The following is a 72,089-nucleotide window of genomic DNA, read 5'->3' as shown; positions in this document are numbered from 1 at the left end:
CTTTAGTCAGTTCGCTGCCTTACGACTATAGTGAAGTGAACTTATCCCGCTGCTGCGATCGCAGGTTCGAATCCTGCCTCGGACATGGATGTGTGTGATGCCCGTAGGTTAGTTAGGTTAAGTAGTTCTAAGTCTAAGAGACTGATGACCTCAGATGTTAAGTCCCATAGTGCTTAGAGCCATTTCAACCATTTGAACTTATCCCATGCTTTCATCAAGTCCTACACGATCCTCCTACCATGGCAGACATTTATAAACTGCGTACAGATGATATTTAAACTCACAACGATACATATTGCATCAATAAATCGTTTAATTTCTTTTAAATTTAAAATGAACTGGTGTTCCATTTATACAGCTCGCTGGACAAAGAAAATCCAGTAGCGTTCTCTTGCAAGCTGTGTATGAAAGTGACACAAATAGAACCAGAAAAATAATGCATTGACAAAACGAATGTATAACAGAAGCAAATACTCCTCACCAGTACACTCAAAATCAATGTAAACTTTTCGCAAGGGGCTACGTTTACTGTCGCGTAACCACCTGTGCAAGTAGTATTTTATTTTCAGGGTTCGAGTGACAGCTATATGTGTGGGGCTTTAATAATAATCGTAGATTACATTCCGAAAACAGATTGTTGGAATATTTAGAACAAATTAAGTACCTTCTTCAAGGAGCCGATAGCGCAAATTTTTAAGCATTTGCGTTACAGGTGGTGCTGTTCAAAAGTCCCATGACCTTCCGTGTTACCCTTGTATCACTCGATCCCTGGTAGTCGAACTTGATATGTCGGCCAACCCCCTCCCCTCAAACTATAGTATTCCAGTACCGGGCTTGCAGAACTCCATAAACAATTTGATTTTTGTGCAAACTGCTGTTTTACCGTATCTTGCTAGTGAAACGAATTAATGAATTCATTTTGCCTGCAACTGGCCCTATGTTATCGACTGCGAATGCCCACCACTCATTTTTACGTCCAGGTATTTGTATGACTTATTGTCTACTGGGTGGCTGAAAAGATTCCTCATAAACTGAAGGAGCTGACAAAGGAGTCGAAATATAACAACTGTGGATTAGGGAGGTAATTCCTTGCCAGTGAAAACTTTAGAATGTCTGCAACAATAAGGACAATCACTGCACACGTTTCATAAATTCAGCAGCGATGGTGCATTGTTTCTGTGAACGTACAACTGCCTGTCATTGCAGCGCGTTCCGTCTAGACCTTGAACATCACTTGCATTGTACGTACAACTGATTATCATTCGTGCGCTCTGAGACACCTGCATTGTTTTGCATTGCAGTACCTGACGTCGGCTGGTAGTGTACACTGCAACATTACCGAAGGTAGCTGCAATGTTTGTAGCGCGTGCAGTACTTTGTGAAATGGAGCAGTACACGTTTGGGGAGCTACAAGGCGTGTGTCTCATTTATGGGTCAACCGATGGCAGCTCAATTCCTGTACCGCGCTCAGCATCCAAACAGATGTCAACTACAGCCCTGAACCTGACTGTTACAAACAGTTCCCCGACAACTCGGGGAGACAGGCGCCTTACGCCTAGCGCATCAGGAGGACCGCCCGATGAGTTCCCGATCAGTCGATATAGAAGAGGACAACCTTGAACATGTGGAAGAACGGCCAGTCAACAAGCATGCATAACATCACTTATACCTTAGATATGTGTCAAGGTAGTATATGGCGTGTCTTGCCTCGCAACAGTTGCATCTGTGTCATCAACAGCGAGTTCAGGGTTTGAGCTGGGCGATTTCTGGAAAAGAGCTCGGTTTTGTGAATAGATTGTTCAGGATTATGAGAATGAACCCAATTTTTTGAACGGCATGTTGTTCACAAGTGAGGTACAGTTCACTGTAGATGGCTTCTTTGTCTTAACAGCCACATCTGGGCACTGCACAATCTTCACGACCCATCGAACATCACCACCGACAGGGATTTGCAGTGAATGTATGGGCCAGTATTATCGCTGATCACGTGACAGGGACCATACGTCCTGCCAACGCGTTTGAACAGAGTGAGATACAAGACCTTCATCGAACAAGTTCTTGCGGAACTGCTACAGAATGTACCACCTAACAGGCATCATCAGACTGATGCAATTAGACGGAGCACTTGCACACTTTTCTGTGCAAGTACGTGAAATACTCAGTGTCATACATGCCAGGCGTTGGACCGAAAGGGGAGGCGCAGTTTAATGGATATCTCGCTCCTCTGATCTGACGTCTCTCACTTTTTTTTGTATTGGGGGGGGGGGGGGCGGAGGGGGACATATCGTAAGTATCTAATAAAGAACCCTTCTCGCACGATTACCTGGAGCATCCGATGAGGTTAGTGTGATGCCTGGTGTTCTTGGTAGAGTGGGCCAGAACTTTCTAAGAAGATGTTGTGCTCTGCCTGTGTTGAATATGGTGTTCGTCATTTTTAACATCTTATGTAGAGTATAACACTTTTGAGCAAGCAGTACATTATCTTTGCTGATCTAAGGAGTGTATGCATTGATTATTCTTGTTGTTTCTGACATTGATTATCCTTGTTGTTTCTGACATTCCGAAGCTTTCACTGGCTCAGAATTACATGCAAGACGGAGAGTTCATAGTCTAGTGTTGCTGTATTCGAGTACTCAACTAGCTCCTTCAGTATGTGCGCAACCTTCTGAATCATGTGTTACTGTTTGTGGCAGCTTCTGTACATTTATTATCGTGATATATAATAAAGAACAGGTTTTATTTTCTGCTATTAAATTATTAACAATGTATGAATAATAGAAAATATAGGTAAAAGGTCTATAAGTAGGTGTTGAGGACACATTCCTTTCCAAGAATAGTGTTCTTATTATAATTTTTCTTTCCATTTCCTTACTTTGAGTGCAGCAAACACATTGATAAAGTCATTGAAGTCAAATTTAGCAGCTGTGTCATATTCCACGACAAGGTACTGAATTTGGCAATCTGATTCGCCTACACTGACCATGAGTACATTTTTATAATCTTTAACTTGCTGAAAGTGCGTTATATTGTCATACTTCAATGTTTGCATAAGCATCTCGTAACCTATACACCTAAAACAAAAAACTCAAAATATCCAAATGGCAATCTGAGCTAACGCTCTTCATCTGCTCTTTCTACTTGAATTTGAAAGCAGCTATTTCGTGAACTAGCTCTGTTGTATCAATGTTTCTGCTATAATTGACACCAAAATCTACTGTATATATCTCAAAATAAGATATAGAGCTCTCATTGAACGCATTCCTAATAGGAAATTAAAGTGAGATGAAATTGTATCTTGCATGTAAGATCCGTTTCCCTTTTCACTTCGTATTCTAAGACATATTTTGAAGCAATCTAGCTTAATAAGTTTCACTCCAGTCCTCAGCTGGCTGAAATCGGAAAAAATAGGAAGCCTTCCGTTAAGTAGTACATTATTTGCTTCAACAGCCGTTGGCTAACCTTTGACATCCTACAGTACTGTCGCGAAATACCAGCAAAAACTCCAGTTTTGAAATGAGATAGCTGTGTAGGCAGCATCTGTATGAATTACGCGCACTGCCGACGCATAACCGATGTGATGCATGTTCGGCCCTGCATTCCAACCCCACACTCCCACCATTACTGCCATTCATCAACGGGAAATGTTACAAACAGCAAACGGGTCCATCGCTCAGTAGTGTTCCGTATTAAGGAGAAGTGTCGTCGAAGTTTTCTTGCAGTGTTTATAGAATTAATAAAGTAGATTGTTTACTAAAAATGCACTTTAAGTTGTTAAGTATGGGAGATAAGCTAGAAATCAAGCGGTTAGGTGTGTATCAGTCAACAACAGTTTTAACTCACATGCTGGAAATATATCCGTTAAAATGGCGTTTGTATCTAATACTAGTTGCAAACAGCCCACTTCTGCTACTCAAAAATTCAAGATGGCAGAGGTAAGTCTCTCTCCCTCTCTCTCTGTCTCTCCCTCTCTCTCAGACACACAAACACACCAAAATCAACAACTCCTCTCTCAATTGCACACCTGCTTACCATATGTCTCTTTCTCTTCGTGCACACACACACACACACACACACACACACACACACACACACACGCGCGCGCGCGCGCGCGCGCGCATCCCCCCAATACTACCGTTCCAAACGTGTTCACATAACTTAACTTTGTCATTAAACAAAGCCATCAACATGTTACACTCAGATATCTAATTCATAATCAGTATGTGCTAGACAAGAATAAAAGTGTTAAACATAATTTCCGTGCCGTGAAATAGTGAAGAAACGTCTTCATGAACTCTAGTTTATACACTTTGTAAATAGCACATGTTAATTCTGTGATGATGAGTACACATTACTTTCGTAATACAGAATATGATTTAAATCGGTATATATATTTATTGTCATCAGCTAAATTTGAACATAGCTGTGTTGACCAAATATAATTTTTGCTCCAAATCAAAAAATTTTAACGTTTTCTTTTGTTACTCACTTTGGTTTGTTTACATTTCGACCAGGACGCGGAATTTTTCGCCTGTGGCAAAGTTTTTGTAGTGCTTTGTAATCAAAATAACTGAAAGAAATGAACAATTCCTTCAAAAATTATTTGTTCTCCAGGCTGCAAATAAATGTAAATAATGCCTTCAGTGGTCCGTCTCCGTAGCTGAGTGATTAGCTTGGGTGACTGCTATGTGGGAGCCCTGGCTTCGATTCCTGGTACAGCCTGGGATTTTTTTCCTTGATCACAGGACTGGTACGTGGTACACTCTGCTTCGTGAGGCCAACTGAGCAGCTACACGACCGATTAGTAGCGGCTGCAAGGTCAAGAAACCCTTTGGCCAGAGCATGACATGCGGTCGGTCGGGTCCTATTGGTCGGTCTAGGACCTGAACGCAAAACTTCAGTCTTGAAGCTTTCGTTAGACCTTATGTAAATAACTTATTATACCTCCCCACATTCAGTATTGTACTTGTTCTGTTTCTTCTGTCTTATCACAGCTACACAACTTTCCCACAGTGCTGAAAACAATCACTAAAAATAGGTGTATCGTTTGCTGACGAGTCGCTAGGCGACTTGAAATAGATTGTGATAAAATATAAGTTCAACCGTAACAAAAATGCGACTAGTTGCAGCTACTTTTGAAAACCTTTATTCATTATAGCTGCAATGTTCCACATTCATAATGAGTAGAATATTTAACTGACGAAACATTTAACAGAAGAATCGAGTGGAAAATCTCCAACAAACCAATAAGAACAAGAAAGAAGTTTCGCAGTGGTCTTAAATAGACTTAATATGTCATTTTATTCCCTTTTGTTTTCAACGCAGTTGATGTTGACAAGAACTTCATCTAATCTGTATAGTGTACGTAACTTAACAAGAACAGATGTTGAATTACCTTCACAGTCGTGTTAGTTTATAGTCACAAGGTAATATAACTGGCCAGCGATGGTAACAGAAAAATTAAAGCATTATCTGGCATAACTCGAAGCAACACGCAATACATCTCGCAAGAACCTGATCCATAAAATCCAACACCTGTACTTCAGGGCGCGAAATAAACGTTCTTCAGTCACTACGTATCCACCCGTGAAGGTAAGTGCAGATAAAATTAGACAAACAACATTTCACACATCAGTACAGTCAGTTATTCTCCCCATGCTGCATCTGTGCATGAAGGAGGAACAGGTGCTAATGTTAACGAAAATAATCGTCTGCCACGCCCTTTATAGTATTGATGATTTAGATATATCCATAGGAAGTGAAATAGTATGAAATATTAATTTCCTGAAATAACCCGACCATTTTTCACGCACAAGAATGAGTAAAAACTCATGTAAGACAAGAATTTAAATTATTAAGAACGTACATTGCATTACCAGTTTATAGTTTTACATGGATGTTAATTTTTAGATACGTGCTTGAAATTGTCTGGATATTATCGTTTGTATTGTAGTATATTATTAAACGTATTTCACTCTTGCGATAATGTGCTACTTTGTAGATAAATTGATTTTTAACGTATTTATTCTGAATTAAGATGGTAATCTTACCATTCAAGGGTTCAGAAAAGAATAAACTAAATCTATTTTCCATTTTTTGAGTCAGTTGGGAGGGTTGTGTATTGTTTGGGGGAAGAGGCCAAACAGCGGGGTCATCGGTCTCATTAGATTAGGCAAGGACGGGGAAGGAAGTCGGCTCTGTACTTTCAAAGGAACCATCCCGGCATTTTCCTGAAGCGATTTAGGGAAATCACGGAAAACCTAAATCAGGATGGCCGGCCGCGGAATTGAACCGTCGTCCTCCCGAATGCGAGTCCAGTGTCACGCTAATCACTGCACCAACCCGCTCGGTCCATTTTTTTTCTTTTTTTGAGTTTTCACCAGTATATAAAAGTATGGAGCACAGCCAATATTTGCTACTGAAGTTAGTTGGCAAATACAAGCTCAATCGTACTGTAAATGATGTTAAAAAAACTGCAGTACAAGGAAAGAACGATCTCAGACCACATGACACAGAGAAATCCATTATGTGCTGATGTTTACAAATGATATAGGTTGCAGCCCTGATAAACAGTTGTTGTCAAAGATTGTTGTAATTATGTGCATTGTTGGTACATTAAGCTATTCTGTGCATGTCTTTGTATAGTGTATGCAATTTTGCGAAAATACACTCCTGGAAATGGAAAAAAGAACACATTGACACCGGTGTGTCAGACCCACCATACTTGCTCCGGACACTGCGAGAGGGCTGTACAAGCAATGATCACACGCACGCCACAGCGGACACACCAGGAACCGCGGTGTTGGCCGTCGAATGGCGCTAGCTGCGCAGCATTTGTGCACCGCCGCCGTCAGTGTCAGCCAGTTTGCCGTGGCATACGGAGCTCCATCGCAGTCTTTAACACTGGTAGCATGCCGCGACAGCGTGGACGTGAACCGTATGTGCAGTTGACGGACTTTGAGCGAGGGCGTATAGTGGGCATGCGGGAGGCCGGGTGGACGTACCGCCGAATTGCTCAACACGTGGGGCGTGAGGTCTCCACAGTACATCGATGTTGTCGCCAGTGGTCGGCGGAAGGTGCACGTGCCCGTCGACCTGGGACCGGACCGCAGCGACGCACGGATGCACGCCAAGACCGTAGGATCCTACGCAGTGCCGTAGGGGACCGCACCGCCACTTCCCAGCAAATTAGGGACACTGTTGCTCCTGGGGTATCGGCGAGGACCATTCGCAACCGTCTCCATGAAGCTGGGCTACGGTCCCGCACACCGTTAGGCCGTCTTCCGCTCACGCCCCAACATCGTGCAGCCCGCCTCCAGTGGTGTCGCGACAGGCGTGAATGGAGGGACGAATGGAGACGTGTCGTCTTCAGCGATGAGAGTCGCTTCTGCCTTGGCGCCAATGATGGTCGTATGCGTGTTTGGCGCCGTGCAGGTGAGCGCCACAATCAGGACTGTATACGACCGAGGCACACAGGGCCAACACCCGGCATCATGGTGTGGGGATCGATCTCCTACACTGGCCGTACACCACTGGTGATCGTCGAGGGGACACTGAATAGTGCACGGTACATCCAAACCGTCATCGAACCCATCGTTCTACCATTCCTAGACCGGCAAGGGAACTTGCTGTTCCAACAGGACAATGCACGTCCGCATGTATCCCGTGCCACCCAACGTGCTCTAGAAGGTGTAAGTCAACTACCCTGGCCAGCAAGATCTCCGGATCTGTCCCCCATTGAGCATGTTTGGGACTGGATGAAGCGTCGTCTCACGCGGTCTGCACGTCCAGCACGAACGCTGGTTCAACTGAGGCGCCAGGTGGAAATGGCATGGCAAGCCGTTCCACAGGACTACATCCAGCATCTCTACGATCGTCTCCATGGGAGAATAGCAACCTGCATTGCTGCGAAAGGTGGATATACACTGTACTAGTGCCGACATTGTGCATGCTCTGTTGCCTGTGTCTATGTGCCTGTGGTTCTGTCAGTGTGATCATGTGATGTATCTGACCCCAGGAATGTGTCAATAAAGTTTCCCCTTCCTGGGACAATGAATTCACGGTGTTCTTATTTCAATTTCCAGGAGTGTATGTTAACGATATTCTTATTGCTAAACGTTCTTGGAGTGAGCATAGCAAAATTTTGGATTCATTATTACGTATTTTTGCAAGAGCTGGCATTCCAGAGAACTTGGAAAAATCTGAATTTGGTCGTTCTCAGGTGAAATTTCTTGGTCATATTATTTCTACAGAAGATATCCTTCCTGATCCAGAGAAACTAGACGCTATTCGTAATTATGCTGTTCCTACCACAAAACGTGATGTTCGTAGTTTCCTTGGTGTCTGTAATTTTCTTAGACGCTTTGTTAGATTGGACGATTTGGCCACACCTCGTTTATGTGAACTATCTGGAAAGAATTCTAATTGGTGTTGGGATGAGGAAGCTCAGTCAGAATTTGAACAACTTCGTGATGCTTTAGTTGGTGCTCCACTTCTTTCACATCCGGATTTATCTAAAGATTTTTGTTTGGCGACGGACTCATCATACAAAGGCCTAGGTGCACACTTATTTCAAGAGATAGAAGAAAACGGCGTTGTAGTACAGAAGACTATTCCATTTGGAAGTCGTGTTCTCTCTAAATCCGAAAAGAATTATTCGATTACGGAACTTGAAGCTTTGGCTGTTGTTTGGGCTTCCACAAAATTTCGGATATTTTTGTTTGGCAGACATACTTAGGTTTACACCGATCATCGAGCTCTGGAATTTCTTACGTCAACAAAATTAACTCATGGAAGATTGTCACGATGGGCGTTGTATCTACAGGAATTTGATTTTAGTATTGTTTACATACAGGGTTCTTCAAATATCATTGCTGATGCTTTATCACATGCACCTATGGGTTTGAAACAAAGTGCTGAGGAGGACTGCAAAGAAAACAATTATTGTTTGATGTATATTCAAGGTGTTGCGTTTGAGAATTTTATTTCGTCTTCGCTCCAGGACATCGCTAAGGAGCAAAACAAGGATCCAATCTGGAAGGACATTAAGGAGAAGTGGAGGAGAAAGGAAAGCGTAGCGATTAGACAGTATTGTTTAGTGCGCAATGATATTCTTTTTAAACGAAAATCGGTCGACAACTCTGTTTGGTTAGTTTGCATTCCTGATGAGTGGGTTAATAAATTGATTTGGTATATACATTTCAGTTATGCCCACTTTGGTCCCAGAAAATGCTTTCATAAATTACGAGAAAATTGCTACTTCAGTAATATGGAAAAACGTATTCGATTTGTTCTTGCCAAATGCAAATTATGTCAAAAAGCTAAGCCGCCAACTATTTCCCACAGAGCACCGTTATTTCCCATCATTCCAGCGAAATTAAAGGAGATGGCTGCAGTTGATTTGTTCGGTCCAGTGGTTCGTTCTACTTATGGTTTTGCGTACATTTTCATAGCAGTGGAATTGACATCAAAATATGTGTGTTTTACACCTTTACGCAAAGCAACAGCACGTTCAGTTTCTAACGCTTTCATCAAACATTTTCTTAAAGAAGTGGGTCATGTTGATAAGGTTATATCAGATAATGGATCACAGTTTCGCTCTAAAATTTGGCTTCATACTCTACGGCGTCGTAAGATTAAACCAATTTTCATTTCACTTTTTCATCCTCAATCTAACGCTTCAGAGAGATGGATGAAGGAAATCAATAAATTGTGTCGTCTTTATTGTCATCAGAATCACAGAACGTGGGATCAGTATCTTCATATTTTTCAAAACATTCTGAATGAACTCCCTAATGATTCAACTTCTTTACCGCCTATATTGATATTAAAAAACAAAGCACCGACAAATCGCATTTCTGAAATCGTTCCTTTTCCGCCTTCACGGAAACTGCGGCATTCTGAAGTTGTCAACCTGGCTCTACAAAATATTGCATCTGCGGCTGCTATAAGAGAGAAATCAGCTAAACGTCCTGGTCGTTTAAAAATCTCGTCAGTTGGTCAGAAGGTGTTAATTAAGTCTCATCGTTTGTCTCACAAAGGAAAGGGCTTGTGTCGCAAATTTTTTCTGCTTTATAACGGTCCATATAGAATTCGAAAAATTATTCATGATAACACTGTCGAAGTAGAAACTCTTAAATCTCGACGCTCTAAGGGAATACATCATATATCAAACGTTAAAATTTTTGTGGAATGACATACTTTTGAGAAACTAACAGCTACATGTAAACATGCAGAGAATTCAAGGATACCGCGCCGTGTTCCGGCGGCGGCACAGATTCAAAGCAACAGTCAAGTCTGCGCGGCGCACAAGGCAGTCGTTGACCGCAAACAATTACTTCCTACGTCACACGTACCTACAGCTGATCGAGCGCTCAGCGCGAATGTACTGACAGCCGTAAACAAATACACAGTCTTAATTTCTCCGACTAAATTCAGTATAAAGCTATAGTGACTTGATGAATTATGTTATTAACGTTCAGTATTTTTCAGGATACGGTTGTATAACATATTTAAGAACTTCAGGTAAATTCTGTGCGTGTCCGAAGTTAAGACGACTTGCTACGGAGAAAATTTCAGGAAGAATGTAATTTCGAAGAAAAAAGTAATAAACGAAAAAGCGTAACTATTAATTGAGTTTATTTTTCAGGTAACATATTTCCACTTAGGTACGTACTTTAGACGTAATTTGCTGCTCGCGATTACGTGATTTATACTTCGTGTTAACTGATATTGACAATGATTGATTAATGAACAGGGTTGTTACTTGTGTATATTATGCATCGCTTGGCTGCACTGCTTTTTCACTGATGTCACATTTTTTTTTACTATGTGCCTGCTGTGCCTATTTATTTAAATTATAATTGTCATCTGATTAGTTGTGCTGATACGGTTACGTATGTAAGTTATACTTTGTGATTTATCTGCTTGCGCCTTCGTGTTTACTTATTAAGATTACGTATGAACATTTATTTGCTTATGCTGATATGATGCTAATGACCTGTTTATTATGTGAGATATATATTTGCTGCTTTGCGTATGGATTGCATATTTATACATTTCTGTTTGTTGTCATAACTACTCTTTAATTTGTTGTATAGAAATGCTTATATGCAGTGTACGAACATGGAGTTTAGGTCACACTATGGTATTAATTATAGATTGTTTGCTTGGCAGAGCCTCGTGGTAGAAATTGTGCTGCATCCACTTGTTGACATTATGTTCTCTACTGGTATATTTACCCGCTATTGCATGTTTTGCTTACGCTCAGTGCCTTATATTTTTAAGATGAGAAAATGAACTGCTATAATTCGACGAACGACATTAGTACAAGAAACTTCATAGAAGTCACATGAGCTGGAGGTTTTATGGAAGCTGTGTAAATTTGTGCTAATAGAAAGGAAGCTAACGACATGACATACCAACACTAGGTTTAGACCATTGACAGTTATTACACTGCATTTTTCGTGAGCAATTGAAATAGCAAGTGACACTTGACACAGGAAATACTCCACATGTTTGCTTCTGTTTGCCATCATTCTTGAAGTGGTGTACACACTGAAATATCACGATTATTCACACTTCGTAATCGTACTTACTTACTGAAAGTTCTTCGAACTAAAGGCTGTTGGAGGTCATGTATGCATTTCTCTTATTTAATGATGGACAAGGTAACCAAAATATATTTTATAATTCATAATGAGTAGAAGATATGGGTCAGATGGATTACACAGAGGTTGTGTGTGGACATTGTGTCTTCGGATTGCATGGGATGATGAATTGAAGTTTGCACTAGGATTTTATCTGTACTTGTTCGAGGAGACTGACTAGAGGAAAGAGTTGTTATGGAAGGGAAATGATATTGGTAATAAGGTTTATATGTATCGACGTATTGAAGAGGTATTATTGAGGTATTGAGATTGTGTGAAGTTGATGATTATTGGAGTTTTGGTGGACAAGAGGTAAGGTAAATGATATTGATGATAAGGTTTATATGTATCGACGTATTGAAGAGGTATTGAGATTATGTGAAGTTGATGATTGTTGGAGTTTTGGTGGACAAGAGGTAAGGTAAATGATATTGATGATAAGGTTTATATGTATCGACGTAAGAGGTATTATTGAAGTATTGAGATTATGTGATGCTGATGATTATTGGAGTTTTGGTGGATAAGAGGTAAAGTAAGTGAGGAGCATTTTTTTTTTTTTTTGGTCTATATGGAACAAGCAGGATGAAGATGGCAGACTAGAACACTCAAGTAGAAGGAAGATTGTCTACACACACACTTTGTTAAATCACTAAGCAGTATATACTTTCTTTTGAGAGAGGAAGTAATTGCATATCTTGGCACACTGACAGTTGTTCAGCAACCGTACATTTTGATCTGGCTTGGCAAAAATTGGTCTTGATATGATGACTATGACGTTGACTAACTATTATTGAGTGTTATACATTGCTGCCACTACTACTTGATACACATGATGAACATTAGATTTTGACAGAATTGCATTTACACAGCTAACACTATTCAATTACACAGTAGTATTCATGTGGACGAAAGATGAGTGAGTGTGTTTTGTGTGTTTTCCTTTCCTAATCCCAGATAATTGGTACCGACCTATCTCCTAAATATTATTTTACTTGTTTGTTGTGGCTTGCACTGACACCCATAAATACATATTATAGGTTTACTGATATTTGTGTATTTGTAATAGTAATATGACAATTATCAGATATCATTTGTGTGTTTATTATAATTTGTATGTTTAGTGTAAGAGCATTGATAATAATTTTGTAAAAGCAATTGTGTGTGCATTCAAACTGTTGTTCACACCTGCACCTGTTCAACATAGATGTGTGACACTTAGAAATGTTTAATTTCTGCTGATGAACTGTGTGATTAGTGATAGTGAATATTATGGACTGTTACTTGCACTTTTTCTACATGATTGGTGCCACTAGGACATGTTTAATTTCTGATGATAAACTCTGATGAACAGTGTGATTAGTGATAGTGAATATTATGGACTGCTGTCTGCACCTGTTTAACATTACTGGGTGCCCCTGATGGAACTGATTCTACTGAAATAATGTCACTTGTTGGTGTCTGCACTTGTTCAACATTGCTGGGTGCCACTAATGGAACTGATTCTACTGAAATGATGTCACTTGTTGGTGTCTGCACCTGTTCAACATTGCTGGGTGCCACTAATGGAACTGCTTCTACTGAAATGATGTCACTTGTTGGTGTCTGCACCTGTTCAACATTGCTGGGTGCCACTGATGGAACTGCTTCTACTAAAATGATGTCACTTGTTGGTATTTGCACCTGTTGACCATTGTTGGGTGCTACTGCTGGAACTATCAACTACTTTTTTTTTTTTAATCATTGAAAGCATTTTATGTGAACATTTGTATAAACTGATTTTTGTGTATTGTGTAAACTATTATGTAAAGTCACATGTATGAAAGAATTTGTATTGCTTACTGTATTTTATATATTAGGTTATTGAAAGGTCAGCGCAAAGCCAAAATTTCATCTAGTTATGTGATATTTAATTATTAATATTATCTTTTATTTTTGTCTGTAATTTTTTTTTCTTCTTTGGACGAATTTGGTGGTATTTTCACCACCAAATCTGGCAAAAATACCATCAAATTCTGGCCCGTGGAGGAGGGGCATATGAAAGGTGGCTACACTGAGCCACAGCGCCAGAGATTGCGCCAAAGAGTTTTATTCGGCCGCCTCCACTGGCAGTGCCTGTCGAGAAGTCGGGTGGAGAGTGCTTATCGAGATGTGGTAGCAGTGAGTCGGGGTTGAGATGTTGTAGTAGGTAGTGCTTGTTCCATATTTTATGCAATTGTTTGATGGGCTAGACAGCAGATGTTGTTCGAATGGAGATATTGTAATGATCAGAGTGCTTTTCGTCAATATGTATGAAGGTAAAAAAATTCCCTTTTCTTTTTATTATTTCAATGTCTTAAATAATGCGTCATTACAGGTTCAGTAAACAAAGCATCTGGCTTGTGTTCTTGTATTAGAGTGTAATTCTGGTTTCCTTACACAATTATAATATTTATATTTTTTTAATTGCTTCAGTATAAATGCTGTTCAAAATATCTTGTCTTATTGACGAAGAACCGTGCCAGATGTGTACATTGAATCACACTTCCACACACAGAACAATTACACTTGTGTTTTGGTTTCGTAGGTTTTATAGTTGCTGGGAACTTAATTAATTAATTGTGTTAACGGAAATTTTCTTTCATTCTTTGTTGTTGTTCTATGCAGTCAGATTGCGTACTAAAAGTAGTCAGGGCCAACCGTTTACGAGACTTCGTAATCGGACAGTTAGCTACTAAAAATTAAAAGTATTTGCGTTTCATATTTATATAATTAAGCCCCCATGCAGTGTGTGAAGTACGAGGCCTGCCGCTGCGAGGACAACACTCAGTATTGCCGTGCCCGCTTTCATCACGTGGCGACTTGCTTCTCTGATGCTGTTAAACGATTATTTCACTGGACTGATAAGGTGACGTCGTTCTATTCATGTTTTTCACTGCCCATGTACCTTCTGTCTCCTGTACTGCAAGTGTACCTCACCTGAGACAAACTAATAGCGAGTGCTGAGTTATGAAAATGTTAGTAATCCATGTGTGGTCGAACCCACGCAATTTGTTGCACCATTTTGATGGAACTCTTGTTGCTTGGTGTCTAGCAGTGACCTTACCTTCCCAGCCGTGGGAATTATTGCGTATAATGTTTTAAAACTGAGTGTTTAGTTTGTTCCAGAAAATCTGGTGGCTCTTGAACTGTATCATGTGCCAAGGTACACTAACTCCTTGAGACACTTGTGCGGAGGTTTGAATGTCGACATCCACCAAGGTGTCGATTCTTGTAAGGATAAAATATCGTTTGGTGCTTTTTTTTCCTGGGGCATCACGTGTGGAAGTGAGCTCAATCGGTTACTTAAAATATCTCAACCCTGAGTTTGTTTAGTTGGTACCTGTAAGCTAAATTTAGCAGCCCCAATTTGTTTTATCTCTTGCGATACTTGTGCTACGCCTTTTTATTTTAAATTGTCTTCAGTGAGTGATTTTGGTTTTGTTAACATAGCACTGTTGGAGACATTTGAGTGTACCGTGCTGTTGCTGCGCCAGCACACGCGATTTGTTGGACTATAATTGTGTTGTTCTACAACTGTGGCTAGATGGTGGGTCTGGGCTACAACTTCGGGTTCGCGTTTGTTTTTGAGTCCGACGGAACTGAACGTTCCGTTAAGACCCATGTGTACCCAATAACAGGCCTCTGAATTAACCGTTTGAGGGGAAGGAGCACCCGGGCAGTGAAGTAGGACGCACCTATTGCACTCCGCTCCCACGGTCGGGCCGATATATCGGGTCCGAAAGGCACAACGAGGTGTGGCCCGTGTTGACCGCTTCGCAGGACTTTCATGTCCGCACTTGGCAGTTGCCGTCAGCTGGGAACCGTTTGTAAGAGAAGTGTCTCATACAGATTATCGCCTGTCTAGTTGAGTCCGTATGTAAGGTTACCCTTTCTTTTAAATGAATATATTTTGACAAGGTTTTCAAACTCTCTGTAAGTGTACTTACGATAGCCCTTTGGGCGTGCAGTGTTTTCTATTTTCTATAAAAAGGTATTACCTTTCTCATTTGAGAAGTTTCTATACATTTGCTAGTAACTAAAGCAAACTGATGGGCTTTACGTATAAATGTTCTCTGACTGGGAGTTTATTATTAATGTTATTTCTTCACTATTTATTAATACAAAATACAGTTATTCGTAGTTCATGTGTAAAGTTGCGTTTTTGAAGGCAATGTCTTTCTCATTTGAAGAATTGTTATATTGGCTTGGGTACTGAAAGAACTGATGGGCTTCATGTACAAATGTCCTCACTTGACGTTTATGACGATTGTTACTTCTATTCATTGACTTTTATCAATATTATGAACAATCAAAGGTGAATGCTCCCCTGCCCTAAGGTCCAGTCCTTCCACTTAGCCCCTTGGGCGCTTTGTGATACGCCGAGGTAATACCGGTTTCAGATAGGATCGTGGGCTTGTAAAACTTTGTGCAGGAGTCTGACAACTTTGAAAAGTTCTGACAGCTGCTTTCGTGAGCAGTTACAGGTTTTGGACTTGCGAATAGTTCGGAAGCTAGCCTGGCGAACAATAACTGTTGAGCAGAATCGCATTTGTAGTTGTGAAATTTTAAGCAGTATTGTGGACTCTTTCTGAATAGAATCGCAGTGGGACTTAGAAAATTTTACGACAGTTAGCTTTGTGAATGTTAACTTTAAATAGAATTGGGTTCAGACTCTTTAGTCTTAAAAAATTTAACTTTGTAAGGTAACATTTTTGTAGTAACGAGTGACCCTATCTTTTATTGTGTTGCTTCCATCATATTAATGGTTAATAAACATTTTTATTTTTTAAACGTTAACCAGCTGATATTTAGAAATTACTGTAATTCTGTCGACAGTGAAAAACTACTAGATATTGACAGAGTCATTTTCTTCTGCTTTGGCCCCACAGCGTCAGTAAATTTGAAGAACAACACATTTTCATCGGACTATGTATGTTTTTTCTTTTCTTTTCTTTTTTTTTTTTAATTTCACACTACCAGTGTCCGATGTGTCTAGAAACTTAGCAATACACCGTAGCAAAATACTGATAAACACAAATCATGTAACTAAGTGTATGTACCATTACACAAAGATAATATTTATACCTAGTAACATAATTATGTGGCTACATCATCGACATTAATTTAAAAATCGCGCGCCAGGCATCATCCTGCAAAGCACAGTTCTCAAACGTCCTCAGAAGAATACAAACCTTGCAATATTTCCTACGAAACAAACTGTATACATTCACTCAACAAACTGTCACATGTGCAGTTTACATAGGAAATTTTGAACTGTCAGTGAGAGAAGAAGATCCTTGTATTTTCTATTTCTGACATTTGCTTGTTTTACAAACTGACTTGGTAGGCAGTGCAGTATTGCGTGAAGGAAATCACACAAGGCAGCGAAAGTTGATGAGAATCCATCAGATGACGGTGGCTTTCAGCGTGCCCTGTAGATGACCAGTGCATTCAGAATATTGTGGATCAGCATGCGGTTGGCAGCAGCAGTGGCGGTGAACGGCTGGTGCTCTATGTGAGCAGCGTGTCTCATTCTGCCACCACGGAGCCGTGTGCTGCAGCGGTACAGTGTTGCGAGTCGCTGATTAAGTTAAGTGAAGGAACGATAAACAAACCGTTAATTTTCAGTTCTTCTGTCAAACAGCGATGGAGCAAGAAATTCAGAAATCACCTAGGGATTGCGAGTCAGTTGCTAGTGTGAGCAAGTCTGTGAGTCCACAGAGCTTTGACAAAGTAGGTCGATTTACAATGAACTTTATGTTTTGTCCAGTGCTGAACCAACTAAATGTTACTATAGAGAATCTCAAAGACGATCTAAAATGATTTAGATAGCAATAAGACCGGTAATTTAAGTATAGAGTTTGGTGAGGTAGAGCCGAAGTTACAAGTATACAAGGAGTTGAAGCTCTCTTAAAAGGAGAAATTGATTAAGGTAAGCGAAAGTGTGATGCTAGGAACGCGGAGACAAGCAGACTCCAGTTGAAAGGAGGAAAAGAAACGTGGTTTGTACGATTAAACCAGATCACTTTTGAGAGGTGAAAACGGAAGCACAGCTGACAGCCTGAGGGAGAGAAGTCAATATAAGGAAAGATGAGATTACTAAAATAAGTCATAGGCTAAGTAATTTACAACTGGATACTTTTGCTGCAAATGCGAATGGCCTGTCACGCTAGTTTATACTGCTAAAAGTTTTTTTTGGGGAATGGCAAAAATCATGCAGCAGAGTTTTTGGCTCTTGTAAGGCTTACTTTATACCTAACATGAATGATGAAACAAGAACCAATGTTGTCCAAACATTACTGAAGATATCAGCACAGACTTCGGCTAACCAAAATTCTGATCAATGGAACAATTAGGATATATTTGAGCAGGTTTTTGAGTAGCCACTGGGATTCAAGCCTAACAGATAAGGCTTCAAAATGTATTATTAGATGAACTTGTGTACAGGATAGGAAGATACTGAATCATCACACTCTGCCATGAGAAGTTAAGAAAGTTGGTACGTCTTGATGGGCTAACCGATGCCATGACAGAGGTATCAGTGTTAAATAGTCGGATTACTAAGTCATTACCGTGGGAGTAAGTACACTAACGTAAGGAATCACTTGAAAAGTTTGAGGATTTTCTTCAGAAAATGGATCAGGCAGTGTGTCCCAGACTTAAATGGGTAAATAATGAAAATGACAGCCAGAGAAACCAGCTTGATAACCGACGTGGTAGGAAATGTGTTAATAATAATTACAGTAATAATAATAATAATAATAATAATAATAAACACAATCATACACAACAAAATAAATGAAAACACAACTATGGAAGAGTTACAACTACTGGTTTATATAGGAGCACTCACTACACTGAATATACACACTAGGCAGAGATCAGAACCAACCAACACACAGAAGAAAACCACAAAACCAGCATGGCAACACAGGCTGCAGATCAGAATAGAAAAACTGAGAAAAGACATCGGACAGCTAACACAATTTATAAGAAATGAAATGTCAGAAAAAAAAACGAAAAAGGTTAGGTAAAATCTCACAACAAGAAGCGATAGAGCAATTAGATGAAAGGAAGCAGAAATGACAAGCATTGGCCAAACGACTTAGAAGATACGAAAAAGTGAAAATAGAAGGAAACAAAACCAAACATTCAACACAAACCAAAAGAAATTTTACCAGACAATAGATAACACACACATAAAAATAGACAATCCACCAAACATAACAGACATGGAACACTTCTGGAGCAACATATGGTCAAACCCGGTACAACATAACAGGCATGCACGGTGGATACAAGCAGAAACAGACTCGTACAAGATGATACCACAAATGCCTGAAGTGATAATTTTGCAACATGAAGTCACCCAAGCAATTAATTCTATTTACAATTGGAAAGCCCCTGGAAAAGATAAAATAGCAAATTTCTGGCTAAAGAAGTTCACCTCAACACATTCACATCTAACTAAATTATTTAACAGTTACATTGCAGACCCATACACATTCCCTGATACACTTACACATGGAATAACTTATCTGAAACCTAAAGATCAAGCACACACAGCAAACCCAGCTAAATATCGCCCCATAACATGCCTACCAACAATATACAAAATATTAACTTCAGTCATTACACAGAAATTAATGATACATACAACACAGAACAAAATTATAAATGAAGAACAAAAAGGCTGTTGCAAAGGAGCACGAGGATGTAAAGAGTAACTGATAATAGATGCAAAGATGACATATCGAGCTAAAACTAAACAAAGGTCGCTACACTATGCATACATTGATTACCAAAAAGCTTTTGATAGTGTACCCCACTCATGGTTACTACAAATATTGGAAATATACAAAGTAGATCCTAAATTGATACAGTTCCTAAACATAGTAATGAAAAATTGGAAAACCACAGTTAATATCCAAACAAATTAAAATAATATCACATCACAGCCAATACAGATAAAGCATGGAATATACCAAGGAGACTCATTAAGTCCTTTCTGGTTCTGCTTTGCTCTGAACCCACTATATAACATGCTAAATAATACAAATTATGGATACAATATTACTGGAACATACCCACACAAAATCACACATTTGCTATACATGGATGATCTAGAACTACTGGCAGCAACAAATCAACAACTCAACCATTTACTAAAGATAACAGAAGTATTCAGCAGTGATATAAATGTGGCTTTTGGAACAGAAAAACGTAAGAAAAATAGCATAGTCAAGGGAAAACACACTAAACAAGAAGATTACATATTGGATAACCACAGCGACTGCATAGAAGCGATGGAAAAAACAGATGCCTATAAATATCTAGGATACAAACAAAAAATAGGAATAGATAATACAAATATTAAAGAAGAACTAAAAGAAAAATATAGACAAAGACTAACAAAAATACTGAAAACAGAATTGACAGCAAGAAACAAGACAAAAGCTATAAATACGTATGCTATACCAGTATTGACCTACTCATTTGGAATAGTGAAATGGAGTAACACAGACCTAGAAGCACTCAATACACTTACACGATCACAATGCCACAAATATAGACTACATCACATACATTCAGCAACAGAAAGATTCACATTAAGCAGAAAGGAAAGAGGAAGGGGATTTATCGACATAAAAAACCTACATTATGGACAGGTAGACAATTTAAGAAAATTCTTTATAGAACGAGCAGAAACTAGCAAAATACACAAAGCAATCACTCATATAAATACATTGGCTACACCACTGCAATTTCATAACCACTTCTACAACCCTTTAGATCACATAACATCAACAGATACGAAGAAAGTAAATTGGAAAAGGAAACACTACATGGCAAGCATCCGTATCATCTAACACAGCCACACATAGATCAAGACGCATCCAACACATGGCTAAGAAAAGGCAATATATACAGTGAGACGGAAGGATTCATGATTGCAATACAGGATCAAACAATAAACATCAGGTATTACAGCAAGCATATTATTAAAGATCCCAATACCACAACAGATAAATGGAGACTTTGCAAACAACAAATAGAAACAGTAGATCACATCACAAGCGGATGTACAATACTAGCGAATACAGAATACCCCAGAAGACATGACAATGTAGCAAAAATAATACATCAACAGCTTGCCTTACAACATAAACTTATAAAACAACACGTTCCCACATACAAGTATGCACCACAAAATGTACTGGACAATGATGAATACAAATTATACTGGAACAGAACCATTATAACAGATAAATCAACACCACATAACAAACCTGACATCATACTCACCAATAAAAAGAAGAAATTAACACAACTAATCGAAATATCCATACCCAATACAAGAAATATACAAAAGAAAACAGGAGAAAAAATTGAAAAATACATCCAACTGGCTGAGGAAGTCAAGCACATGTGGCATCGGGATAAAGTTGACATTATACCAATTATACTATCAACTACAGGAGTCATACCACACAATATCCACCAGTACATCAATACAATACAGCTACATCCAAACTTATATATACAACTACAGAAATCCGTAATTATTGATACATGTTCAAATACTCAAAACTTCCTAAATGCAATATAACATATACCGTACAGTTAAAAGGAAGTCACGCTTGATGAAGGTCCGTGTCACTTTCCATTTTTGACCATACATAACGTCTGAGAAAAGAAAGAAATAATAATAATAGCAACAAAAACAGAACCAGGGTTCTCTATGGGACTTGGATGAACTACCGGGGAATATTTAACTAGAGAAATAGGAATCACAGAGGTTACGGCGAAAAAAACAATAATAGCAATGAGTACAGTCAGCTTCCAAACAATAAATCACAAATTTGTGAAATAAATAGATTGTATAGTAGCACTGATAGGGAATTGTTCCTGATCCGAGGTGGAGCAAGAATCATTGCTTGAGCAGAACCAAGAGAAAAGTAGGAATTCCAGAACAGTAGAAACTCGATGTGGAAAATTTGATGTTGAGTTTCTGTGTCAGGCTGAAGATAATAGTGTGGGACTGGCAGCTTTCATATCATGTGAAAACTCAAAGTCTGAGTCAGCTTTGATACCAGGTGCTTATAACGCTTCGTCTATGTCGACCGTTAGTCGCTAATTTGACTTTCTTTATAAATTATAATGATAGGAGAATATAAATATACAAATCAAAAAAAGGTTTGCATCACCTCGGTTCCGAGAGTTCCGGCACCTGTACAGAAAATTGGAATAGATATCAACATAAACATCATTTTCGCCCTTTTTATTGATTACAAAAACCACACATTGCATGTTGTACCACCATACAGCGAGACCTTCCAAGATGGTGGTCCAGATTGCTGTACTCGCCGGTACCTCTAATACCCAGCACCACGTCCTCTTGCATTGATGCATGCCTGTATTCGTCGTGGCATACTATTCACAGGTTCATCAAGGCACTGTTGGTCCAGATTGTCCCACTCCTCAACGGCGATTCGGTGTAGATCCCTCAGAGTGGTTGGTGGGTCACGTCGTCCATAAACAGCCCTTTTCAATATATCCCAGGCATGTTCGATAGGGTTCATAACTGGAGAACAAGCTGGCCACTCTAGTCGAGCGATTTCGTTATCCTGAAAGAATTCATTCACAAGATGTGCACGATGGGGGCCCGAATTGTGGTCCATGAAGACGAATACGTCGCCGATATAGTTGCACTACCGGTCGGAGAATGGCATTCACATATCGTACAGCCTTTCAGGCTTCTTCCATGGCCACCAATGGCGTACGTCGGCCACACGTAATGCCACCCCAAAAAAGCAGAGAACCACCACCTTGCTGCAATCGCTGGACAGTGTGTCTAAGGCGTTCAGCCTGACCGGGTTGCCTCCAAACACGCCTCCAACGATTGTCTGGTTGAAGGCATATGCGACAGTCATCGGTAAAGAGAACGTGATGCCAATCACGAACGGTCTATTCGGGATGTTGTTGGACCCATCTGTACCGCGCTACATGGTGTCGTGGTTGCAAAGATGGACCTCGCCATGGACGTTGGGAGTGAAGTTGCGCATCATACAGCCTATTGCGCACAGTTTGAGTAGTAACACGACGTCCTGTGGCTGCATGAAAAGCATTATTCAACATGTTGACATTGCTGTCAGGTTTCGTCCGAGCCATAATCCGCAGGCAGCGGTCATCCACTGCAGTAGTAACAATTGAGCAGCCTGAGCGAGGCATGTCATAGACTGTTCCTGTCTCTCTGTATCACCTTCATATCCGAACAACATCGCTTTGGTTCACTCCAAGACGCCTGGACACTTCCCTTGTTGAGAGCCCTTCCTACCTCAAAGTAAGAATGCAGACGCGATCGAACAACGGCTTTGACCGTCTAGGCATGGTTGAACTACAGACAACACGAGCCGTGTACCTCCTTTCTGGTGGAATGACTGGAACTGACTGGCTGTCGAACCCCCTTCGTCTAATAGGTGCTGCTCATACACGGCTGTTTACATCTTTGGACGGGCTTAGTGACATATCTGAACAGTCAGTGGGATTGTGTGTGTGATACAATATGCACAGTCAATGTCTATCTTCAGTTCTGGAAACTGGGGGACGTGTATATATTCTGATGTGTATATATTCTGAGCGGCCAAGTATAATCAAAAGTATGGGCATTTATCTTGTACTAATCTATTATAAAAAAGTTCTACAAAGAGGTTTAGTAATGACGGCATGCAGTATCCAGAAGAGCTGGGGAAGGGAAAAGTGCCTACCAACGGCTAGATGTGCAGCAACAGCAGGGTTACAGGAATACGGCAGGCAAGGAGCGTCGGGACGCCACTGCTGCTACAAAGACAATCTGAAATTATTGTACAGTCAATCGTTGCAGCATATAACTGACATAACACTGCTAAGTTGTCTCAGGCCAAGCTTTTATCACGATTAATTTTTAATTTCAATTGAAATGAAACATTTAATGATAATCAGGGAAACAAGTGGATACATGTAGAATACATTACAGCATTTATATTCATTGTTATTGATAACTTGTAGGTGTCTTAGCAAAATTATTGTGATGTGATTTCTGATTTGAAGAAATGAATTTTATTTGAATGTGGAAAATATTTACGAGAAGAGAAGGCTACTTATTCTTTGGAAGTTACAAATATTCAGAGGCTTGAACATCAGGTTACATGCATGGGAGAGCTCTATAACGCAGTCAGGTCGAAACATTGAGCTAATTATTGTGATTTCAAAGTAATAAACCATTGCTTGTGACTCTGGGGATTTAATATTAGGTCCTCATGGTGGGTGCTCTCAACTAGATCAGAGAAGGTGCTGGCTCTCTTGCTTTGTTGCGTCAGTACAAGCGAGTCCGCACAGTATTTGGTGGGCCCTGTACCTACCGGGAGGAGTCTCTGTAGTACCTCTCCACCCCACCGGGCGAGTGAGCTGCCTTATGTGTTTGAACGAGATGTAGGAGTAAAATGGGAAATCATGCGCTGAACTCAGGGAAAACCATATTCTTTTCTACTATTTGCAAAAAGAGCACGCCCCACTGGGACACTGGACTGAGTTAAGGCTTCTGGAACTACAACTAGAGTCAAGTAAACACTTATTATTTCGATACATAATCATTACGTAATACTTCATAGGATGTCACGAGAAATGCATTTAAGGAAGCAGGACGTGCTGGTGGCCCTAAACAGAGTCTTGAATTACGGAGGGAATTTGAAAGCAAAGGACTACAGACGGTAGAAAGGATACCTTGACTAACGGGTGAGCGATTTTATTTTATAATTGGAAAAGAAGTCAAGGCTTTGGGTGTGAAGAGGTAGTGGTATATCTTAGAGACTCGGCAATGGCACGGGTTCTGTAGAATTTAATGTTTACGTATGTGGGTTACGCAGCACTTTAGGCAATGCAGTTTTTTAGAATTGATTGGACTTTAATTAATGTAACTTTAATTAATGTAAAGTAAAGGATGCGTATGGGACGAGTAGATCAGATTTGGAAGGCAAGGAGAAGAGCATGTCGTTTAGTACTTATAGGGACAGGTAGAATTCTGGATGAAATTCAACCAACGTAAAAAAGTTAGAGGGAGTGTCGACACGATTTTCGTAAACGTAGGTAGCAGGCGTGTAGTCGGCTTGTCAGTCTCATATACTTGAAATGTCCCCTTAGAAAAATTAATGAATCACTGTGCTGATAAACCTCTTACATTATTTGATTTTCAAACAGCTGAGCGGAACGGAACGTACTCAGACATTTCGCTCTTTACCTATTCTGATCAACACTAAACTGACACACAATATTTTTAGCGCAACGCAATCTGACCTTCAATAGTCCATACAAAAGAATGGCCCTGACTAAAACCTATACCTTTCACAAATCACTTACCTCACAAAAATCTTCGTTACTCGAACTACTGCAATACAGCGAGCGCCACTACTGCCAGCTAAATAAAAGATTCAAACTACTGAAGGCACTAACTACTGATAGGCATAGTTAGCAAATGAAAGATTTTGATAGAGAACAAACAATGTATTTACCTTAATAGTGTTCAAAAGTCATAATATATGTAGCAGTTCATGACATCCAGTCTTACAAATTTACTGTCTCTGATGGACACACGTCCAGATCATCGGCTCTCAAAACTCCGCCATCTCTCTCCCCACATCCACCACTGCTGGCGGCTCACCTCCAACTGCGCAACGCTACGCGCTGTTAACAGCCAACTGCCCAACACTACAATAGCGACTATTTCAACAATGCCCACCAGCCACAGACTGCACACAGCACAGCCAGTAATTTTCATACAGAGCGCTAGGTGACGTTACCAACATAAAAACCTAAACAGCCTACTTACATACTGAACGTGAGTGCTGTGGAACAATCTATATATGGCGTTTGTAGAACTACAGGTCGTGTCTCAATGCCTAACATTTTACAAAAACGCAGCGTACATTATTCGCAGAATCTGTGCACCTCAACAATTCTTTGTCATAGTTCCTATTATCTCCGTAATATGACGTCCTGTGTCTAGAGTAATTGTGTCTGTTTCTCGCTCTGTTTGTCAGTTCTCAGAGGCTGTTACTTCAAAAGGTTGGGAGTCTGATTTTTGTCGCAATGAAAATCCGTCTGAAATTTTCTGAGAGGGCGCATTAGTGGTTCTTGTCAAAGTTCACGGGAATCTTCTTGCAACGGAGAACGCACAATGCATTTCTACTTAAAATGCGCCGCTCTGTACGAAAATTCCGCTGCCTGCCATCTGCAGCGCGGGGCAGGAGAGGGCGTCAACGAGGCCCCTAATAACAAAGTTAGAGCCGGCAAATTGGCCGGCAGCGACGTCTGTGCTGAGCCCTCTACTGCCCGGTCTGGTGACATGGTGGTGAGGGGGCAGGGGGGGGGGGTATGTGTCATTAGGGGGGAGGCGCTGCCGCCCCACACGCAAATTTTCTATTTACATTCATGGCGGGTCACGCCACGCTGTGTTATTAACCGCTGTCGGCTGGGTGCACGGTCCAACTCGGGCGTCTTTCTTAGGGAAATTTCAGACAACTGCTCCAGGGCGAGCTCTTAAAAAGCCGCGACGCGGCCGCCTGGGCTGAGTCTGCCGACGGCAGCAGGTGATCCTCTGCCTCTTGGCGTGAGTTCCAACCCAGGTGCCACGACGTATCTGTGTTACGGTGTTTAAAACAACACTAGAACGTACTCGCTGTAAAACTGCTTCCCACATTAACATCTCCAACAAATATTTCAACTGAGTATTACTCACTATTTCTCTGCTCACTAACACGGCGTGTACAAGATGTTTAGAAATATCAACACAGTTACGCACTTTATGGTTAGCATAACATAAAATCGTAGCATTTTGGGCACTGAAGTCAGCAAATCTCACATCAGCATCCATCATAATGGTGGAGAATTAGTTTCATTCGTACGTGCGTGCAAAATTCAAACGTTCCGGACTTCACTGCAGTCCAAGACTCACTACGCAAGGTAACTACCAGGGTGATCGTAATTTTTCCATAGATACAAAGAACATTTTTCATTGTGTTGAAAACAATTTGGTGTGGAGGAAGTACGTTGGTATTTGTACTAACCACGGTCGTTCGATACCCTGTTGATGTGTAGGACTGTAAGCTCTTATTCTAAAAAAAAGAGCTCCAGATTCGAAATGGACTCACAGCGTTATTAACAACGAAGCGCGCTCATCAAAGTATCTAAAGCCTCCACTGAAATTACACTCAGAAAGCGTGGTGAATATAGTAGACTAAATAAAAACGTGGCAAGTGAAAGCAATGTACTTGGAAAGATTGTGTGTACGTGGGAGCCGAGAAACTCCTTGGTTGTAATAATGCCACTCTCCATGGCTGTCTTGTGTAATACATTGACTCGTACGTTTCAATTACGGCAGCAAATTTACACTTCCCTTGAAGAAGTAAAACAAGAGTTTACGAAAAACTTTCTGGAGGTGGATTTTTTTACATTAGGATACTGATGTTCTATGTTTTGAAAACTTAAACGTATTGAATACGTCATGCAAGGAGGTACAATGTGCAATTAACGTTTCACCTGTCAGAAAAATCACAACTATGAAAAAGGTAAAAATAGTAAAGACTGAATCAATGATTGTTGTCCTTTGTCGCACCAGTTTGCCACTCGGTATAATCCTTCCCTATTGCACTACAAGAAAACTTAGGCTTGTAATAATACGGCATTTCTGGCATAGTTAACCTGGCCGGCCGGTGTGGCCGAGCGGTTCTAGGGGCTTCAGTTTAGAACCGCGCGACCGCTACGGTCGCAGGTTCGAATCCTGCCTCGGGCATTGATGTGTGTGATGTCCTTAGGTTAGTTAGGTTTAAGTAGTTCTAAGTTCTAGGGGACTGATGACCTCTGATGTTAAGTCCCATAGTGTTCAGAGCCATTTGAACCATAGTTCACCTGTATGCCAGACTGTAAACATTTCAGTGACTTTGAGACTTCTAGACGCAGCACTAAGCACGTAGGATTTTCCGACCAGCGGTCCTTTGTCGCCCCAGCAAGGTAGGAAGCAAGGTAGGAACGAAGGTCAGAGATTAACTTACCATCGACTACGAGTTCATTAAAGACAGAGCACAAGCTCGTGTAGGAGAAGGAAGAGCAAAACATCAACCGTGCACATTCAAATGGAATCGTCCTGTAATATGCCTCAGACGTTTTAGGGAAAAATAAATCTGGATGGCCGGACGGGGATTTGAACCGGCGTCCTCCCAAACGCGAGTCCCGTGTGGTGACCACAGCGCCTCCTCGCTCGATTTTGTCGCTCCAAACCAGGGATGAGAGTTCTCGCTAAGTACAGAATTTCCATAATCCGACAGACGCTTCAGCGCAACACGTTTCAGAGAGGGTAAAGCCTCTGAGTATGTGTGCTACTGTATCATGAAAAACATGTCAATGAAGATTATTTGCGTTTGATTGAAAATTTCAGTAAATTGCCTAATTTGGAGAGATGTAATTTTTCACTAGAGGAGCGAGACTGGGGAAGTGTTCTACAGAATGTGAGGGAAAGTCGTGGTTTTGATCTTGTAGAATTGGAAATTATAAACGGTCCTAAGCGTAAGATGTCTTCAACAATGAGAAGGTGTTTTCAGGGAATTTCGTGCACAAGAAGCAAGGGTCGGAGACTAAGGTGCAGTGGTAACACCTGCTCCTCGTAGTTACAGTCTTTGTTTTGAGTTTTGGATAAAATGAACGTGGAAGAGTGGGAAACCTTAAATCGACATCCCCTTATGGGGCTTAGTTGAGGCAGATACATGCATTTCATTGTTTTCAGCATTAAGAATTATCGATTAACTGACACGGTTAATCGGTAATGGCACTGCAAAGGGCTTATCAACTACTCTAGTGCTTTTCTGTAACCTACGAATGGTTAATTTTCTACATTTATTGCTTCAAAACTGACAAATAGGTGGGTTGCAGTGACTGAGAGGGACAAATACGAGACATTCACTCAATTTAGTTTGAAAATAACTCACCCACAGTTGGAATTAAGTGGAAGGAATTGAAAAAAAATTGAAACAGTTACACCGATAGCTAAAGGAAATTTAGATAGCTGAAGAACTAATGAAGCAAAATAGAAAAAAAAAACGTGAATGAGATTTAGAAACAAAAGGAGTCAAACCAAGAAAAGGAATCGTGTAAACTGATAAGAAGTGTGCAGATGAAACACTGTCTGTTTTTAAATGGCCAAAAAACCTGCCGATAGTTTCTAAACAAATTTGGCGGCAAGTAATGTACCAGAAATTACACCATTACGGCTTTAGCAAACCGTGTGTGCACTATTAGGAAGGGGAAGCCAAACTGATAGAGGGGCAATGTCTGGTCACAAGGAACACGCTCACCATCTTGCAGGGGAAGTTCAGGGGCACACTGAACTACTTCGAATCGTCAGTTCCTATGATGAAAATCTAGCAGTTTCAGATTGTAACAGCTATAGTCTCGCTAGCACAGTGAGGTTCCATCATTATCAATTTCATATATACACATATTAAAAAAAGTTTTGCATCACCTCGATTCCGAGAGTTACGGAACCTGTACAGAAAATTGGAACAGAGATAAACATAAACATAATTTCTGCCCTTTTTACTGATCATGAAAACCACACATTGCATGTTGTACCACCATACAGCAAGACCTTCGGAGGTGGTGGTCCAGATTGCTGTACACAACCTCTAATGCCCAGTAGCACGTCCTCTTGCATTGATGCATGCATGTATTCGTCGTGGCATACTATCCACAAGTTCATCAAGGCACTGTTGGTCCAGATTGTCCCACTCCTCAACGGCGATTTGGCGTAGATCTTCAGAGTGGTTGGTGGGTCACGTCGTCCATTACAGCCCTTTTCAGTCTGCACCAGGTATGTTCGATAGGGTTCTTGGCTGGAGAACACGCTTGCCACTCTAGTCGAGCGATGTCGTTATCCTGAAGGAAGTCATTCACAAGATGTGCACGATGGGGGCCCGAATTGTGGTCCATGAAGACGAATGCCTCGCCGATATAGTTGCACTACCGGTTGGAGAATGGCATTCACATATCGTACAGCCTTTCCGGCTTCTTCCATGGCCACCAATGGCGTACGTCGGCCACACGTAATGCCACCCCAAAAAAGCAGAGAACCTCCACCTAGCTGCACTCGCTGGACAGTGCGTCTAAGGCGTTCAGCCTGACCGGGTTGCCTCCAAACACGTCTCCGACGATTGTCTGGTCGAAGGCATATGCGACACTCATCGGTGAAGAGAACGTGATGCCAATCCTGAGCGGTCCCTTCGGCATTATTCAAGATGGCGACGAGGTTGCCAGGGTTCCTCCAAGCCATAATCCGTAGGTAGCTGTCATCCACTGCAGTAGTAACCCTTGGGCGGCCTGAGCGAGGCATGTCATCGACAGTTCCTGCCTCTCTCTGCATCTCCTTCATGTCCGAACAACATCGCTTTGGTTCATTCCAAGACGCCTGGACACTTCCCTTGTTGAGAGCCCTTCCTACCTCAAAGTAAGAATGCGGACGCGATCGAACAACGGTATTGACCGTCTAGGCATGGATGAACTACAGACAACACGAGCCGTGTACCTCCTTCCTGGTGGAATGGAAATGGAAATGAGCGTTTGGCGTCATGGGCCGGGAGGCCCCTCGCGGGGCAGGTCCGGCCGCCATATCGCAGGTCTTATTACATTCGGCGCCACATTGGGCGACCTGCACGCCGGATGGGGATGAAATGATGATGAACACAACACAACACCCAGTCCCTGAGCGGAGAAAATCTCCGACCCAGCCGGGAACCGAACCCGGGCCCAGAGGACGGCAAGCCGTCACGCTGACCACTCAGCTACTGGGGCGGACCTGGTGGAATGACTGGAACTGATCGGCTGTCGGACCCCCTCCGTCTAATAGGCGCTGCTCATACACGGTTGTTTACGTCTTTGGACGGGCTTAGTGACATATCTGAACAGTCAGTGGGACTGTGTCTGTGATACAGTATCCACAGTCAACGTCTGTCTTCAGGAGTTCTCGGAACCGGCAAAACTTTTTTCGATGTGTGTACATAAGTTAAATAAGATTGATTCTTTTTAACAAGTGTTGTCATTCAACAGTTACGTGTCAAAAGAATCGCTATCAGTTACGCCACCAACTGGCAAAATTGTTCGCCTTGCACCACGTCGGATTGCCAGTGTGGGAACTGATGGTGTTACGGAGTGTTGAAGAAAGCGATAGGGTACCTTATACTAATTTTACAATGTGGTATTTTCTGGTAAGTTCCTGTGGGACCAAACTTTTGAGGCCATCGATCCTTAGACTTACAGACTAGTTAATCTACTTAAACTAACTTACGCTAAGGACAACACACACACACCCATGGCCGAGGGAGGACGCGAACCTCCGACGGGGGCAGCCACGCGAATGGTGGCACGGCGCCCTAGACCGCGTGGTACGTTTCTCTCTTCAATGCATTGTTTTAATGCAGGGGTATCCTATACGCGGTCCGCCGGCAGTACGCAGCCCAAAACAAGTATCTATGCGGTCTAAGAACTGAGCATCTATCACACGATCGGTAAACGAAAAAGTAAACTTTTCAATTTGACATCCCTGCCACACCATGGTTGGTCTGTACCGTCTCCTTCTTTATCTCCCTCTCCTTCATCTCTCTTTCTGACTGTCTCTGTTAGTGTTAAGTATATTATGTGCAGCCCTAAAATACTGGTCTTCTTCCAGTGTAGCCGAGATATGATAAAAGGCTGGACATCCCTGTTTTAATGTATGCCGCTTAATATCTTTACTTACATTGTATGTTTCATACTACAGACCTTTTGTGATTCTCCTGAAATGCTTCATGAGATGATAAATAAAAAATTATTTAGCAACCAATGCAAGTGTACTACCATGCAGTGAAAATGTGAGTTCTTGTATGGCCATCAAACACGTGACTCATCATATTAGGACCACGCCACTAATGTTTTCCCTTTTCACGATATTAATGACATTATACTCTGTGAATAAGTATGCAACAGAATTATTTCTTCAAAGAGTAACTGTGGGAATGACGTCACATCTCTCATTCGTAGCCTAACACTGACTTTGGTGCATACACAAAAACAAGCGTGTCTGCAGCTCGTGAGGCTAATGCAAGCTCCACAGACTATCATCCTGGTGATATCATTCGAAATCGTCGGCCAACCGAGACCACACGTGGGCCACCTTGTCCTGGTCTTCAAGGCTCATTTCTTATGTCTCACTACCGTCGCCAAAGCCTTCAAACAATACTTTGTGACGTACTGAACATCGCTGTTACTGCTATTTTTCCCTACCTGTTTCGAAGGCCAGAGAACTATGTCCCATTACACAGGCTCCAAATCGCACCTCTGTGGCGTTACGTTGCATATTTCAGCAAAATACTGCACTCTGGCCTTGGCGAAAGAGCAAGGAGAAAGGAAGAAAGGAAGATCATAGTTTAACGTTAAATCAACAACGTACTCACTAGAGACGGGGCACGAGCTCAGATTGTGGAAGTATGAGGAAGAAAATCGGGCGTGTCCTTTAAAAACGAACGATCTCAGCATGTGCTTTAAATCATTTAGCGTAGCGACGGAAAACCTATATCTGGGAGACTGGAAGGGGGGTTTGAGCCACCGTCCTCCAGGACGCGGGCATAATGTCTCACTGCTGCACCTCCTCGTTCAGTTAACACAAACAAGGCGCAGATACTAGGGGATCAACGTACCGTTCCTTCAGTTCCATGCAGCACGACTAACCGTAATAGGTAGCAGAGTGCTGCAACGCCCGGCGTTTGACCGGTTCCGGCTCGCCTGCTGAAGCTAGGACCAAGCCGCCTGCGTCCGGCCCGACATGACTCGGCTCGGTCACGTACTCGCACCACGCCTGGTGTCCGGACTCCGGGTACGTGAATAGCCGAGAATGCCCGTTCTTCTCTTACATGTCGTCTCGTCTCGTCGCACAGCACAAACCCAACGCCTCTCCCTCCCTCTCTCTCTCTCTCTTTCTTTCTTTCTCTTTTCTTTCTCCTTCTTCCTTTCTTCCTCTCCTCTCTCTGTCTGTCTCTCTCTCATTTTCAACACAAAGGTAACGTTTCCAAGAACACTTGCATGACACAATTAACTTCATATAGTACGAGGAAAATAATCTCATATTCAGGACAAACACAGAAAAAGACTCATTCCAAATAGAAGATTTATTCTGCTTGTCAGTAATAGGAAACTACATACATGTTAAATAAGTAGTACCGGCTGGAGTGGCCGGGCGGTTCTAGGCGCTTCAGTCTGGGACCGCACCGCCCCTATGGTCGCAGGTTCGAATCCTGCCTCGGGCATGGATATGTGTGATGTTTTTAGGTTAGTTAGGTTTAAGTAGTTCTAAGTTCTAGGGGACTGATGACCTCAGCGGTTAAGCCCCTTACTGCTCAGAGCCATTTGAAACAGCTCTCCATGCTACTCTATCCTGTGCAAGCTTTTTCATCTCCTGCTGCAACCTACATCCTTCTGAATCTGCTTAGTGTATTCATCTCTTGGTCTCCCTCTACGATTTTTACCCTTCACGCTGCCCTCCAATTCTAAATTGGTGATCCCCTGATGCCTCAGGACATGTCCTACCAACCGGTCCCTTCTTCTAGTCAAGTTGTGCCACAAACTCCTCTTCTCCCCAATCCTATTCAATACCTCCTCATTAGTTATGTGATCTACCCATCTAATCTCCAGCATTCTTCTGTAGCACCACATTTCGAAAGCTTCTATTCTCTTCTTGTCTAAACTATTTATCGTCCACGTTTCACTTCCGTACATGGCTACATTCCATATAAATACTTTCAGAAACGACTTCCTGACATTTAAATCTATACTCGATGTTTCTATGTTAACAAATTTCTCTTCTTCAGAAACGCTTTCCTTGCCATTGCCAGTCTACATTTTATATCCTCTCTACTTTGACCATCATCAGTTATTTTGCTCCCCAAATAGCAAAACTCCTTTACTGCTTTAAGTGTCTCATTTCCTAATCTAATACCCTCAGCATCACCCGATTTAATTCGACTACATTCCATTATCCTCGTTTTGCTTTTGTTGATCTTCATCTTATACCCTCCTTTCAAGGCTCTTGTCCATCCCGTTCAACTACTCTTCCGTGTTCTTTGCTGTCTCTGACATAATTGCAATTTCGTAGGTGAACCTCAAAGTTTTTATTTCTTCTCCATGGATTTTAATAAATACTCCGAATTTTTCTTTTGTTTCCTTTACTGCTTGCTGAATATACAGATTGAATAACATCGGGAAGAGGCTATAGCCCTGCCTCACTCCCTTCCCAACCACTGCTTCCCTTTCATGTCCCTCGATCCTTATAGCTGCCATCTGGTTTCTGTACAAATTATAAATAGCCTTTCGCTCCCTGCATTTTACCCCTGCCGCCTTCAGAATTTGAAAGAGAGTGTTCCAGTCAGCATTGTCAAAAGCTTTCTCTCAGTCTACAAATGCTACCAACGTAGGTTTGCCTTTCCTTAATCTTTCTTCTAAGGTAAGTCGTAGGGTCAGTATTGCCTCATGTGTTCCAATATTTCTACGGAATCCAAACTCATCTTCCCCGAGGTCGGCTTCTACCAGTTTTTCCATTCGTCTGTAAAGAATTTGAGTTATTATTTTGCAGCCGTGACTTATTAAACTGATAGTTCGGTAATTTTCACATCTGTCAACACCTACTTTCCTTGGGATTGGAATTAGTATATTCTTCTTGAAGTCTGAGGGTATTTCGCCTGTCTCATACATCTTGCTCACCAGATGGTAGAGTTCTGTCAGGACTGGCTCTCCCAAGGCTGTCAGTAGTTCTAATGGAATGTTGTCTACTCCCGGGGCCTTGTTTCGACTCAGGTCTTTCAGTACTGTGTCAAACTCTTCACGCAGTATCGTATCTCCCATTTCATCTTCATCTACATCCTCGTCCATTTCCATAATATTGTCCTCAAGTACATCGCCCTTGTATAGACCTTCTATACACTCCTTCCACCTTTCTGCTTTCCCTTCTTTGCTTAGAACTGGGTTTCTATCTGAGCTCTTGATATTCATACAAGTGGTTCTCTTTTCTTCGAAGGTCTCTCTAATTTTGCTGTAGGCAGTATCTATCTTACCCCTAGTGAGATAAGCCTCTACATTCTTACATTTGTCCTCTAGCCATCCCTGCTTAACCATTTTGCACTTCCTGCCGATCTCATTTTTGAGACGTTTGTATTCCTTTTTGCCTGCATCATTTACTGCATTTTTATATTTTCTCCTTTCATCAATTAAATTCAATATTTCTTCTGTTACCCAAGAATTTCTACTAGCCCTCGTCTTTTTACCTACTTAATCCTCTGCTGCCTGCACTGCTTCATCCCTCAAAGTTACCCATTCTTTTTCTACTGTATTTCTTTCCCCCATTCCTGTCAATTGTTCCCTTATGCTCTCCCTGAAACTCTGTACAACCTCTGATTTACTCAGTTTATGCAGGTCCCATCTCCTTAAATTCCCACTTTTTTGCAGTTTCTTCAGTTTTAATCTACAATTCATAACCAATAGATTGTGGTCAGAGTCCACATCTGCCCCTGGAAATGTCTTACAATTTAAAACCTGATTCCTAAATCTCTGTCTTACCATTATATAATCTATCTGATACCTTTTAGTATCTCCAGGATTCTTCCATGTATACAACCTTCTTTCATGATTCTTGAACCAAGTTTTGGCTATGATTAAGTTATGCTCTGCGCAAAATTCTAAAAGGTGGCTTCCTCTTTCATTTCTTCCCCCCAATCCATATTCACCTACTACGTTTCCTTCTCTCCCTTTTCCTACTATCGAATTCCAGTCACCCATGACTATTAAATTTTTGTCTCCCTTCACTATCTGAATAATTTCTTTCATCTCATCATACATTTCATCAATTTATTCGTCATCTGCGGAGCTAGTTGGCATATAAACTTGTACTACTGTAGTAGGCGTGGGCTACGTGTCTATCTTTGCCACAATAATGCGTTCACTATGCTGTTCGTAGCAGCTTACCCGCACTCCTATTTTTTTATTCATTACTAAACCTACTCCTGCATTACCCCTATTTGAGTTTGTATTTATAACCCTGTATTCACTTGACCAAAAGTCTTGTTCCTCCTGTCACCGAACTTCACTAATTCCCACTATATCTAACTTTAACCCATCCATTTCCCTTTTTAAATTTTCTAACCTACCTGCCCAATTAAGTGATCTGACATTCCACCCTCCGATCCGTATATCGCCATTTTTGTTTCCTCGTTATAACAACGCCCTCCTGAGTAGTCCCCGGCCGGAGATCCGAAAGGGGGACTATTTTACCTCCGGAATATTTTACCCGAGAGGACGCCATCATTTAACCATACAGTAATGCTGCATGCCCCCGGGAAAAATTACGGCTGTAGTTTCCCCTTGCTTTCAGCCGTTCGTAGTACCACCACAGCAAGGCCGTTTTGGTTAGTGTTAAAAGGCCAGATCAGTCAATCATCTAGACTGTTGCCCCTTCAACTACTGAAAAGGCTGCCTCCCCTCTTCAGGAACCACACGTTTGTCTGGCCTCTCAAGAGATACCCCTCCGTTGCACGTACGGTACGGCTATCTGTATCGCTGAGGCACGCAATCCTCCCCACCAACGGCAAGGTCCATGGTTCATGGGGGAGGGGGGAGCTATTCCCTATCTATACAAAAACGATTTTACCGCAGGCTTTTAAGAATTTCCTACTTTTCATTTATGTCGAACATGAGACGATCAACGAACGTAGCAGTTTTATGTTCGGAAGCAGTTATAAAATTCTCACGTTGAAAAGTTAGGACACTTTTTAATCCCTTTTATCTCTTATTAAGAAATTTATATCTCTCAGTGTGCATCAGCAACTGTAACGCTGACATCTCCACAATATACACATAGTCCTTCTTGATCTAGTTCTTTGAAACGTTCACCAGAAACAGTATCAAAAAGTCTCATACCTGCTGCACGCGACACAACACAACATATTTTGCTGTTATGCTTCTATTACGACCGGTGTCAGCTAAGGACTTGTGCCACTGTGGGATTTCGTACAACTATGTTTCTTTAAATGAATCGTTCCGACTGGAAACATACATATCCATTGACCTTGCTGTTTTTATCTACAGACAACAAACATTTGTTTCTGGGGGCTTAACTTCGTGGGTAATCATTTTAAATTATTATTGATGTTAAAGTTAGCTTTCATATTTATGTGACTGATTTGGTTAATTATAGAAATTCAAAACTTTGTGGTGACCATGAAATTGTTGATTATGATTTTCTTTCATTGTCTCGCGTGCCTTACCGCGCTATGGAAATCGGTCCTTCGCATTCGTATCGGAACGCGGGGTGCAGTAGAAGTGAAAATAAAATGCCGTGTGGCTAGGGTCTCCCGTCGGGTGGACAGTTCGCCTGCTGCAAGTCTTTTGAGTTGACGCCACTTCGGCGACTTGCGTGTCGATGGGGATGAAATGATGATGATGATAAGGACAACCCAACACCCAGTTCCTGAGCGGAGAAAATCTCCGACCCAGCCGGGAATCGAACCCGGGCCGTTAGGTATGACTTCCCGTCGCGCTGACCACTTTTTTTATATAAAAACATTTATTAAAGAAACAATGTTGCACATTCCAGATACATACTAAGAACATATACTATCCATGAACACATGTTATACATGAAATGATTTAAACAAAAGCAGTTTTATCATTGCAATTATGCTTATGTTAAAGAAATACAACAGAAGGTTGTGTTACTGACTAAATTACCAGAAAGAATTAAGTTAAACACCAAGAAAAGGTTTTTTTAAGAAATTCAAACTAAAACATGAAGAATTAAATCTGCACTTTGAATTACATGTGCTCCAATCTTTACAGATGCATAAATAGCTCTTTGTGAAGGATATCAGCAAGTTGGTGGGATAATTTTTAATATATTAATGTACACAAGGAAATCGTCTCTGTGAGAGACAGGGTAAGGATAGAAACTGATCTTCAACCTTCTCAGCTTAGTCAGACTAGCTATGAGCATTTCACACAAATGTGTGGAAGTCACCAAATACAGAATATGGAAGATTTGTGCCCATCGCACATAAAAAAATTAATAGTCATATTAGACAATTTCTGAAATACTTGAGAATGGCGGAAAGGAGATACTGCAAAGTTGACTAGCCTTCCAACTACACTTTCTGGACGTTAATTGAATGTTAAGTATCTGAATTGATCAGACCTATATAGTAAGTCTTTCACTGCAAAACAGATATACACATCACAGTGCAAAAATGAACAGGGCAATGTGCCAGCCATTGAATACTGCATTATGTCAGATAAGGAAATTTCTACAAAGACTGTCAATTTCCAGATTTCTAATATTAACCAATAATGCAGCTTTAATGTTTTATGTTTTGACACTATTAGATAAACAATCTGAATGTCACATAAGTTCTGTACAGTAGCTTATATAATTTCAAAAACTAATCTCTGAAGTAGAAAAAATACACACCAAAATATACAATAAATTTTAAATAATCTCCTTAAGGTAACTACAGTACATTGCTGTCAACACAGCATTCTTTTTGATATTAACCAATGCCCATTCTTTCAAATATAATTTTTAACATATTACCGAACTTTTTCTTGTTATTCGAATACCTTCTAATTTTAAGGAATTCACACAGCATGTGTACCTTGAACTCTATGGTGCTGTCCGATCCTAATTTATTAAGGACGTAATTAACAAAATTTCCCAGCAACCAGTACACAGCGGTATTTTTTGTCTCTGGGAAATAGCGTGCTTCAGGCCTGTGTATCAATGACAGTGATATATAATCAGAACTATTTGCTCCCGGATCCACTTCCCACTATTCATGTGACTACTGCAAGTATATCTATCAATTATTGTGTCAACTAGGTGGCATTGTTGACATAAATTTGTTTCGCAGAGCCCGATTGCGTACAGTCTTTCATTGGTGCTAAATATGTTGTTAACTGCCTTGTACCATGACGTTTTTATATTAGCCATGAGCATATTAGAACTAATGTTTTTACAAATCTCAGTCCACTCAATGTTTGGAAACTGTCGTTTTGTTCCTTCCTTCGCTTTTCTTTCGTTCCCGCATTATGGCTCTTGATAAGTGTCGCGACTGCCTGAGTTCGACACTTACATATCTAAACTCAACATAGAAAATCCTCACATGCTGTAAATGACTGTTGATATTGTACACGTCAATCGGGGTAAGCAGGCTTCGAGGTTTAATGATCTCGAAAAGTTGGCTGGTTATGCTTTGTCGCAAGTCTCTTATTAAATGAACTTGCCTTTTGATAAAAAGTGGAGAGGCTTTATCCGTTATATCAGTTAATCCGAGTCCATCATTTTTAGGATCTAAAGTGGCTACTTTAGCAGGTACTCTGAACACTTCACCTCTCGACAAAAAGTTGGTGAATTTGGACATTATTCTCCTCGCTATCATTCTCAGTACTGGAAACAGCCGAGCCGAATAATAAGCTTTAACTTTAGTGAGGATGCATGAGTTGATATACTTTGTTCTTTGAACTTGGTTCATATATAGAGTTAAATTCTCTATAATGGCTCCTTGCACTTTATCAGCTGCAACTTTCCAATTTAAAGAAGTTATTTCCATGGGGCATGCTGTCAGAGTGATCCCAAGTGTTTTATGTTGTCGGACTAATTTTGCCCACTCGACGTTGATACGATCAAAACCTCTGAGATTTAACATCTTATTTTTTTTTCGTTTGCATTGGCTCCAGATGCTCTACAGTACGAATCAATCACTGTTGCTACCGTGGTTACCTCGTCATTATTCCTTATAATGACCCCTGTACCGTCAGCATAGGCTCTTATAACTGTTATGTCCTGATGATGTTAAGCATTTCAATCTAACATGGACATGTCGGAGGAAAGGTTCCAGCGAAATGGCGAAGATCAACATGGACAGAGACTTCCTTGAGGAACACCTCTTTGTATTTGCATCGGCCTGGATTGTTGACAGTTCACCGCTATTTTATCATTTATTCCAGTTGGTATGTTCTTAATCAACTGTATGACCCTATCGTTGAAACCTACTTTCTTCAATGTCTGTAGAAGATATTCATGATTTATTACGTCGAACGGTTTATAATAATCTAAAAAAAAATAAAGCACACTTTATGTTTGTTACAGAAGTTATTGCAATGATATCCCTGAATTCTGCTAGGTTTTGAAAGATGGTTCTGCCTTGCGCGCAGTTCTGATGTTGACTAATAATTTTATCTGTAAGGCATGAAATTCTCTTGTTTACTATTCTAGCTATTAATTTATTGTCAGAATTCAGCAGTGAAATTGGACGAAAATTATTTAAATTTTTGTTTCCATTATTTTTTGGCACCAGAACAATGTTACTCTCCTTAAACTCAGCCGGAATCATTTTACCCTGAATAACCTCATTTACAATGTCCGTGATTTTCCCACCTACTATTGGCCAGTAACGAGTGTAAAACTCTGGTGGCAGATTATCCAGTCCTGGGGATTTTTTGGTGGTGAGGCGTACAGTCTCATACACGTCCTCTTCTCTGAAAAGCTCTAGAAAATTTTCGTTGTCATCTTCTGTTAGCTGTGGGGCTAGGATGTCGAGGAATTCTTCCAAGGAAAAATTACTACTTTGATGTACAGAATGTAGTTCGCAATAATAGTGATAAATCTCGTCCATGATACTCTGCTGGGTTCTGAGAATCGTACCGTGTTTTGTTCGAATTTCATCAACAAAAGTCCTCCCGTTTTTCGTATGCTTCACTAAATGATACAGGGAAGTAGTTTCATCTTAGGACACGGAATCTGCCTTCGATTTTATTTTCAACCCTTCTATTTGACTTCTCTTGATATTAAGTAACTTCGCTTTGAATTTTTTGATGTCTGCTATCCGAAGTGAGGAACCTGCTGAGACTTGATCAGGAACCTGCTGAGACTTGATCATATAGATCTCTGAAATCGGAATAGTAATATTCTATAGTGCAATTCATTTCTGTTGCGCTCTGGGCACTGTATTGAATAAGAACCTTCCTCACCTTGGCCTCGCCGTTTTAACCCACCAATCGATAGCAGTGGCACATCTACTACGAGCACGCAGACGTATTGCCCATGTTTCTTTAATCAGGTCTTCTAAATCATGATTTACTAACAAGGAAGTGTTCAAATTCCACTGATTCTTGAATCGGCGAACTGGCTGTCTTGTTAGATTTATGCCAGCTAAGACACTTGAATGGTCTGAAAAGCATGTAGGAATGGTTTCTACTTTTGTCACGGAAGTTTCAAGATTTTTAGAAATATATAGTCCATCAATCCTGCTACGTTATGTTGCCGTGACATAAGTGAACTCGACAATGGAGGGTATTTGATTTCCCGTATATCCTTTAATTCTAAACCAGTAACTAGTTGTTTCAGTTCACTTGAGAAATTAAAATTAGGTAACTGATCTTTTCGATTTAAAACACAATTAAAATCACCTCCAAGTAATAACTGTCTTCGAGTTTTCCTTAGCAAGTATATCAGGTCATCTTTGAAGAAACGTGCCTGTCAGATCAGTGAGAACTTCGTGAAGGGGCATACAAGTCGATGATAGTCACATCATAGGTATTTATTTCTATTCTTCTTCCGGATTTCAGTAGTTCCACCTCGCTTACAGTAATCGCTTCCCTCACCAAAACATCTGTTCCAACACTTGTTTCGGGATACATATTTATGTAACTGACAAAACCGGGAATTACTAAATCCGAAATTAAAACTTCTTGCAACAGGGCAATATCAGTTGCGGATTCATACAAAAATTCCTTAAGGGCCGATAATTTCAAACCGGACGTACACTACTGGCCATTAAAATTGCTACACCACGAAGATGACGTGCTACAGACGCGAAATTTATCCGGCTGTGATATACAAATGAGAAGCTTTTCAGAGCATTCACGTAAGGTTGGCGCCGGTGGCGACACCTGCAACGTGCTGACATAAAGAAAGTTTCCAACCGATTTCTCATACACAAACAGCAGTTGACCGGCATTTCCTGGTGGAACGTTGTTGTGATGCCTCGTGTAAGGAGGAGAAATGCGTACCATCACGCTTCCGACTTTGATAAAGGTCGGAATGTAGCCTATCGCGATTACAGTTTATTGTATCGCGACATTGCTGCCCGCGTTGGTCGAGATCCAATCACTGTTACCATAATATGGAATCGGTGGGTTCAGGATGGTAATACGGAACGCCGTGCTGCATCCTAACGTCCTCGTATCACTAGCAATCTACAGGCATCTTATCCGCGTGGTTGTAACGGATCTTGCAACCAGGTCTCGATCCCTGAGTCAACAGATGCGGACGTTTGCAAGACAACAACCATCTGCACGAACAGTTCGACACCGTTTGCAGCAGCAGGAACTATCAGCTCGGAAACCATGGCTGCGGTTACCCTTGACGCTGCATCACAGACAGGAGCGCCTGCGATGGTGTACTCAACGACGAACCCGTGTGCACGAATGGCAAAACGTCATTTTTTCGGATGAATACAGGTTCTGTTTACAGCATCATGATGGTCACATCCGTGTTTGGCGACATCGCGGTGAACGCACATTGGAAGTGTGTATTCGTCATCGCCATACTGGCGTATCACCCGGCGTGAGGGTATGGGGTGCCATTGGTTATACGTCTCGGTCACCTCTTGTTCGCATTGACGGCACTTTGAACAGTGGACGCTACATTTCAGATGTGTTACGACCCGTGGCTCTACCCTTCATTCGATCCCTGCGAAACCATACATTTCAGCAGGATAATGCACGACCGCATGTTGCTGGTCCTGTACGCGCCTTTCTGGATACAGAAAATGTTAGACTGCTGGCCTGGCTAGCACATTCTCCAGATCTGTCACCAATTGAAAACGTCTGGTCAATGGTGGCCGAGCAACTTGCTCGTCACAATACGCCAGTCACTACTCTTGATCAACTGTGGTATCGTGTTGAAGCTGCATGTGCAGCTGTACCTGTACACGCCATCCAAGCTCTGTCTGACCCAATGTCAGGCGCATCAAGGCCGTTATTACGGCCAGAGGTGGTTGTTCTGGGTACTGATTTCTCGGGATCTATGCACCCAAATTACGTGAAAATGTAATCACATGTTAGTTCTATTATGATATATTTGTCCAATGAGTACCGATCTATCATCTGCATTTCTTCTTGGTGAAGCAATTTTAATGGCCAGTAGTGTAATTTTATCTGTGTTTGTAGTGGTGACAGAATAAAACTGCGTCATTGCGCTGTCACTATGTAGTTGTTTTGATGAACTAATTTAGTTTCCTGTGGTTCAGGGTTCGGTTAAGCTATAACAGTTTTCCCGGAAGGTCCACTCAGTTACCAGGGGCGGACAGAAGTGAAAATGTCGTTGCGAGACACTCTTCGTCTGGTTACTCCGCTAAGGCCTGTCCGGCTTGGGCGGGCAGAAGCATGCAAACTCCTCCGCCCACAAGGGCAGCGAGTGCTTCGGCAAGCCGAAGCACTCGGCAGCGGCCAAAGTGAACACGGAAAGTGACTCTTCGAGGAAGAACGGAAAAAGGGCGCCCACCCAGAACATGCATAAGATGCCAGCGTAAGTGTGGCCAGGGGCCTCCAGGAAAGGAGACTGCCTGAACAGAGAGAGCTGCGTAATGGGAATCGAGCAGCTGCGGCACCCGGAAACAACATTCGTAATATGAACACAGATTATCAGAAAATGACAGGAAAGCAAGACATTTTTATATCTAGTTTTCCATAAAGAGATATTTCACTGTAAGAACTTTATCAGACTGTAGTAGCAGTATTTTAATACCATAATTACCATCAAATTAGTTTATGTAGGTGAACTCCACGTTGAAAACAAAGCATGAACTCTGCATAACAGAGACCCTGATACAGCGTTCTTACCTGTGCTTGGTTGGATGGCACAATCTGGATTCCTGGCGCCTCTTTTCATGTGAACTTTCAAATTAGTTCCTGGTCATATTTAGTGACCTACTTACGTGGTTTCTTGGTTCTTTTCCGTTTCTTTTTTAATCTCATTCACATTTTCATCTTCTTTACTTCATTAATTCTTTAGTTATCTGAATTTTTTATAGCCATCACCGTAATCCTGAAGTACCTCTTTCAATTTCTTTTCAGTTCCTTCCACTGAATTCCAACTATTGGTGCGTTATTTTCACACGAAATTGAGTAAATGTCTCCTATTTCTTCAAATGGCTCTGAGCACTATGGGACTTAACTTCTGAGATCATCAGTCCCCTAGAACTTAGAACTTGAACGAGTGGAGTACGGTAAGGTGAGTGGACACTGTAGGTGATGTGATGTGCAGCTGCTACGTTACTGCTGAAACCTTGTAGTCAATTGCTTTCTTAGCCTTCGGAATAGAGCGCTCAGTTTTTTTATATATCCCTCACAGCTCGGCACATCTGCATCATATCCATTGTCACAGAGAAAATTATGAATAGCGTCATCTAATGAAACGAGCTTCTCTAAAGTGTCTTGAAGACGTTCCATCTAGTCTTCAAAATCGTCGAAGGAAACCACATGGCATTGGTCCTCTCCCTAGCTCACTTTCTTTTGAAGTTCTCTAGCTTTTTTCTATTCGTTCGGCATTATGTCTTACTAAAGATGGCTACTGCAAAATTATTGTTGCTTGGGGATTACTTACACGTCCGACAAAGAGCGTCTGCGCAAAAGTAAAATGAATGAAACTGTTAACGAATTAGCAAGCTGTACTCTCAGAACGGAAGTTTTCATGCTTGGAATACAAATCAAAGTTCCTGAATCATGGCGCAAACATTGTTGTGCAACAAATACTTCATGCAATCGTATTATCTTGTGATGCGATCTGACGTCATCTGTTGTTCGCTGCAGCGTGAAGTAGGCCTTAATTGTTGAAATTATCCAGGAAATCGTAATTTCTACGACCTTTCGGCACTACAACATCACGGACATACAACACCGCCATTCGAATACAACATTAATTTTTTTCCTCGCAAAGGAAAGTACATCATGGAATACACAATAGATAAAATCATGGATAATCATTGTTGTCATTGTGCCTATAAATACAAAATTTCTGAGGTATTGTCAAGAAATGCTCCCAATTTGATGACGATGTTTAAAGGGGCAGTTAATAATAGCACTTCTGCATGCAGGTGGTTTCGTTTTACTGTGAAGCATATTTGGTCTTGTGGTATAACCGTTTCTTGCCTGCTCCCGTCACTGAAGCCGACTCGTTCCATGTAAAGTAGTATATTGTGATAACCAGTGGTGAAATGGGCATATGAGAACGGGCTTCATTGTTTCCAGATTTCATATGATATACCCAATGACATCATTCAGAGTTGCCAGATTTTTCCACACATTCCTCTCCTCACCCCTCTGAAATCAAGTGGAACTACGCCAATTTCCATTTCCATTAGTGTATAATGAAGAAAAATTCAAAAATTACGGAAAATTCAAAGAAATACAAGATGGCAGGAAATTCAAAATATGCTTATATATTCGTTAACAGTCGGCTGTGTGGCATCATGTTAAATGCTTTATGGGAATCTAAGAATATGGAATCCGCCTGCTGCCCTTCATTCATAGTTTGCGCGAAATCATGTGAGAAAAGGGCAAGTTGTGTTTCGCACAAGCAATGCTTTCTAAAATTGCGCTAAGCTGCGGGCAGAAACTGATCCATTCCAAGGAAATTTATTCTATTCGAACTGAGAATATGTTCAGGGCTCCTGCTGTAAACCGATGTTAAGGATTTTGCTCTGTAATTTTGTCGGTCTTATCTTTCTAATGTAAAGGAGTCACCTATGATTTTTTCCAGTTGCTTGGGACTCTGCACTGTGCGTGAGATTCCTGATAAATGCAAAATAAGTAAGGGGTCAATACTGTACTCTTTCTAAAACCGACTTGGAATTCCATCAGGACCTGGCAGCTTATTTGCATCTTTTCGGTTGTTTCTCGACACCGGGGTGCTTATTACTTTCTTCTCCATACGGGTGTCTGTGCAATGGTCAAACGACAGTACGTTTGTATGATTGTTCTACCGGACGATTTCTTAAATGTGAAGTTTAAAACTTTGGCTTTACTTTTGATATCTTCTATTGCCGCACCAGGCTGGTCAACGAGTGATTGGATGGAAGCCATAGAAGCACTTAGCGCCTTTACGTAGGACTAGAGTTTTCTCGGTTTCTCGGCAAGATCTTTTGCTAGGGTATGATTGCTGCAGTAGTCGTAAGCTTCGCACATCGACTTTTTTACAGACGCACGAATTTCTATTAATTCTATTAACTTTTGCCTGTCGTCATTTGCTTTTTTTAAAAAAAGAAATCAGAGACTGCAACAGCTTGAGCTCCCTCGGCATTTTTAGAATTTCGTTGATAAGCGACGGTGGGTCTTTAACCCACGTACTCGACACATACATCTTCAGATTTTCAGACCGTATACACGTGGACCATAATTCCTCAATAGCCATCGCACTGGATCTACATGATCTCAGTTCATTGTTTAAGTAGGGTGCTAACAATTGTCTATGTGCCATTTCTAGCAGAAATACTCTCCTGACATTCTTGATTGATTCATTAACTTCAGTAACTAAAGTCACTATGATGACATTATATTCACTGATCCCTGTCTCTATGCTGATGCCGTCGATTAGGTCAGGCCTGTTTGTAGCTGCCGGTCGCAGTGATCGAGCGGTTCTAGGCGCCTCAGTCTGGGACCGCGCGACCGCTACGGTCGCAGGTTCGAATCCTGCCTCGGGCATGGATGTGTGTGTGATGTCCTTAGGTTAGTTAGGTTTAAGTAGTTCTTAGTTCTAGGGGACTGATGACCTTAGATATTAAGTGCCACGGTGCTCAGAGCCATTTTTGTTTGTAGCTACAAGGTCCAAAATATTTCCATTGCGTATGGGTTGTCGATTTAGCTGCTGAAGACACTCTTCGTAAAACGTGGGCCTGTTCTCTGCAGTTAATCCATAGACGTTCCAGTCTACACTCAGCATGTTCAGTTGCCTCCAGCTGATACTGCATGATCTGGATATCTCCACGCTGCTGACCGTAAACTTGCTTTCAGTGAATATAAAACTATCGCAGTGAAATCGGATGGCAGGTAAAAACATTCAACAGTTAACGTGGCCAGATAATTCGACCACAACAGAGGCAATGTTTTTGTCAGCCGTAATTAACTAAAAATGGTTCAAATGGCTCTAACCACTATGGGACTTAACATCTGAGGACATCACACACATCCATGCCCGAGGCAGGAATCGAACCTGCGACCGTAGCGGTCGCGCGCTTCCACACTGAAGCACCTAGAACCGCTCGGCCACAACGGCCGGCCGTAATTAACATTTTCTCTCCTATGGCGTGTAATCTGTTTGTTCGATATACGTTCCATGAACCTCTATATATCTCAGAGCTTTCTATTTCAGACTTCAGTCTGCTCTGTGTCCCGAGAATAATGCCATCATTTGCCACAACAGCCGGTGCAGCACCATCACGATGTCAATTTCTGGTGTTTCTGAACATGTAGGACATGTTCCCAATACAGGAAACCACTGACAAAGCGCTAACACAGACGAAATTCAAATCACGAACAACAGGTCTCGAACTCAGTGGTTCCATTGACCTATGTATGGGAATCCACATCTACATAAAAGCTACTATTTATTTATTTTTTATTCCAATGACATAAGAAAATATTTTTGAATTGGGTCTTAGAGATAGTTGTTGACTGACATCTCGTTAAAAGATAGCGCTGCAACGAAAAATCCCTTTGTTTTTAATAATTATCATCTAGACTCGTGTAACATATACAAGGCACACTCTCTCATATTTCGCGACAACAGAAAACAGGCTGCCCTGCCTTGAACATTTTCTCAGTCAATCTTATCTGGTAAGGATCCCATGCCTAGCAGCAATACCACAAAAGAAAGTGGAGAAGAGTAGTGTAGGCAGTCACTTTACCTGTTGTGTCTTCTCAATGTTCTGCCAAAAAACTGTAGTCTTTGATTCTACTTCCCCACAGAGTTTCCTATATGACGGTTGCAGTTTAAGCTATTCGTGAGAATATTCGCTAGGCATTTAATTGAATCGACCACTTTTACCTTTATGTGATTTACTGTGTGACCGAAACTTAACGGAATTTTGTGGTAGTCATTTTTGTTGTTTAGAGTCAATAACCATTTTTCGTACCGTGGTGATATATTTTATACATCATTTGCCGTTGGTTTTGATCTTCTGATGACTGTACTGGACGATAAACGACAGCATCATCTGCTAACAATCTAAGAGTGCTCCTTAGGGGCTGTTTCCTCAATTGTTTATATAAATCAGGAACAGCAGAGGGCGTATAACACTTTCTTGGGAAACGTCGGATATCACATTTGTTTTAGTAGATGACTTCCCGTCAGTTACTACAAACTGTGACCTATCTATCAGGAAATCGCCAATCCAGTAGCACAATTGAGACGATACTCACATGGAAGGAATTTGATTAGAAGACACTTGTGAGAAACGCAGTCAAAAGCGTTCTGGAAATCTATAAATATGGAATTAATTGGAAATACCCTGTCGATAGCACCCATTACTTCATGCGAATAAGGAAAACGGTGTGCTTCACAAGAATCCGTGCTATATATCAATATATCGTTTTCTGCGGGGTAGTTCATGTTTTAACAAAGTATACTCGTGTGTTCCCAAATCCTATTGCAAATCGACGTCAGTGATAAGAGTCTGTAATTCAGCGAATTACTTACGTGTGGTTTCTTGAATATTGATGTGACCTGTAGATCTTTCCATTCCTTTCAGGTATAAATCTTTTGTTGAGCGAGGGTTGTGTGTAAATCCTAAATATGGAACCTTTGTATCAGCATACTCAAAGTGTTGCCATATTGTAACCGAATGTTACTCTGAATTCAATTGTAAAACGTAATTTTATACTATCTATTCAGCTCAAACATTGGCAGTAGCAGAGAAGGTATTTCATTCTATGGCTCTGTATGACACTACGCTAACTAGTAATACCTAATTATGCAGTTGCTTAACAGGGTGACACTAGTACAGAAATGCGGTAGTGCAATAATAAATTCTCAGTATCACTTATTAACAGCGATGATACACAATTGACTTAACACTGGAAGCAGTTTGATGCATGGCACTTTATGTCCGATAGCTAATACAATAAACTATAACTAAGCTTGTTGCATCTTGGCAGTCTATGATTTAGTGACTATGTCTAAAAGTATCATAAAGTTATTGTTAATTAACTGTATGAACTCGTAGAATTGTGGAACAGCTGGAACTAGGCGAACTGCAGCAAATGTAGGTACTTCTGGCGCTGCAGAAACTTCAGGAATGGGAGGAACTGGTAGGAACTGCTGGCATGAAATCACCGAGTGTTGGAGGCTTGTCGTCTTTTGTGCCTCTTGGTGGAAGTATCTCCATCAACGCCTGTACTTGGGGTAAGCGCAGTAGTCCCCAGTTCACAGAGCTCAGTCTGGCGACTGGTAGCACTGTCAGTGGATGAATATGACGCACCAGTGAACTTTGGGTGGGAGCAGACGATGGTTCTAGTTGGCGAGCACCATCTGTAGGCGGCCGCTCGAGACTGAGAAGACACCTGGCGAGTGGTTGTGGCTGTGTGGTGGCGGCCTCTCGTGGTATTACTCTGTATCTCTTGTGTTACATGCTCAATAGAAAAGGACCTAAATGCTATTCAGTCTGGACAGGTTGGCATGTTCCGATTCTTATTAATTTATTTTCTTATAAGTCTCTTAACTGGTGGCGATACTATTTCTTTGTATCCATGCCACATATAGTCTACGTTTACATAGTTAGTTTCGAAGGAATGGAGACGATCGCTTACAAAGGTGTCAAGCGAATTATCTGCCTTTTAGGTACATATATTTTGCTTTTATTTTTGGCGGATTTGAATCTTACGTTATTCAGTCTCGGTACAACGACCTTGCGGTGTCTGATACTTATATCAATAATGATGCTCCCTGTACTCAGTTTTATTTGTTGCTAAGAGGTGAAGTACGTTATTGCAACCATTTACATCATGGGCTCGTGTCGCCTTCCTGGAAATAATTTTGGGAGAAAGCATTTAGTACAATTATATGCCTACCACCTACTTCATAAACGTACACTCTACGGAAAAAATGCACGTAACAGAAAGGGATCTTCCGAGTAGGACGCATATCGGTAGATGTGAAGTAGATGTACAGAAAAATTGGATAATTTATTCAAAACAAGGACCTTCACCTACTGAGCAAGTCAAAAACTTGTTCGTCCACCTTGTGTAAGCAGTTACTCGGCTTGGCATTGACTGATAGTACCTCGGTGGGATATCGAGCCAATTTCTGTCCTATTGACGCGTTAGATCGTCAAATTATTGAGATTGTTGAAGGGCCCACCCAGCCCATAATGCTGCAAACATTCTCAATTGGGGAGAGACTCGGCGACCTTGCTGGCCTATGTAGGCAAGCACGAAGACAACTGTAGGAAATCTCGCCGTATGTGGACGGGAATTATCTTGCTGAAATGAAGGCCCAGGATGGCTTGCCATAAAGGGCAAGAACATGGGACGTAGAATATCGTCGACGAACAGCTGTGCTGTATGGATGCCGCGGATGACTACCAAAGGGGTACTGCTATGAAAAGAAATGGCACCCCAGATCATCACTCCTGGTTGTCGGCCCTTATCGCAGTCCACCATTGTCTGGGGATCTCCAGACACATCTTCGTTCGTCATTGGGGATCACTTCAAAGCAAGGCTCATCACTGAAAAAAATTCCAAGATCGAGGACGTGTCTGGAGGCGCCCCACACACCGCTGGAATATAAACCTGTCACCCGCCATACGGCCTGACAACTAGGAGGGTGTAGTATGGGGTGAGTAGGACCCCCCTGGTTCTTATCCACGACACAACTATAACACAACGGTTCGTCAACGATATTCTACGCCCTGTTTTGTTGCCCTTCACAGTAAGTCATTCTGGGCTTACATTTCAGCTAGATAATGGCACACGACGAGAGTTTTGCTGCTTGTCTTCGTGGTCTTCAAATTCTAGCTTGGCCAGCAAAGTCACCGGATCTCTCCCCAGCTGAGAACGTTTGGAGCATTATGGGCTCGGCCCTCCAACTAACTCGGGATTTTGACGACCTGACGGGCCAGTTGGACGGAGTATGGCATGATATCCCTCAGGAGATTATCCAGCAATTCTGTGAATCAATGTCAAATCGAATAACTGCTTTCTTAAGGACCAGAGGTGGACAAAAACGTTATTGACTTGCTCAATTCGTGAAGCTCTTTCTCTTGAGTAAACCATTCGATTTCTCTGATACTGTTATCACTTACTTGCCTATATATGTACAACGTATCAAGCGATTTCTGTGCCATACGGATATTTCCTTCGTAGAGCGTTGTTTTTTTTTCCTTTTTTCCCCTTTATCTTAGGGTGCATTTTCGCCATCATATCGAGGGTAGATGGAAGTCGCCACCAACTATAATTTCATGAGATTAAAGTTCTCTGTCAAGCTTTCAGCAACTGTATCATCTCGGCAGAGGGGGCCATGTGAAAAGGAACTAATTATTGATTTATTCTGGCCGTCAAATACAACCTATACCCACACTAACTCACAGAAATTGCATTACAAGATGAACTACTTCCAAAAGAAGCAACCATGGCGCCACCGACTCTATTTAAGCTATCCTTTCTGCACATCGTTGTATCCTTTGTTAATATTTTGACTGAACTTACTTTCGGCTGTAGCCAGCTTTCAGTACCTTTAACAATTTGAGTTCCTGTACTTTCAATTGGCGCTTGGAGCTCTAACTCTTTCCGAACATAGCTACGACAGTTTCGATACTGATGGTTCTCGTGTCTGCCACCTGAAACCTCAATTATAGATAAAATGATGTAACGCCAAAGGTTAGGTCCTATGTAGCATCATGTCATTTCCTGTTACTACCTTAATGACATCAATACCTCTGAAACAGGTAGGCCTATGGAAATCACAATTTCAGTTAATTTCAACAAAGATTGAGCAAGGTATCAGATCTCAATAATATGGCAATAAAAACCACTAAGGTCTTGATTAATAAAAGTTTCAGCTAACTCAAATTATGAAATAGCTCTTAATTTAATTAAAAGGGAACAGACAGGCCTTTAGTAATAAGAACTTCAGGTAAGTAAAATTACCAAATAGAAAACGCGTAGGCCTTCAATAATAACAGCTTCAGTTAAGTAAAATTACCAAATACCAAACAGGCATGCCTTCAATAATAACAGCTTCAGTTAAATAAAATAACCAGGCAGAAAACAGTCAGGCCCTCCTGTGTTTGACTTGCAATCTGTGAGAATGAAACCCTTTTGTACTTTCCCTGAGACCCTTTTACCTAAATATCTTCTATCATGATGCCTACCCGTAAAGTACTTCCTTACAGTGACACAAATCTTCGTGGATCACAGATCTTTGTGAAGGTAACCTCCGAGGACGGTAGCCTACTCGTAACTTTCAGAGATTCGGATAGTATGTCAACAAGTGCTCAATGTCAGCACCGAGGAATCGGCCTTCAACGTAACGACGTACATCTCTTACTGGAAAATACTATGTATCACAAGAGGGAGTCTACATTTGGTGAGGAATTAGAGATGTAGCAGAGTCATCAGCAATGATTTAACTGGAGAATTCTCGTCCTTTGTGCGTACATCGAATTCAACAGGAAACGTTTTCATCTGAATCTGTTTCACTCAAGAAAGGTAAAGAATGATTTAACGGCCACATGTTACAGTCCCTTCTAACCCATCAACGGCTTGTCCAATCCATGTGAAACAGAATCGACACTGTATTGCGTGCAAAACGTGGACGAACAGGCTATTAAGCAGTCATTCCTATTCTCAGGAATGGTTATTGATCTGATGCCAACAACTGTAGGCGTACATCATTAACTTAGATTGGATGTGCAGTTTTGGAACAGACTATTGAGACACAATCCATAAGCAATGATCTTGTGAAACTCACATCGCTTTGGTAGTTCACTATACCTAGAAGGCAATAGATTGAAACCATGTTCGGTCTGTGTTCGATATAGCTCTGCAATGTCGATGCAGGAACAAAATACGTAATATCAGACCGGGTTTGTGACTGTATTTAAGAATCCCTAGCAAATATCATGTTGTTCTTAACAGACAGGAAAGTTAATGCTTAAAAGTAGTTTCAGGCGTTTCTCTAGGGAGTGTTACAGCGTCTGAGAGCGATGCAGTCCGCCGTGGTGAACACCTTGACGGGGCTCTTCCCTCAGCACACCATTTGGCCAGGCGCTACTACGGTTCTTCATAGGGACTCGGTCCCTAACGGTTACAATCAGTTTACCATTGGTGTAAATAAAAAAACACAATGGCAGATCTACCCACATTCCTATTCTACTACACATATTGTAACGGTGGCAACAGTTTGGCACCAAAGCAAAAAAAAAAAAAAAAAAAAAAATTTAGAATCGTAGATACACTGAAGTGCTTTCTCATGCTAGAACGATAACAGTGCCATTAGAAACCACACCCATCACACTCCTCCAGAATAGATGAAAGGGTACAGTACTACCCGACATAGAAAAGATTTGCCTCATTGGGTACAGTAATACCCTTTCTATAACAACATAGTCCGCTGTTCTTCTCAGAACAGCGGTTTTATGGTAACACAATTTTATGCAATACACTGAAACCGGATACTGATGTAGAAAAGAAGGGAAATTTGTATATTTAATTATTCATATGTACACTTCCTTGAAAAATAGATCCCTATATCCAGTTTTGGGATATTTGAGAAATGAGTTCATGGTTTGTTGTGTGCTGACCACAGATAGTGGATGTAGAATCTGTAATTATCTTTGAGACAGTCCTCTGGTCACCTTTGGCAGAACAAAAGAAAGGAAGTATTCCAGAGTACTAGGGAGCCCGGAATTTGGCTGACCAGTACGGTAACAGAAGCCTCCCCCACTTCTGAGGAAGCGTGGGGTGACCTGGTGAACGGTCATGTTCCGACACTCTGTCGCTGGTTCCTGAAGTTGAAACACCTATTTTCAGTGTGCACGCTGAAACTAAAGGATATGAGAATGGTATACATGTGGAATATTTAAGAGTAGCTAGAAGTAATGATTTCCCCTTCCAGAATATCGACGAGAACAAAATGTTTTGGTGGGAGATTCACGTAAAGGTAGGCAGGTAAAACTCATGGGGAACTTACGACTCTTTGGCAGTGGGCAACGGTCACAATGAAACCATGTGTGGTAATTTTAAGTTGAGATACTTGCCTGTGGTAATTTTAAGCTGAGATACTTGCGTGTGTAAATTTATGCTGAGAATATTTAACAATTGCGTGTGCAGAATTTGAATTAAGAACAAGCACCTCAACTTGATGAGTATTGGCTTTGTCTCAACCTGACCAAGAGAGAATGGAAAACAGAAGTGCTTGTGCAGACTTTCAGTTGAGGATCCGTGTGTGGGATAATTAGGCGATCATGACACCAAAATTATCGTTATTAATTACATTCGTGTAAAGCAAGTTACAAATTTTGATACTCTGAGAGAGAAAGGTGAGTTAGCCATCTGCCCAGCAACACAATGAGGGTTACATTGGAGTGGGAGATGAGCGTAAATCCTACAGTCTGTGGGAGGTCCGTAGGAAAGGTTACGTGTGAAATTTAATCCGAAGGTCTGTGACTTCTTAATCTGGGTTGAAATTTTGTTGTGGGGAAGATTTGATACGTACTGGCTAAAGTCGGTTGTTCCGTTTTATTTTACATGTTTAATCTGTGTAATTTTAATGAGGCGGCTTAGTTACAAGTGCTGTACCAAAGAGCAAGAATTTTCTTTGAAAAGCCTGACCGCTAGTAAATTCTCTAGGCTGTTAATGAACGAGCTTATGGAAGTGACAGACAGACAGACAGAGAGAGAAAGAGAGAGAGAGAGAGAGAGAGAGAGAGAAAGAGAGAGAGAGAGAGAAGTAGTGGATATCCGTATCAATCCAGTAAGTGCACTATAGTAATAAGAAAAAAACATTAAGAGACCATAGGATGTTGAAATGTGTACATAATATCATCCATACAGCGCAGAGAATTCCTTGTTTTCCTTTATGCTTAAATTTATTGGAGGAAATTTTGTATCGTTGCCGTGGTAGAATCTCAGAAGATAAGAGGAGATATGAAGCAAAATGGTGGTTATGATTATTCAGTAGAGGTTAGCCATTTTGTTCAGACATTTTTGCCATAAGCTCTCTATTACTGGACTAGCCAAGCTCTAATTAAAATGGATGCAATAGAATGGGAAAGTGGTCTTGCCAAGGTGGACTGAGTCCATCGGAAAACTTTACAGTCAGTGCCACATTTAAAATTTACTAGTCACATGCGTTTAATTCCGTTGTCTTGAGATAATCAAAAAGAAACATTATAGCAAAACAGTTGGGCGACAGGGCTTCGCTATCAATGTACAGTAGCAGTGGTTACGATAAGTCATATCAACATTTCCGATGCCGAAATATTAAGATCACTCGCTTGGCAGGCCACACATCTAGTATTTCTGACTGCTAGGTGCAACAGATGGGAGAGTTGCGACCGGGAAAGATAACGTTAGTAACCTCTCAGAGTAGCCTGCTGTCCAGTTCTAAAACTGGAGTATGGTTAAGGCCCTAGAAATGTATTTGTAGACATGTCCCCCGAGTGGTTTCCTATCTTGCGATATTTGTAATGTTCTGCTTGTTCAGACTTGCAAAAGATTGACATCATAACGGTGCTGCTCCAGGAGTTCTCACTGTAACTAATATAGAGATAGCTGTAGTGTGACAAATATCCTGCGAGTCGCAGCACCCCTTGCGCAAGTGAAAGCAGTCGACCGGTGGACATGTGTCGTCTGTGGCTCGCTGCGTGCGTAGGAGGTAGGGGGTAGGGGGTAGGGGGTAGCCAGGCGGAGTGCTGGGCCCTGTGTTGTGAGTACGGTCCAGTGCCTGTTGAGTTGTGAGGCAGCACACTGCGAGTTCGCTGACAGCTGGCAGCACGGCGCATGGCTAGTAGCGCCATTTGCTGGCTTGGTGCTGAGTAGCAGCCGACTTGGTCCAGCAGTCAGTGTGTGGCTCGGTGAAGAGGCCCCTAGCAGTCTCCATTGCTTAAGCTAATATAACGCTGACACATTTGTATATCCCTATCCTATACTAGTCATGGCGGTAATTGTTTAAGCAAATGAAACATTGACAACGATTCGTATCATTCGCAACAGTGGTGAGGGATGCAGGGTGGAGGAATCATTTAAATATTAAATATGAGCATAGCACAAGAGTATTTCAGGCATTTTTAAACTAAGCACAGGCGCTCTCACAACTATGTCGGCTGTGCCTGGGAACTATGACATCACTGGAAAAACCAAGTAGGACTGGGTAAAAGTCAGAACAAGTGGTTTATGTCTGCCACCTTGGATTTTATATTCAGAGCAATTTGACAGGGTCTGCCTTGTTAATTTCACGCTATTTTATATTTATAACAACTGTGTATCTTGTTTTTAAGAAGAACTTCCCATTTCATACATAAGGTAATTCCCCGAGGTTGGCTGTGACATCAGTAGGGTGGGGCGAGAAGTGGGAAGAGAAATCTGCCAGCCTTGTACGATATCATCTGGCGATATCATCAGAAATCTGGCAACAACGTAGACTGTGCTCCCGTGACCACATTCTCAATGCTGTGAGACTTGTTACGCGTGTGGCTGCTGCTGGGACAGCATTCCTTCTCGCTATGATTCGTTGGCAGACAGTTAAAACAAAACTTCTGTCTGTTCACAAGGACTATTCCGTTTGGAATATCACTCTCTTTGAATTTGGGACACTTACTTAGTTTGTGCATTGAGTTAAAGAGTTCACAGTTGGGTGCACTGACAAGAAATATTCGTCGAGAACTGTACCCAGCGCCTTCGAAATGAATCTAGTGGTTGTAGAAATAGGTTCCTTTTACTTTGAAAATAAGTACCACACTGACATTCCTGTGCAACATAAATAAATTTCTGAATTATATCCGAGTGCTAAATAGTTTATAAAAGAAACAATTCATTTCCATTTAAGGTAGTTCATAAGAGATTTGAAAATCTTTAGTGAAAGCAGGAAGAATTTGATAAATTTTCACTGTCCAGCATCAGCAGAAATGTTTCATTTACGTCACTGAGTGGTAAGAACGAAAATAATATTCTTGCAGTTTGTGTCGGGAAAAAGGGACAGAAATACAAACACAATATCTAATTTTATACTGGCATGTCGGACATAAAACACTGGTTAACTGAATCAGTTATGGTTTATATGTGAAGAAAATGCACCAGTAAGCAGGTATTTGATAAATTTTCACTGTCCAGCATCAGCAGAAATGTTTCATTTACTTCACTGAGCGGTAAGAACGAAAATAATATTCTTGCAGTTTGTGTCGGGAAAAAGGGACAGATATACAAACACAATATTTAATTTTATACTGGCATGTCGGACATAAAACACTGGTTAAGTGCATCAGTTATGGTTTACATGTGAAGAAAATGCACCAATAAGTAGGTAGTTATATTTAGGAACTTTGTCATGAAAGTAATTGTAAAATTGATGAACATGTCAAAATCTTTATGTACGTAAGTGAGAAGAAAAACACAAATTTGACTGTAATATTTTGGAGAAATATTCTACAGGTAAAATAACATATAATTCCCACTGCTCTTCAGCGTATGTATTGACATTTTTTCCCTTGGAAAAAAATATTATATGGATATTTTTGTATCTTTTAAGTCAGCAAAGTCTTTCATAGCAGAAACGGAATGTGTTGACTTCAAGGTGTCATTTTCAGTGTGGAAGGGGCACTACCATCGACAGTGGTTGATGCAGTCAGTCGGAGCCGCTACGTATGGCTGGTTCTCTGGAACACTCCGAGGTGAGCCGGCCACGGTGGCCGAGCGGTTCTAGGCACTTCAGTCGGGAACCGCACGACTGCTACGGTCGCAGGTTCTAATCCTACCTCGGGCATGGATGTATGTGACGTCCTTAGGTTAGTTAGGTTTAAGTAGTTCTAAGTTCTAGGGGACTGATGACCTATGATGTTAAGTCCCATAGTGCTCAGAGCCATTTTGAACCATTCCGAGGTGAGCACACCCTTCTCGGCAGGCAACACAGCCTTGCTGTTACGTCCAGCAATACGAAAGAACTACCGACCACGTGGCTTAATGTGAGGCTGTCGATTCGTCGTTCAAGTTTCGCGTGGAATGGTACTGTGCAGCTGAATGGTACCAAAAATCATAGACAGTTTGCAAATGTTGATTAAAAAATGAGTCTGGAAATTTTGTGTCGAATGGTAGGCAAAAGTGGCTTTAATTCCGGAGCATGCACGTAATTACACACAAAAGCAGTGCAAAATCAACATTATGGTTAACCGGTGCCATCTGTTGCTAGGCTGTATTATTACTTGAACAATTATTGTAGCAACTGTTGATAAAAAAATGAGTCTTGAAATTTTGTGTCGAATGGTAGGCAAAAGTGGCTTTAATTCCGGAGCATGCACGTAATTACCTGTTATATCGTGATAATTCAGTTTAGAAAAGCAATGTAGAAATGGAAGCTTCTATGTGTAAGTGATGCTGAATTTAACTGCTATGAGCGGTTTGTGTCTAGCAACCCGTTAGGAAATGTACTATCGTGTAATAAACAAATAAATGGTATTACTCCACCACAATACTATTACACGTGGGAATGAGGGTACTTCGGTCGTATATTTCACGAGGACACGTTGAACCACGAGATAGTATATGCACAACTGTCTTCAAATCACTCACAGTGCAATGCGCTTTCCTTAGTTACCAGTGTACTGCCAGCAGTGCAGCTCAGCGTTTTCCGTCAGTGTGTTAGCTACCCTCTGTAATAAAAAACTGAGTGAATGGATCAACGATGAATTTGGAAGACTGTCGTGGAACGACCGCCTCCGAACAAATGCAACGAACAATAACGAACAAAATTATAAAAGAAAACTGTAATTACTTACTGCAATGTCACCACGTGTTTTCAATAACTGGCACGGGAAGCCAAGTGCAGTAACATCGTGGTCGGGTAATATGTACGGTTCTCCTTTCACTGTAAAAATTTCTATTAAGTTGAAGAAAAGAGGCACATTTTCGGTTAGGCAGCACGGCCAGATTTTGTATGAAGCGTGCCCTCTCTGTTAACTTCCCTTACTACGTCCGATTGCCTCAAAGAAAACTATTTCAAGTGAGAATCAGCAAAAATATAGGAGGGGTTGGCGACAAGTGGCTACAATTGACAGTAAACACTATAGTTCTTGAGAAAGTGCTGACCTAAGGTATGCCTTAAATAATAAAATTGCCTGTAGTAGTATAAGGTAACGAGTTTTGTGCAAAAAGGAATGAACTTTAACATATGAAGTTCAATCAACAAGCTTTGTGTAAAACTTACAACAAAAACGAATGGATGCAAAAATCAAAACGCCGTCTTTTGCTTGAAGCTGAGCCCAATTAGATGAGGGTTTAATCAAATATTTTACATTTAAATCATATTTACACTAACGAAGACAACATTTGTTGCTGAAGTCAGTGGTGGCTCGCCATTACCTGGTAAACTGTTCGTTTGCGGACCCTTCTTTACTGTGAGTTTCTACTTCTATTATCGTGTGCTTTCAGTCGTGTCAGTTTTCACTAGTAATTACTATCGTCTTATAAATCTTGCAATTGTTCGCCTCTGGGTCCCTTCCCAGCCTGGCGATCCAAGTGCCCGCTTTTGTCGTTTGGATCTTAAACCAGCTCTGACTGTAGTACCCTTCCACTCTAGTATGCTTCTAGGCCACCATTCGGGACCGCTGCAGCATTTGGTCTGAATGAATAAGCTCTAACGTCTCATATCTGGTTTCTAGAAATGTCATCAAATCTTTCAGACGAGCAAATGTGGTGTCAGTTGTTTTAGATCCCCACTGTTTCGTCAGATTCACAAAATGTGATCGAGCAACGTATGAGATTGTTATACCTCATGAAATGGAATGTCGACCTGCATGACTTCAATCACGTTGAGATTTCTGGTTAGCTTGTTGCTTAAGACTCATAAGGTCTCAGCGCATTCAGTTTTTAGCTAGACAGATCAGAAATTCTTTTGCGTGTAAGCGAGCAGTTAACTTGGGAATGCTAAATCTTTGAATAATCATATGCAATAGAATGAAATCTTAAAGCGGCATTCTGTAACTGGTAATTTTTCATTCAGCTTACGAAGTTTACCAGATACACGTAGCAAGAAATGACAATACCTGCGGACATCAGTAACGATTTCATTCCTGGTAATTAGTGCATTAAAGGTATCAAAAAGATTGCATGAATCCTGCACCGCTACCACTGAATGTTAGCAAAGAAATTATTTGACGTGTACTGCATGAACTTGTAGAATTAGGTGGTAAGACAACGTTTATTATTATCGCAATTTTTAATACAATAAATTCGATATCGAAACAAAAGTCTTCAAATGACGCCCTGTCTGCATACGAGATTCTTCCACAGGGGTAATCCGGAACTGCTTCTCTCGTAGCCTTCTGAATTTTTGTAAAAAAAAATTTACTTCATTTAATATCAAATCTACAGTCATGTTTAAGCGGGGCAGAGCAGCCAACAGGAGTTCTCCGCTCCGTGAGATAATAAGACCACAAATCAATAAAGAACCAACTAGAAACTTTTCGAAGTGTTCTATTATAGAACGATATGAAAAATTTAGAAGATAGTGAAGGCACGAATTGAAAAAGAAGAGAAAAAAGAAGGTTAGACAGAGTAATGTTTAACCTAAATGTGTGTGCATTCCTAAGGGACCAAACTGCTTAGGTCATCGGTCCCTAGACTTACACTACTAAAACTAACTTCTGTAAGAACAACACACACACCCATGTCCGAGGGAGGACTCGAACCTCCGGCGGGAGTGACCGCGCAGTCCGTGACATGACGCCTCAAACTGCGCGGCCACTCCGTGCGGCTTAGATAGAGGAGCTGATGAAAGTAGTACGATAGACATCTATAAGATAGACATCTAGAAGAAGCGTGGAGTATATGTAGCAAGAGCTTAAGCTGTACGAGTTATCTACTTTTCAGTGAATGAGGCATTAGAGAGAGAAAATTGTAGAGAACAATGGAGATTGGTATGCGGTGATGAATGGGTTAGCCCAGGACAGACGTAACTGCAGAACAGCACCTGACTTCCAGCACAAGTGACAGGTGAGGCGGCACGGCGCAGCTAGTGGTTTGTGAAGCAATACGCCGAGGCGGGGGCCGCGCCGCGCTCCGCCGCCCCCGGCCGCCGCTCACCTGTCCGACATGACAGCCGCCGGCTGCCGCTGCTGAATTAGCCAGATAAACGTCACGCTGTAGCTCGCCCCACCTCGCGCACCTCTGGGTGTCTGCTGCAGCCCGGCTTGTCTGCAATTCCAGTGCGGTGGCCGTGGCGACACGAACTGTTGCGGCACAATGGCATTCGTTTCATGTAACTGCTTGCAGTCCTTTCAAATGGCGCGGCTGTAGTCGCGCGATTTGACAGCTCGGCAGGGTTGCCTATTTAGAGGACGTTTGGCTAAGCAGGAGACTGTAACTAGAAAATTCATACATATTATGTGTATGTACGTGTGTGTATGTGTGTAAATCACTTGACCGATTTCCACGAAACTTGGAGCACATATCACTTACTGACTGGAAAGAATCGCTGTGGGGGTAAGAACCACCTACCTATCAAAGGGGTGGGGCTGAAAATCAAGCGTAGCCAACGACGCGCGAATACCCATACTTTATTCACCCAGTGTTTGGGAATGAGAGCACTTAATCACTTGCAATAAACGATACACACAATGTCAAGCCTTTACGAAACCTTTTCTCCATGACTACCCCCACAAAATGACGAATGAAAGTAAGTATATCGCTTACTACATTTTCACTGTTCATCCCGTAAAACTGGCGCATCAGGCACGAAGTTTTATTTTAATACTTCTTTTCTACCAACGGTATTCTTGACGCTTTTTGCAGACAGGATTCACGTATACCAATGGATATACTTGCAAAATGCGACACTGCTTCGGGAGATATGATGTCATAAACGTTGGGATGCGTCAAAAACTGCCGTAACATGCATGACGGTTAAATTTATTACTTCTTTTGCTACTAACCCTAATCACAGCAAAATTCGCAGACAATATTCACATATGCCGCTGAACGTACCTACAAAATTATATTATTGTACGACGCACAATTCGGCAGATATCACATTATAAACACAGAGATGCGTGAAAAACTGCGACATTATGCAAGATGTTGAGATTTATTATCTCTTTACCACTAACTCTATTCGCAACAAATTTCGCTGCCAGCATAAAAATATATCACAGAATGTACCTACACAGTTATGTAATTGCATGACACATTCTTGAGTGGATGTAATGTCAAATAGGTTGAGTTGCCGGAAATCGAAACTGCAAACTGTAATTCTCTATAGATAGAGGTGAAATATGTGCACACATGAAATATGTGAAATATATGTGAAATATGTGACCTGTGCGTACTCAGCTAAAGCCACAGCTAAAAGCTCCTCCTAAACCCCTGGATCGATCTCAACCAAACTTGGTACACATATTAGTCTCTGAAATGGAATACTGCGTGGGTAAAAACCAGCAGCCTTCTATTAAGTTAAGGGCGATAACCTGGAGAGAGAAGGGAAGAGTAAGAGATGAACAGACAGAGAAGGGGATGAAAGACTTGAAAAACGGATGCAGACATGAGAGGGGGAGGGGTAAATGGACAGAGAAATGGAAGGTGGATGAGGAGAAGGGCAGAGAGGTGGGGAGGAGGAAATAAACAGAGAAAGAAGGCGAGAGGAGGTGTACAGAGATAGAGGGAGGGGGAAATGGACAGAGGGGGGAGAAGGAAATAAAGGAAATGAACAGGAGATAGAGAGGCAGAAAGATACGGACTCGGGGAATGATGGAAGAGTGGAAAGACTAGGAAGGAGCAGATGGACAGAGGACAGGAGCAGTTGGAAAGACAGAGGGGAGAGTAGCAGATGGGCAGAGTGAGGGACAAGAGGAGACAGACAGTGCAGTTTTGGGGGGTGGGGGGGTGGAGCAGGGGTAGAAGGGGTGGGCAGAGACACAATAGTGAAGGAGATGGACAAAGAGAGGGGGGAGGAAAACATGGGCTAATAGAATTCGAATAAATACATACACAGGCAACGCTAGGTTTTCACCTGGTAATCCTAACCAACGTAGGTCGAGAAACCACAGGTTTCTCCGATAAGACTGTATTATGAGTAACTTCATCACCATATTATAACACAATCCCCGAGGACTTGTGGGGCGGCGGATAGGTTTGTAGAAAAATAAATGAATTGCTGTATAAATGCTTGCAAGTTCAATCAGTTTCTGGCTTTTAGAATGTTGTTAATGCTGTCTTTCGCCGTTCTCAACACTGGCTCTCTATTTACTTTTTGGCACCCAGAAAGTGATTTAATAAAACATGGAACCAGTAATAGAGATCCTACTGCCCACTTCATTTGAGATACAATTATAGCTGCAACTTATAGCTCTGAGGAATTAGGAGATTGTCCGGGATTTCTAATCAAAAACGGTTTTCCAAAATAGTTGAGTATATTCTGAAATTCACTGATAAAAAACACAAGTATCCCTACAACCTAACTAACAGAGCAGTTCAGAGTCTAATGCGCTGATGCAACTATAAATGTCCGAATTAAACGTTAAAAAGAATGCTCGCCATAATTTGATGAAAATATTTCATCCAACGCCACGCTAAATATTTGGTAGAATGTCTGTCCCGCGACGGCGCGTGAAAATAAGACAATACGCAAACTGAAGCTACATAATGAAAATCATTCCAGAATTAACACTTCACATGAAATGTTTTCATGGTTCCGCGTATCTCTAGTAACTTAATACGGCACCCGAGGCTGTTTGTAGCAGATACACTGATGCGACGCGACTACCGACACAGATGGCGTGTCATTCAGCGTCTGGAGAGAACTGGGGCCTTCCTTCCTCGCGCAGCGTTCTTATACACTCCTGGAAATAGAAAAAAGAACACATTGACACCGGTGTGTCAGACCCACCATACTTGCTCCGGACACTGCGAGAGGGCTGTACAAGCAATGATCACACGCAGGGCACAGCGGACACACCAGGAACCGCGGTGTTGGCCGTCGAATGGCGCTAGCTGCGCAGCATTTGTGCACCGCCGCCGTCAGTGTCAGCCAGTTTGCCGTGGCATACGGAGCTCCATCGCAGTCTTTAACACTGGTAGCATGCCGCGACAGCGTGGACGTGAACCGTATGTGCAGCTGACGGACTTTGAGCGAGGGCGTATAGTGGGTATGCGGGAGGCCGGGTGGACGTACCGCCGAATTGCTCAACACGTGGGGCGTGAGGTCTCCACAGTACATCGATGTTGTCGCCAGTGGTCGGCGGAAGGTGCACGTGCCCGTCGACCTGGGACCGGACCGCAGCGACGCACGGATGCACGCCAAGACCGTAGGATCCTACGCAGTGCTGTAGGGGACCGCACCGCCACTTCCCAGCAAATTAGGGACACTGTTGCTCCTGGGGTATCGGCGAGGACCATTCGCAACCGTCTCCATGAAGCTGGGCTACGGTCCCGCACACCGTTAGGCCGTCTTCCGCTCACGCCCCAACATCGTGCAGCCCGCCTCCAATGGTGTCGCGACAGGCGTGAATGGAGGGACGAATGGAGACGTGTCGTCTTCAGCGATGAGAGTCGCTTCTGCCTTGGTGCCAATGATGGTCGTATGCGTGTTTGGCGCCGTGCAGGTGAGCGCCACAATCAGGACTGCATACGACCGAGGCACACAGGGCCAACACCCGGCATCATGGTGTGGGGAGCGATCTCCTACACTGGCCGTACACCACTGGTGATCGTCGAGGGGACACTGAATAGTGCACGGTACATCCAAACCGTCATCGAACCCATCGTTCTACCATTCCTAGACCGGCAAGGGAACTTGCTGTTCCAACAGGACAATGCACGTCCGCATGTATCCCGTGCCACCCAACGTGCTCTAGAAGGTGTAAGTCAACTACCCTGGCCAGCAAGATCTCCGGATCTGTCCCCCATTGAGCATTTTTGGGACTGGATGAAGCGTCGTCTCACGCGGTTTGCACGTCCAGCACGAACGCTGGTCCAACTGAGGCGCCAGGTGGAAATGGCATGGCAAGCCGTTCCACAGGACTACATCCAGCATCTCTACGATCGTCTCCATGGGAGAATAGCAGCCTGCATTGCTGCGAAAGGTGGATATACACTGTACTAGTGCCGACATTGTGCATGCTCTATTGCCTGTGTCTATGTGCCTGTGGTTCTGTCAGTGTGATCATGTGATGTATCTGACCCCAGGAATGTGTCAATAAAGTTTCCCCTTCCTGGGGCAATGAATTCACGGTGTTCTTATTTCAATTTCCAGGAGTGTATATATATAGCCGCGGTGCGGACGGCTTAGGGAACGCCTGATCAGATCGGCTCTTCCGACTAGCCGCTGGGCTAGTAACGCACCACTTCAAGTTACATAATAATTTATAGCTTTTTCTGCTGATGGCCGAAGCAGCTCTTGATTTAAACGTGCATTCAGCACGCAAGTAAGTATTGATAATAAAATTTTGGCGTGGCTAAGTTAAATATTTTGGGCGAGAGAATTAATTAAATTACACTGCACGCAGTAGATGAGCTCTGAACTGGTCCTTTTGAGATCCACTATCGCTATAATTTTATAGGTATTCAAAAGAAACTTTACACATCTTCATAATCATAGCGGACCTCCAACCTATTTAAATCTAAACATCCTAGCCTTATTTACTAGCCTACTTAATCTATCTTGCTTCCTTCAGTTTTGAGACGAAAACCACAAAATCATGAATTTCTACTAAAATCTAAATTTGTGAAATCCAAAGTACTATTTTTATGAAATCATTATGAAAGATGAATCTAAAATTTTGAAGTCTCTAGCTCTTTTCTGTTGCGCCAATGATTTTTTCAGAAAAACGTCCAAATTTCGAAAATGACTTAAGTTATCGAACTGATATTCAACACACATTAATTTAGTATTATTCCTGACATGCTAGAAAAGTTTTAGTTCATTTGCTTGATTTTTAAGGTATTGCGCAACATTTATGACGTCAGAGCTAGTTACAGAGTTACAGCAGACTGGCTGGCACACAATGGAAACTGATGTGAATTTACTACAGCGTGAGTAGGCTGCTTCCCTACAGACTCAAACTGCAAATATGCCCTTGCAAGACAAAAACATTACAACAAGTGTTCCACACGACCACTTTCCCTATTAAGGTGGGCTTCAACACGTCTCCTCGTCGACGTCCCTACACTTTCAAAAATGCCAGTCGTGTTTCTAATGCTTTTACAACTATCTACAATGCATTCTCAGACTTCATCGACACTATCAACAAGGCTGGAATACACCGAACCCCTTAAATATCTCCAATCAAGAAAATTCAATTGGTTCAAGTTGGGGACGTGGGAAGCAATGGTATTGTCGAGCCATGACAGACACACTTGCTGTCGAAACTCTCTTTACCAGCAGTTTCGAATCAGCAGTGGTGTTAAAATCAGACGAGGATAGTTTATCATTTTGTAATTTACACCTTATTTGCAGTGTTTTGAAATGAACTTAGCTTTCACTGCAGATACAATTCACGTAGAAAGTAATACTATATTCTTTTTGCACATGAATTTTGTCAGCAGCAGCAGTCGGTTGTAACACGTGTTTAAAACTGCGAAAGTAACAAAGGGTAGCTTTACTTCGTTGCTCTGCTTGTTGTTCTTTATTGGTGCAAGGTGTTGACAGGTTGCAGCTGCGACTAAACACTGTCGCTGTAGGCAATAATTTTAGCCAGCGGACCTTCAGCACAAAGAGTCGGCCAGAGCGACGAGAGATGGCTTGTGCCTGCTATGCTGTTCGGGTGCAGCTGTGACTGTTTTTGCAAAGTGCTAAATATACAGTCCACTTTTAGCAACCATGTACTTTTATTTTCAACCACATTTCCTTCCCAACGAGTGCAAGCATTCGTCCTGAACGTGGGAAGACCCAGACAGCGCATAATTACTGCGTGTTTATCGCCTGCCTACATTTTGACCCTCTGGGAGCCAATAAAACAATTCGAATGTGTTCAACTACAAACACTGTGTGCTTTGAAACATACATACCACGAATTACGAATGGTCTGTTACAATGAGTTTGTGTGTGATAACTGCTTGAGATTATAATGTGTTACGGGTACCTGTACGTTCACTGCAGAGTTCTTAATGGTACAGAAAGTGTTGTGAAGTGCATCTCAAGCCAGCAGACTTCGTAACTCAGCCTGGAAATTCCGACAACAAGACACCAGTGAGAAGCGCCGTCCATCTCCAACTCCGTCAGCAGCTGCAGTAGCATCAACCTACTCTGTGAGGAGTCTGACTCTCGTTTCTTAATCTGTTATCCTAAGTGCGAATGCCGGCCGGGGTGGCCGAGCGGTTCTAGGCACTACAGTCTGGAACCGCGTGACCGCTACGGTCGCAGGTTCGAATCCTGCCTTGGGCATAGATGTGTGTGATGTCCTTAGGTTAGTTATGTTTAAGTAGATCTAAGTTCCAGGGGACTGATGGCCTCAGAAATTTAGTGCTCAGAGCCATTTGAACCATTTGAACCTAAGTGCGAATGTTGTCTTATCTCTTCAATCTATAACTTCATGCTGTGCGCGTGAAATAGAACTCCCCGTAATTTAATTGCCAAAATTCAATGGCAGTGCTACGGAATTTATGCAATTTCCGATTCTTATATTGCACTTTTTATAAGCAAAAAGATTTTAATTGATGTTGAGTGGTATTGTCATTTGTTGCCGTATCTGGTAAACTTTGTAAGCCAATTGAAGACTTCCCGGTTTAAAAAAAATTTTTAAATATCTTTAAAGACTGTACAGGATCTGATTGTTCAAAGATATAGTCATCACAAATTAACTGTTGATTCAAGTGTAAAGGAAATTCTGAATCTGCGCGACGTCAAAAGTGAATCTAATAAAGCCTTACGACTGCTAACCAATCATCCATTGAGAAATCTGAATGCGACAGTGGTCGTGCAGGTCGACATTCTATTGCGTGAGGTACTACGAGTACTATTTCACAGCTTGTTGGCTCCAAATCGTTCACATGCTGGTAATACTAATGATGTGCAACTGTTCCGCCCCCGACCGTCGTCAGATATGACGTCGGACACCAGAATGGGTTCGGAACTAGACTTAGGCATATTATTGGCGGACGGTCTATTTTCTAAATTTGCGTCACTAGAATAGTCAATAATATGTCGCTCGTTAGTATTCGAGTCAACCGTAACCCAACTTTCATTATTTAATGGCATGTCAGAGTCGGATGGCGTCTGTGTTTGCAGTATCTGGTTCTCCATCTTTGCTAATTGTTTTCTGGTCAGTGCCGTGTCACACGTAATATATGACACAAAAATTTAAACTCGTATGCGTAATCAGAATACACGTAAAAATTAATCTCGCTGTGCGACGATGTCTGAACAATAAAATAATTGTCGAAAGTAATTGTGGAATTTTGAACACTAATGGCTGCATGCAATATTACGTCGCACAGAACTGAAGTCGGACATATTGTGAAGTGATAAAACTGTATTGTTGCACTGTGTGAATAGTGAAAATAATTTTGAAAACTGTGATGTAGCTTAAAATCACTGCTACGGAAATGGAGAATTGTGATAGATCTACGAAGCAAGCTACGATAATACAAAGCACTTGGACAAGATTGCGGATGTAAAGATACAGTGCCTTACCTTGTATCCGCGAGTGCGGCGTTATTTCAGGTGTCGACATACAGTACGTCTTACTTAATGTATTCCCGTTTCGTATCCAGTTTGTAGTATCCAATAAACATGTAACAACAGTAAGACAATATACGAGGTGCATTCAAGTTCTAAGGCCTCCGATTTTTTTTTCTCCGGACTGGAAAGAGAATATGTGACATAATATTGGGAGCCAGGAACATATTTACCAATGTAACTACAATTAAATATTACGATTGCTGCTACAATCTGACACCAAACGATGTACAGGTAACGTCTCCTCCTGATGGCTGTGGTTGTTGAATGAATCTCAGTATCTATAGCACACATAATTTTCTATGTAAAAATCTCTCTCATACCTTCACAGTTATCAATGTGCTGAATCTATATATCCCCCATGATAAGACACACACTCATTTGCTCTCATCATGCTACAACATAAGCCACAGTAACTTTACACTGCAACATATATTCATTTCAGACAAACAGTGCAGTTATTTTTTATATCTGTACAGCACCCAAAAAATTATTGTATGCCTAAACTCATACAGGCTATGTGTCTCGATTCTCCTCAGTCCTAGAAAATTATCTGATAAAGTCTTTGAATCAGCGCTTTGAAAGGTGCTACATCCTGCCAAGATTCTCTGAAACAAGTGTTATGAAGGACAGGCATGATAATGAATACCGCACCCGCAGATGTAATGCTTGGAAGGACCTCACCAACGTGGGTTGGTGTACTGTAATCGAATCACTATCAATAGAACCACAAGGAAAATGTGAGGGTACACTTAGGGGTGTCGATATGGGGACATATTGTTACAGCTGTATTGCCCATTCTGTTGAACACCTGCACTGCTATATTGCGCAGCCATTTACGAAATGAATCGATCACCACTTACGTTCAGATGTACTCCTCAGTGTGTTGAAATCACAGTTCACCATGTCCAAGCTACTCTTCCAATACGACTAGACAGGAATTTTTTTTGTTTTTACGTGAATACTAGGTGCATTACTTGTCACAAACGTATGTCAGAACATAAGACACGGTACCCTTACCTTCAAGCAGCAACATATGCACCAGCAATGAAACCTTGCAAAGTGGCCTACAGATCGTCAAATACGGAAAGACTCTTACTCAATAGCACTGCTCTGCCACTGAGGACAGGAGCTTGAATATTAGAGCGTGAAACAGATCTCAAACGCAGCAATATATCACCACATACCGTGTCGCTGTAGTAAACATACAATTCGTATCCTGTGTCATACAAAAATCTCCCCTTTTACATCATTCATATAGCTATCAAATGGCTCTAAGCACTATGGGACTTAACATCTGAGGTCATCAGTCCCCTAGACTTAGAACTAATTAAACTTAACTAACGTAAGGACATCTCACACATCAATGCCTGAGGCAGGATTCGAACCTGTGACCGTAGCAGCAGTGTGGTTCTGGACTGAAGCACCTATAACTGCTCGGCCACAGTGGCCAGCGTATAGCTATCGACCACCAGACACTCGTACATATAACACGAAGACAGACAGCACCGTATGTACTCCTCGCACCACTAGATGTTTTCCTGCATCTGATGGTCACAAGTCATCCACTCCCGACGTATTACGAGAGCGCCCTCAGTGGACCAAACTCACTCTCAGACCTGTTCTGTTCGCTGTACTTCTCGATATCAAGCACACAGCAGTATCATACTGATCGCTCGTGCAACATAATTCCGAAGATATAGACTGGAAGTTATATCTCAACAAAGCCGAAACTTTAGCGAGGTGGATCATGCTGTAAGCCACTGAATAACTACAAACTTATCCCACCTGTGAAGACCTTTACGTGAGAATTCGAAAAAAATAGAGCAAACTAATATTTACATTCACAAATACTGATGTCGGTGATGTAACAGATTCCAAATCATCCCTATATTTTACAAAGTCAACTAAGGCGTTTCTCATGTCTAGAGAACCAGCAAACGTGTCTTGACCTGTCTTTCACCTGCTAGATCACACACCACATTCGACGTTCCCTCAACTAAATAAAGGTGCGAAATGTGCAGAAGCAGTCAACCGAACAATTTACATGGAAGGGAATAACGGTCCAGCGCAAACACACCTCCATATTGAATCTTCTCAAAATTCCCACGTGATCACGAAAGCTATCCAACACATCTGAAGGTTAGCTATTCGGCCGTCTAGAGGACAACACAGTTAAGTCAGCTACATTCCTACGCTACATTTGGACGGCTCCTACCGTTAACGGGAAACGTGAATCACTCTCGCCATGGTCACCGGCGCTGCATGCCAAGCATGCATAGACAGAATCGTCCTAGGAAAAAAACCAGCCTCATATATATTTTATCCTTGTACTTACAACTAAATGTTACGATTGAACGACATTCGGTAATGAGCGAAGTATCGGAAATACACCCTGCTGCCGGCTGTGGGTCTGGAAAAAAAATAACTGTACCATTCTTAGGACTTGACATACTCTTGCCGGCCGGAATGGCCGAGCGGTTCTAGGCGCTGCAGTCTGGAACCGCGCGACCGCGATATGGTGACCGGTCGAATCCTGCCTCGGGCTTGGATGTGTGTGATGTCCTTAGGTTAGTTAGGTTTACGTAGTTCTAAGTTCTAGGGGACTGATGACCTCAGAAGTTAAGTCCCATAGTGCTCAGAGCCATTTGAACCATTTTTTGACATACTCTTCCCTTTGCCATCACAGTATTCCACGACAAATCCATACCTTCCTTACGATTGGACATAGTCATTTCCTTTGCACATGTTGAAACACAAGCACACACCTTATAAGCCTGCTGCTCAAGGCGAACATATCCTACAAACCATACTACTAAGTATAATACTTCGCTAATAACTGATTGCTGGCGATATGAAGTAATATTGACCGAAAATAAATGATAGGTGGACATGTCTCATAAGTTTTCTTGTCTTCTGTATCTTATAGAGAGAGGCGTAATCGTCTTTCCAATCGACAGATGTTAAAAAAACAAAACCATATTACCATCACAAGCGGTCTTGGTTCTAGAGGTACACACAAGCATCCACGTTAAAAGCTACACAGGCTGTATAAATCCACGTACGGCATTACCTACGAATGACGTGGTTTTTCCAGACAAATACTGTGGCACTGAATATAGACGGTGATCGCCGGAGTGTATATTATCACACCAGCAGTGCGGTTACACGTCGCCGACGGTGCACCCTCGTAACGAAATTACCGAATTTTGAAAGTGATTCAGCTAAGGCGCGTGGTATGAAACCAGTATTTGCATCTCCCTCACGCCGCCGCCACTAGATATTTCTCCAGTATTTGTAACGCATTCTGTCTCGATGCTATGTCAGAGGTACTGCGATATATGCACTGAGTTATAGGTGATAACTGATTGGATCACAAGCAGGAGTAGATGGTGCGATGATTG

The sequence above is a fragment of the Schistocerca americana genome, chromosome 1, assembly GCF_021461395.2.
Source record: "Schistocerca americana isolate TAMUIC-IGC-003095 chromosome 1, iqSchAmer2.1, whole genome shotgun sequence".
NCBI classification, from domain to species: domain Eukaryota; kingdom Metazoa; phylum Arthropoda; class Insecta; order Orthoptera; family Acrididae; genus Schistocerca; species Schistocerca americana.
This window is presented reverse-complemented; position numbering follows the sequence as displayed.